Here is a 72,089-nt window from a genome sequence, read left to right on the forward strand (position 1 = left end):
AGTTCTTGTACAACTTTTGCTTACAAACTGCTAATAGGCACAACCAACAGGTGACGCGGCATCTACAGACAGCTGACACTTCTTGTCTGAGTGCAGTGAGAAATTAAATGACAGTTAATGGTGTTTAACCTGAAGGGAAACACCAACCATATCTTCCCTGGCAGGCAAGAAGAACACAATCACCTGAGGCCTTCATGCATCAGAGCTCTCACAGAGCACTTACTTGTGTATCTTGCTAACATTTTAGAATATGTGCTGAATGACAGTAGTATAGTTTTACCTATTCTTAGATGATGAATATGTAATTAGTCCCTGCTGCAACAAATTCAATTCTAATTGAAGGTAGATAGACAGATGAGCAGAAATGAGCAAAATTGCAGTGAACGGGATGAATACACAGTTGTTGGCGTACTTGAAGTAAATGAGTCAAATAATAGTTCTTTTTAGTTTCTGTAAAAAAACAAAACAAAATAAAAAACTGCTGCTGCCTTTCTCTGTTTTATAAAAATATAATCAAATATATTTTGGATTTTAGAGTCAGACGTACTAATCTCTTTAGGCTGTGGGAATTATTAATTGTTTTTTTTGGACTAATGCCCAATCAGGAAAATATCAGGTAATTATTTGATAATTTTAAAGAAATCATTAGTTGCAGTCCTAGAGCCAACAGCATGTTTTTACCAACCACTGCGTCACAGGTGAACACAGCATATGCACAAATGTAATTCTAATTTTAAGTGTCTATTTATGAGTTTCTTTCACTTGCCATCAAAACACAGAACAAAGGACTTAATATCTAACATTTTATCGGCAGATATAAATAGCTATTGTGTGATGCAATGAAACCCAATAGGTTGGGTGTTTTAGTGATCTCCTGACTTCTCATCCAGCACCACTACCAGGTTGACATTTTTGGTTTTAAGTGAAACATTTCAACAACTGTTACATAACTTATCGGGAAATTTGAAAGACATTCATGTTTCACACAGGATATAATTGTAATAATGATGGATATGCCCTAAAGTCTCAACTAGCACTGTCATCTAGTCACTATTTCAGTGAGTCTAATACTATGACTAAATACCTGCAAAAATAATGACATTCTCATCAGCCTCAGCTGTAGCCTATTTTTCATGTGCATTTGCATGTTGACTTTTACCATTTAGCTCCCAACACTGCGAAGCTCAAGTATAACGTCACCATGCCGCTGTACGCTGTTGTTAAATCTGATGGCCATCATAGACCAAAAAAAAAAAAAATTCCTATTGACCTCAGTGGTATTGGTGTTCTGCAAAAGCCTCAGTGTTAGATATTGTAAATCCTGAACAAAGGTTAAATACCACTAAGGGTAAGTGAGAAAATATGTTTTTATGGTTTAGATAAACTGACACTTTAATCTACTGATTGTAAATTTATTTATCAATCTGATATCCAATTATATCATGATAACACCTAGTGTACTGTCTGATTGTACTACGCCTCCTTGATTTGAGGTGATTCTTCATTAAAGATTTAATATTATGTAGAACTGGGAACAGATAAGCAGAGTTACCAATTTACTGTTAATTGTTTGTCTTAAATGCTCCAAGACTGCAAGTTACAGGAAAACAATCCTATTAAGCCTGCGCCAAATGAAAAACAATTTGTTTGGATTTTCACCTTTAAAATGCTGATAATGACTCTGAAATGATTAATGCTTGCAATTTAGCTGCTGTGCCGAACAGAACGGCTCGCTGCTCTACACAGAATGAGAACTGAGGGAGTGAAAGAAAAAAATAAATAAATGAAATGGCTCTAAATTGGAAATTTCCAATGAGACGAGAGAACTGTGCGTCCAAGAGCTGAAAGCAATTAACGGAATCAGAAGACAGTCTCTGTGGCTTCTTGAACTCTGATTAAATGTTCTGATTGCCAGAGAAATCACTCTCTAAGAGGGAGATCCATAGCTGCCTGTACTGTAAAGTGGCCAATTGGTAAATCCATTATCCTCGGAGACAGAGGTGTTTTTAGGCAAACGCTCTTATGGACATCTTTAAAGATCAAAGGGTAGTATTTCACAGACAGTACAAGCCAGGAAATGGCTACCAGGCTTTGCTCAGTGGATCTGTGGCCGCCCCAGGCTGATGTGTTGCAGGCTTTTTTTTTTTTTGCTTTTGCCGACAGTGTCCCTAGATAGACGTGATGTAAAGTTTACACCTCCAAGAGAGCAATGCATCCATCCGTCCGATTGTCTGTCTGTTTTTCAGGCAATCACAGCTCCAGTAGTGGGTCTCCCCCTGGGTCTTCCACCTGAAAGATTGCATGAGCTAACAATGGATACAGACCAATGAAATTTTCATGACTGAGCAAATGTAGGAAATGGACAGTGGTGTAGTGTGAGTGACCGGGGATAGACCTGATGGAGGGAGGGAGGGAGACTGGTAATACTTGCTTGAAGAAAAATACTCAAGCAGGAGGCAGAAAGGCCCAATTAAATATTATTTATGTTCTTTCAGAAAGTGAGAAAGCTTTGAACCTTCCCAAATGGTTTCATGGTATTTACTGTTTACTCTGCAGTCCAGTGTACTCACCACAAGGTTCTGATGCAACGCTTGCGTTCATCTGTTAAAAGAGCAACAGGAAAGTCCATTACCAGGTTTAAACCCATTTATCTAAATGCCCAGTGCATGCATTAGCTCCAGTGACTACAAAAAAATACATTCCAGTTTTCTTTTTGTCATTCATTGTCCTCACTGTTATCAGGAATGCTAGAGGTTAGCATGTATCCCAGAAGGCACTGGGCCTAAGGCAGGGAGACACGAAGTCTTCAACCCAAAGAAACAAACAGCACAATCTTATTTTAAAAGATATCCAGGATATACAGTTTTGTATTCTTTCAAAAAAAAAACTCCTTTAACTAGTCTTTCAGTAACAACAAAACAATTCAAGGATTCTACCATCTGAGGGATAAACTAGTTTCAAGTAAGTGCCAAAATGAAAAAGTGTTAATCAGCAGTGAAGAACCACTGAGAAGATGTAAGATTTTTTCTTTCTTTGATTTTCCTCAAGTAGAAACAAGACAAAAGCTGAAGTTGTTTCAAACAATTCATTCAGGCTCTGTGCGGGAAACACAAGAACAAAAGACGAAGAAACATTCATTGAGTTGGCGGCACATTAAGTGGCATACATACATGGACACACTGCAAATTGGAAAACACAAACAGAAACACTGCATATTATACACAACAGTAGTTGTAGTAAAAACTGATGAACATGCTGACATGCACACGGCTAATGCTATAGATGTGAATATAATACAAGACAATATGTTAACTTGTGATCCGTTTTGCAATTGCCGAGCAGAGCTTCTTTTCATTGGATGTATTCACATCCGTATGGGGAAACAAGAATGTGTCGATATTCTCACACTGGAAGCCAGCCTTTCAAAGACCACAGTACAATTCAATGGTCTTCCTGTGACCTATGGCTTGTGTTCCCTCCAGCGGAATGCGTAGCAAGTTGAGTGGCATTTCCAATTCCTTTTCCTCTCCAAAGAAAAGGTTTGGGGCCATGGATTACCTATTGAGCCTTTTGTTTGTCTGTGTGATTTTTTTTTTTTTTTTTTTTTTTACATATAATCAATCAAATAATTTGACTTCAGCTTAGTCCAGATCTAAAAAAAAAAAAATGCATTCACCACACCTCCAACGAACGTTCCTTCCTTCCTTCCCCCTCTCCAACAATGACATTTCCATTCGGTGGGCCGTGTGGACTGGAGGTTGACCTTTTTGGGCAGACTACCACTACTGATGGAATGGCTTTGACTGTCTTGGCTCCCATTAACCTGTAGTTCCTGGTTTCACAGGGCCATGGTTCTGTTATGTCAAGATAAAGTAAAAGATCATTCAAAGCCTTGCACAGGCCCTGCTCTACTCTCTACTCTCTAATCAAACAAGCATGCGAGGTTCAAACAGTGAGCACAGACATGCATGCAGGAGATTAGAGGGGGGAGAAAGAAGAATGAAGAGAGGTTACTGTAGAAGACATGAATGAGGGCGGTTAGGGAGAAGAGTGAAAGCATCCTGGCCGCTATGTTAATATGCTCAGTGGAGCGTTTATGAAACGAAGAGATGGAGGTATAAGTCAGTGACATTTTCATTAATTTGTTGTCAGGTAGATCCTCTCCCCACCGCTGAGCTTGACATATAAGGTTGTTTTCTCACACATTTCAGATGACTTGCTCAACATAGAACAGCGAGGCTTGACTAGATGAAGAAATAGACCTGGTGCGGGCATAGAACTGGCGGAGAATGGATATGGATTCCTTGCTAACACTTGCTAAAACCTCGCACTAGCATGTAATCTCATTATTGTAAAGAAACAGAAATGGCTGTTCACTTACAGTGTAATGTTAATGTGAACTAGAAATGATGAAAAGAAAATGGAGTGGGTATGATATTGAAAGCCACACTGTCTTTGACATAAAGTAAGGTTAAGTAAAGTAGGAATGGTGGGGCGTTGTGATGAACAGATTTAAGAACTGCTTGTACGTACAGTTACTTTAATCTGCCACTATGCTGTCCATACCAGCCACTTTCCAGGAGGAGCACAGTTGGCCACCAACATTGTTAGACATTGATATTTGATTGAATGGAGTTTGTGATGTCGGGTGACCGAAATCAGTGTCAGGATGTCAATTGCCAACGGCAATTAGATGTAGAATACTAACGACAGTTGACATCGATATTTTGTTGGTTTTACGCTGCGTTGTTAAGTAACCCAAATCCAACGTCTTCCAGACGTCTCATGCCAACGCCATCTTGACTTAAAAAATACTGACATTCTAGTTGTGAGCAAAATCTCCTAAACTTCTCCTAAACCTCTGCTAAACTTTACAATGTCAGTTAGTCAGTGTTTGGTTTTGACATCAGCCCATTTTCATTTTGAACCAAAAATTATCATCTGTCTGATGTTAGAGTTGTTAGAGGGTTGCTGAACCTTTTTTTTTCCTTTTATAAGGGGAAGTTAAGCTTAATCCTGTTTTGCTACACTGCCCTCAATGTATTTTTGGGAGCCAGGCCATTCCACATTAACGCAAGTGAGTAGGGACGAAGGCATTGTATATATTATTGTAGTCATGTGGACTTTTCTGTTTACAAATTGCTCAGCTTATTGCACCCAAACCATTTTTCCAGTCTTTTGATTACTCTAGTCCTAGGCAACTTCCACTGTAGGGAAGTACTGGCTGTTTATACCTAAGAGCTACTTTTACACATTGACCCCATCACTGACCATCAGGGGATTCTTGGCATGTCTAAGTTTTTGAAACAGCCCAAAGAGGATGCACGCCTGCATTGAAACACACTTTTCACAAACACAACTCCATTTCCAAGGATGAAACATTAATGCTGTAGCTGAAATTATTATGTGCCCTATTTACAAATACTATGTTGTTTTTTCTCTTACATATTACAGCATGGCATGATTTGAATACTAGTTGAAGTCAGTGGAAAAGTACTTGAGAAGTTCCCAGCCCACAGTCAACCATTCGGTAGTATGGTACCCCACCAACTCAGAAAAAAAAAAAAAAAAAAATACCAAGAAGAAGAAAAAGAAGAAAGCTATATCACTTCCTTTAATTGCAAATGGTTTGAGGGCTTTTCAGTGCTTGTCTATCCCTTTGCTCTCTAACTGGCAAGATTTACCTTAGCTCATTTGTATGCATGTACACCTTTGAACAAAAATAATTGAATCACATGAATGAATATTTTCTTTAATAATTAAATAAATATTTACTTTACAGGATTTTCAAATGGTTTAGTAATATCAAATCAAGAAAGATCATTGTGATATAGAGCCATTGTAAATCCACATACATGTGGAACTAGCATGACCAAGTGCTAGCAGTGTTCTGCCTTATACAATAATACTTGGTGATTAATCGGACAAAATACAGTTCTTTTTTCTTGGTTTATATTTAAAGAACTTCGAACAGCAAGATTGAAGATGTTTTTTATCTTCTTATTTTTTTTATTCAACATTTTGTAGAAAAGAAAGAATCCAGCAATGGGAATAATATCCTTGCAGCCTTGTTTTTGTGTGTTGTGTATTGTTGTGTATCAAGAGGTGTTATGTGGATAAAACTGACCCTGAGCTGATACAGTTTACACTTAGTCATTAAAAGTAGAAGATATTAAATTTCTTTCCATTCTTTCTGTCTTTTGTGGGTTTTTTTTCCCCCATCTCTTATCTCGCTACACAATTATGGCTCATTATTTCACCAAGGCTTTAAATCAAAAGGGAGGATCGTGTTGAACACATTTCTCCTCCTTCCTCCCTCCCTTGTCACTCGCTTGTTCTTTTATAGCTGTATCCCTTCCTGTGCCTCACCCCCCCCTTCCTCCATACATCTCCCAGAAAACCATTAATCTTTATCCTTCATCATTCCGTCTTCCACTCTTCTTCCTATCCCTTATCTCTGTCACTGCCATCAGCACCATTCTGTCTTCATTTGCCAACATCTCTCCTCCTGTTTGGTATGTGCACAAGTCAATTTTCACATGGGTGACTGTTCACCATGTGAACATTCAGATATTTCTTTAATGCTATGGTGACAAACTGTAGTCAACCATTTCCTGTGCAAATGGTCCGTTGCAACTTCTAAGCAATCATGTATGCGATAAGAGCAGATTTGCACATTCAGTCAGTGAAATTACATTTTTATTTTGTTGTGTTGACATCATGGTTCCTTACACTTAACCAGGTTGTGTGATGCTTTTGAGATGTTACAGAATAGCTTAGATGAAGATGTATTTATTTTTGAAAGTTGGTGGCAGAGGAGTGGAGTGTAATGCATCTGACTTCTTTTTTTTTTGCAGGCTAGCGGACTTTTTGTCTTGGTCTGTCTCCAGTAATGTTTTTTAGTTGCACTACTTTAACTATACCCTCACCTTTACCATTTGCTTTTGTTTCCTCAACTTAACCCTACCTTAACTAAGACCGGACTGCGCCAGTAATTCAGGTCATGAACCCCATTCACATTTACATAGTTTTTTATTTTTTTTATTTATAAAGTTTGAACTACTTTTAATAAATAACTAGATTTCCCCCTAGCTTTGCTGTAGTTCAAATTCTTCCAGTGGGAATTAATTGGTTGCTTGCAAAGCTTTCAAAATAGCTTCCCCAACACTGTATAGACTGTATGTGGACCTCTAAATGTACTGAGTATGTTTAGCTGTTTAGCCATTAGGAGTACTGGGTGTTGCGCACCTTTCAGACCACAACAGTCCTTGGCACACTAACATAATATATCTGTGTTTAGTGGAAGTAGAACAATATGCTTCATTATCCTCCCAAAATATTAAGCTGTTGGCTGCGTATATACTGTATGTAGCCACCTGTACATCATGAAGCTAAACTATGTTACACGATGATTTGGCAACAGTATTTAAGGTTGATGTCTGGTTTTTATAACATGAAGGTAGGTAGGTGAGGGAAGATGAAAGCTTTTGTCAGTGTCAGACTAAAATGCAAGCCTACAGCTATTTCCTGGAGGCAGTACGTACCAGTGTGAACTTGATTTGTATCGAATTCACAAAATTACCTGCAGAAAAGATTAGTTTGTCCATTTCTTTTTTGCCAACACTACTCCTCAATCCTTCACTATGTTTAAAACCCAACCACCCTGCCAAGGAAACTTCAGTTCAACCACGTGTAACTGTCATCTCATTTGTTTACTACCCATGACCATAGATGAGGATTGGAATGCGGACTGACTGGCAAATCAAGGCTCGGCTCCTTCACCAGTCTGTTAATATGCCTGCATTACTGTTGACACTATAGTAATTTGCATTTGTCGGTCTCCTGCTTCATCTTACCCCGACTCGTGTATGAGACCCCAAGGTACTTGAACTCCTTCACATAGGGCAGCTACACACTCCAAACCTGACAGGAGCAAACTACTGTTTTTCAGCAGAGTACCATGGTCAGAGATTTTACCCAATGTTTTCTTTAATTTTCACATGTGAATCAGTTCTATATTATTATTTATTTGACTGTTCTCTCACTCTCTTACTATGTTGTTTCTTTCTTTATCATTATCCATTACCCCATCTATAATCACACCTTGTCAGCAGCCATCCTCCCCTCCACCTCCCTTTAGCTTGTTTCCTTCAATTCTCCAGTGTCCATCCTTCATTGTTTTGATTCATTTTCTCTTGACTCCCACGGCCCTCATATTCCCCCCCCCCCATCTTTCTCTGGCTCTTCCTCTCGTCAATCCTTCTCATCTCCCTCTGTCAGCAGTGTTGAATTCCCTCCTCCACTTCCCATCCCATTCTTCCTCCACCTTTACTTCCCATTCCCTTATCCCTCCCTCCTTCCCTCTTTTCTTCCGCCAGGGAAGTGAAGCGTTGTCCTGTGGCAGAGAGGATGATTCATGATTGACTGGCAAGGGAGAAGGAGACGTATTAATCAAGAGCCGGCAGTAGAGCTCTGCCATAATGCAAATGGAGTGTTAATTGAGTGCTGGATGGCTTTGAATAATGGCTCAGGCTTTTCACTTCAATCAATGCACATCATAACAATGGGCTGACAGCATGCTTTCACAGTGTAGGATACATCCCATAATGCCATAATGCTTCTTCCAGTTCTTTGTTTTACAATAACAGGGAAGGTTGGCTGTCTATGCCCGCATATTAGAAAGTAGATGTTAATTGAGAGAAATCACAGGTTATTGAATAGATTTTGGGTTATTCTCTGCATCTGTTTTGATATGCAAGTGTGAAATGAGATTTGAAGATGAACGCAGTCAAATGGAATGGAATGATAATACTGTGTTTATTCAGCATGAGGCTAAATAAAGAGAAATGAGCTGCCACAAGTTTGGCATTATTTGCTGAAAAAACACTGGCTGACTTCTTTCATTTGGTTTCTTTTGGTCATGAAACTGAGCATTTTTTATGGTGTAGCTCAAATTTTAAAGCTCCACCAATAGAACTTTTATATTACAATGTGTAATGTAAAAGATGTGCATTGTGATGAACCTACATATAATTATCATCCAACTCTGCAGTTCTCCTCAGCCCAGCTATTTAGCCCCTATACGCTTGTTGTTTTGGTTTTGCCCAGCATGGAAGACAAAGTTAGAGTCGCTGATGAACATAGCGAGAAGCAGCTAAAGGTATTTTTCTCATGAGTTGGCGGAGACCAAAACAGATTTAGGAGAGTGAAGATTGGACTTATATTTATCACACTGACAAACACTCAAATTCAAATGAATTCTTATGTTGCCCTATGTCTACTTGATGATTACATTGGCAACTGTTTACCAACACATTAGCCATAAAATCTTTATGAGGTAATAACTGACATTTTCAGCCCGTTCCACTGCTCCCAAGTGGCCAGTGGAATCAGCTTCAACTGATATTCATTTACCGTGATACACATCATATGTGAAGGAAGGGACGCATCACAGAGAAGAAAAATCAGACAAAGAATCAGAACATTTCATGTGGAAGTCAAGTATCTATAGATGCTAGCTTAGTTCTTGTAGGGCACTGTGTTTCTTTCTATACCCTAGCACTGTCATTTAAATTAAAACAGCTGATAAATTGAAGATGTACTTGTGCATGTACTTATGCATCTGGTCAAACATACCCCCACCCCCCACCCCCCACCCACCCTCAACAAAACAAAAAACAAAAACAAAACGCAGAGACACACCCAGATGCATACATGTAAACACTTACTTCAGTCCATGTCAACAAACATCTGGCATATTATTACTCCCCATCCCCACTCCCCACTCCACCCCACCCCACACAGGAGACTAATAGACTCATTAGCAGTCTCTCCAATAGAAAACAGAATGCAGGAACTGACTGGGCACTGGTGATGCTATCCAGAGCTACTCTTAATTACAAAGCATCAGGCCGCTAAATGAGCTCTGCTGAGGTACCCTGTGGGGAAAACAGTTCAGCAAACATAGGATCTCACCCGCTGCAGAGAGGTGCTTCATTGCCATTATACCGGAATTCACAGGATTAAGTCAAGCTCAATGGTGAGAAGTGGCACAGCAAGCACTACTTCCAGCAACTGTGTTCGGAAAACCTTTTTCTGTAACAGAGGAAGTGACGACAATGTGGGGAAAGAGGATATTTTGGTATTGCTTATGAATAAGAGCACACATTTTAACTGTCTGCAAAGTTAAACAGCTTCTTTTTATGTAGTACATTTGACCAAAAAGATTACCACTGCCAAATTAGACAAATTAAAAATATCAAACAGTAGGTTAGTTGTTTACATCATGTTGGAACAAACAATAGCTGTTAGCTGCAAACCTTACATTGCCTATTCAGAGGTTTTAATATGGTGAGATTCATTTGAATTAGCACTAACCTAACAGAGCAGATGCAGTCCTGATATGGCTTTAGAATTTGCTGCTTATTTGCCCCAGAGGTTAGCTGTGGTACTGCAACATAAAAAAAATACCTTGAGGCAAAAATACCTTGAGGCCCAAAAAGCTTTTTTCCTACAGACCATGATCATAAAAGAGATGTGTATAATGTTGACAGGACACCTCAAACGGCAAGCAATCCAATCTAACTCTTTATATTATGAATTTTTTAAAAGCAAGCATACTGTATAAACTCTTTATTCTTTGGCTGAGTTATGGGAAAAACCAACATAAAGTGTTTTAGTAAGGTGTTGGGCCACGACGAACCAACCTTAATTTGAACCCTGCCCAGATGTGTTCCTGTGGTACTCCACTCATTTGTTTCAAATATTTTTTCCTTTAACCCATCCCATCCATCATACAAAAATGAGAATGATAGTCATCAGTAAATGGTCGAAGTGTCCTCCACCTGGCATCTGAAGCACAAACATGTTCACAATGACCAAAAGAAAAACTAAAAAACAGATGACACAAAGAAAACAGTGGCTTGGAATGCAGCAGGCAACAAAAGACGAATGCAGCGTGGTAGAATGATAAAATCGAGAGAGACATGTATACATTGCTGAAGTAGAGGATCCATTAATCTTGTCTACATTCTCTACAACCTTCTCTAATTACATTGAATCTGCTTTGAAAGATGTGAGCTTAAACCACCAATCATACTGACTGGACTATGGAAAGACATCAACCAAAACCACTCATCTATCGCCCTGCTGATTTCTGCTGCATGTTTCTCTACACCACTTTCACTTTATGGTTTTCAAATCAATAATCAAATCTGCCTTCCTCTGAACATGCTGTAAGATACTAATCAGACTAATGAAGAAAAAGGTCGTTGTGCTGAACAGTTGATCAGTGCATGGATACATTTAAGGGTAATGTTTCATTATTTTCTCTCGATATGAATACATATCATATAAACTGAAACCACATTAGAGCTGTCTGCATAGCACATGAGACTTGGATCTCTCTTGCAAATGAGGGTGCAGTGGAATGTCTCTGAGTGGAGATTGAAACAGGTGTCAAGCGCAGGGCTGTTGACACATCTGACTGTATCATAATTAGTTTATTATCAAGCTATCTGTTTCAGAGGCAGGTATTCGGATCTACTGATTGAAACACTGCTGGGCTGCATTTTCCACTTCACTACCCCTCTCTCTCCTTCTCTCTCTCTCTCTTTTTGTCTGTCTTACTATGGCACTCAAAAGAAAAAGAAATCCTATGTAACTGACAGGATTGAATTAGCACATTAATAACCCGATGTTCCTTAAACACTAATTCCATTAATGAACCCAAAATAAGATGTTTGATTTCCTCGTGCTATGACAATTGCAGTACCTTATATGCTAATGAGATAGAGGGTCAGGTTGGGGGGTAGAGATGAACTGCAGTTAAATGGTAGCAAAGCTAAATATCTATGCTAATAGTTAAATATTCATAGAAAGACTTTTTTACAAGTGGTTTGTTAAACAAGACACAGTGGTTTGACAATTACTTTTATAGATGAGTTAAGCATATTCTTGAAGTAGTTACTTTGTGACATAGATTGTTCTCTTCAATAAGCAAGGATGAAATTAAGGTGTCCAGTTTTATCAAATAATCTATCAGATGAAAGGCCTCTCAGAAACCAAAACACAAAGTTGTTTATAATGCTATGAGACACCATACCTGTGCATATTATAAATACATTTACTAGTTATGTATCCTTTCATGTATCAGCACAGTTGCATTACAAAAAAAGTCATACCAAGTTTAACTTTTCTGCCCTACCTGGCTTTTTAGCTTAGCTCATTAACTAGCTTATTAGCCAGGAAGTGAATTAGCCTTGGATTAGCCTTCGAACAAGATGCCTAGAGGCTCAGTTGTGCTAATGATGCTAATGGGACCATATGTTTGCCAAAGTTATTAAATCAGCTTGCTCTTAAATCTCGGCTCCACACACGCCACACCTCATTTACTATTTTTGGATTAGCCGAGAGTTAGGTGGAGTTAGGCAGTGCCAAGATGGGGTCAGCGAAGCAGCCCACTCTGAGCTTCTCTGAGTTGTTCTTCAGAAACCTATGGGTGATGTCGTGGAGGCTACATCCATCTTTATTTACTGTCTAAGATTTTTTTGCCACAGCCCTCTGATTCAACAGTGGTCTCATTGAAACAAATGAAGGAGCTGTGCTTTTTGAAGCAGTGGCATTGTCAGTCTGAACATAGCTTTAAAAGATAAAATTTGAAATCTTCTTAATTTGTCTTGTTGTATGTAAATCCTACGAAAAGACCATCACTGTCAATACTACCTGACCTTTGTAGTCCAAGCCCATTATTTCCTACTAAAGACATAATTCTTTAGAAGCAGGTCAAAGATATATAATTTCATTTTTTTCAAAGGCTCAGTAATTTCCTAAATCAAATGGAACCTAAACTTTGTCCCTGTTTGTGCTTATGGAGGGTGGCATTTGCAGATGTGCAAAAGCAGATTTTCCTCAGTAGCCCAGAATGTTTTTTGCATAATAAAAATAGTGTTTGGTGATGTTCTGCTGGTGTTAGTTATGTAGAATAGCATTGGCAGTGATTACACTGATGCTCAGTTGTAGAGTAAAAATGGAAACTGTACCGGCTATAGCTTTAGTGTCATAGCTATTTTAATAGACTCATCTAACAATATATTAACAATGTGCTTTGTACAGAAATGTTAACCTGAATAACAAACATACTGGATAATATCGCTTAAATTGTTCTTTTGATAACAATTTCTATACAATACAATAATATGCATTAAAACATCTCCTATTTTTGATAAATTCATCATTTTTTTTTAAATAAAAAATAAAAGAATGGCTTCATGTTCAACAGATCCATAAAAAGTCCAAAATAAATGTTTTGTTTTTTTAAACAAAAAATGATTTTTTTTTCCCATTTACTTCTGAAATACATACAGTAACACATTTATTAAAACACTGATAGGAAGGGTATTTTTTTGGTGTTTGAATTTATAAAAAAAATTATTAAATAATTAATAGTTACACTAAGATTAGCAAACCTATGTGGAGTTGTGGCATATCATTTTAGTGTGTACAGGTGTGTGTGTGTATGTGAGTGTGACTTATGTAACCTAAGGTAAGGAGAATTGATTTCTGAGATGCAGCAATAATTACATCTCATGAGAACAAATGGATTGGAGGAAGGGCAGGCACTGTGGGCTGGTCAGAATGTGCAGAAAAATAACTGCAAATCATTTTTTAACAGCTGTGACAATCAAGGTCACATCTTCAGCAGTGTGAAACCAAGCAGACTGACTAATCAAGACTCTCCGAGGGTTAAGATTTGCCACATTATTGGAGGAACATGGGAGGTTATGAAATCATCAGTTATCTAACCTCTACAGGGGACAGCTGTATGATGGAACTAGAGCTCCCCAGAGTTTCAGGGGTTAGCTGACCACAGATAATGTTCCCAGGGACACAACAATGGCTGCACTGCAAAAGGTTTCAACACATATTGAAGCATTTCGAAATATTGGTACAGCACAGACTCAAGTTTGGATTGAAAATACCTTGAATTTTCAAATGAAAGAAGATCCAAGACAATTTTTTGTGAAATCAGATGTCCTTCACTCATTCTAAACAATCTGAAAAATTCTATTTTAGCAAGATGTTTAAAGGCTTCAAAAAACATTCTGGTCAGCTGCAATTTTTCAGTTTGCTGGTGTCAGCAATAAAACTTTCTGGCTTGCATTTCTGATTCCTAAAACTGTGTTGTGTTTAGGCAACTACAAATGCTCTCGTAAAGCCTCAGGAGGGGTGCTTGAAACATGAAATATTGGCTTGGTAATACTTAAACATTGCAAAAAGTAATGTTTTCACCCTCGCAGCTCCTCACGGGTGCCCAACCTCCCAAGTAACCTCAAAATTGCTAGTTATAGGTAAGGGATAGGGTATCAGGATTCAAGGTAAATATATCCAGAAATCCACCAACAAAACTTCTACACATTTAACTCTCTACTTTGTTATTTCAATGTCAAACTGCTGCCTGTTGCCAGTTATGTCTCCTCGACATAATCCTTTCAATGTAGCAAATTGCAATTTCTTACTATTTCTCACTATGCATGAAGAACATTATTAGCGTTTTTAGAAATTATGCTCATGTCCCAAAATTTCGAGAGATGAGACTAGACAGGAAATAATCTAAGCCTGTTAAGACTGAAGAGAGAGTGGCTTCAGAGTTGCTGCATCGCTGGAGAGCTCTCCGGGGCTTTGTCTGCCTACGGTAACCTCGGTGAAACCTCAATGGTCTTCTGAGGGCCCGATGGTCCACGGGAATAGGAAGAAGGAGGCACTTGATCGTGCTCTCTAGTTAGCTGTAGAGGGCAAATAGTGGAGGAATGGTTAATTGAAGGCGGTTCATTAGATGCTGATCCAGATCCCCCCAGAGGGCCAGGGGAAGGCTGGAGGGAATACGATTCATGCTGGGCAGAGAATTAGATGCAGGATTTGCTGCAGGCTTTGGCTCCTCTGCATGAGTCCTTACTCATCATACACTTGAGATAGGCACTTGCTAACACCACTGTAATACTCACATTATTAGTTGAGGAATTACTTGGCAGCTGTGCTTAAATTTCTACATTGATAAGGAACTGGAAAGTCAAACTCTTTATCGCAAATTTAATTTTACTGTATTTGCATCTTTTATTTTATTTTATTTTATTTATTTATTTATTTTTTTTTTACAATAATTAAACTTGCTTTTGTTATTCAGTAGCCTACTTCTTTCATGCACGCATGCACACACCTTAATCTGCGAAGCTGCTGAAGAGTTTCCTTACTGGTCCCATGTATTTTATATACAATCTAGGACAATTTGATATTCTTTTTTTTGTTTTTGTTTTCTTGAGTGTTTTATGGTTTTTCATATAGTATACAAACCATACAGCTATACACTGACAATACAGCAACACTCACTCGGCTACATAGACCTTGGTGTAAGTACCATGCACTACATCTATTAAATGTTTAAATGCCCAACTACTGCTTGCTCATTTGAACTGATCGATTATAAATATCTGTGAGAAAACCGAATACAACACATATAATTCCATTTGTCTGGTTCTACACACCAATTTCTATCTTCTAACACTCTAATGTGTGTCTGGTAAGTGGAGAACCCCACAGAACACCATAAAAAAGAAAATGAAGACCCTGGGACTCATACTGATTACAAAATGATTCAAAGTACCCAAACCCCGTTTTCTAGAAATATCTTTTATGTCACAACTTCCAAGGTCAACAATCCATTCATCTGTCATCCATATTTTCTATTCAGAATTAAGATACACAGTGCATTCCTTGTTTATGAATATAAAATATGTACACATCCCAATAAAAAGGCATATTTAGCAAGTAAATTGTATCTATGTATTTAATAAGACTGAAAACAGGCCTTGCATTCCTTGTAGATTTCATGCATGGTAATTGTGTGTCCCACTGTGGTTCTCCGTCAAGAGATTTTTGTAGAATAATTCAATCTCATGAACACACTCCAGAGTCTTTATAGCATGCTATTGGCATCTGATGTCACGGTAGATTATTCATGCTCTTATTGTAAGAGGCAGGCATCTTTCAACAAAAACAAGCCTTTGTTTTGCTGGTGGTGTTGGTAGCAATGGACATAAAGCATTCACCATTAAGATAAACTTTGAAAATCAGCCAAGTTGATTTATCATTTTCCAGCCACAAGTGATCTTTATTAAATCTGAACAGCCATGTAAATAATTCCAAGCATAGCTCCACCCACTTTGAACCTGATCAGAGCTCCAGTCAGCCAATATAACTCAAAACACCTGTGTGGGAGTGCAGGAACGTCACAAAGAAAAAAAAAAAACAATAATAATAATAGTACATTGTACACAGAAAACATATATGCTGGTGGGAATGAAAAAAAAAAAAAACATATATAAATATATATATTCATGGTTTTCTTATTTTCTTGAATATTGCTGAAATGATGGCATATTAGTTCTTTCTGTATGAAAAAAAAAATCTAACTCTGAAAGCTTCATGTCCTGAAGACAAAGTCACCACAAGAGAAGAGAGGGGGCTAAAAAAAAAATAAATAAAAAATACAGCATTTCCAAGAAAAAGCATCTGGTCTGTCAATTTATTGACATTAACCAGGTATTACTAGACAGCGTGCTTCATTCTAGTATCATATAGATGAAAGGCAGGGTTCCTGGCTCCATATTCTGCAATAATCAATGCTGCAATTTTGTGTGGGAGATGTGACATTGTCTGCTTGAGGCGTTGAAACCCAGCCTGCGTCTCTTCTCCCGCTATGCTTCATGGTCTCATGCTGCGCTGCTTCTCAGTTGGGCTTTATAGCATCAAAATCCCATCATTTCTACCCCTAATCCTCATTCAGTCAGCAACTGCTGCTTCTTTGCAAAAGGCAAATGGAATCAGCTGTAGCCATCTCTTCTAGCCTCTAACCACGCCCCTGCTCCTTATGAATCCATTACAAAGGGTTATGCACTAATGGCATTTAGGAAAGTACTGAATTAAATGTTCACGCACCAGGGTAATACAAAGTGGTGCAAACAGGTGCAGAACATGAATTGGAGGAGAGCATTGTCATAGCAACAAAATATCACATCAAGCAAAGCCAGCATATAAAACATCCAGTTTTCCTTGTAATGTTTTTTCAAAAAGAAAGGGCACTTTTCTATGGAATTGAGTAGCAGCATCTGCAAGCATAAAGGCATGAAAACTCCACTCTCAAGCTGTTCGTATCACACTCTGCTGTTCCATTCCACTATCCTCAGATCAGAATCTGCTCTCCAGAATTTTGTATGCTTTTATGGTCCTGTTATAGGCTTTATCCTCCCCTGTCCTCTACTCTGATCTTCTCTTCTTTTCATCTCCCCCAATTCTATGCTCACCTTTCCTTCTTTGATTATAGACTCTTTTTTTCTCCTTTCCTCTCATTTCACCCCCCCCCCACCCCCCCTGCTTTCCAATAGCTTTCGTAAGACCTCTATGTTGTTTTTTTGTGTTTTTTTTTCCCCCTTTTCTCTGTGCTCCATGTATGTGGAGAGGTATATGCTTTCTATTACCTGGTTGGAACAAGGCAGAGTATACAGCCTAGCAGTTGCAAAGCAATTTATTTATCTCTGCCTGGCTTGACCCCTTTTTGTGTTAAGCAGATTTTCTCTAAAAGTGTATTTTGAGGGAAAATCCAAGGTCCTGTTTCATGCACAGGTAGATATTCCATTTCCTCACCATCAATGCCATATTGAGGTGTTAGGTTGTGAACTCGTGCAGGCTTTTCTTGCAAATACAGAAGGCTTTGAGAAATATGTTTTGGTCATGGGCTTAGTACTAACAAGAACAGCAGACAATGCATGATTCATATTGAACTTGTGAAAATCCAAAGTGGGTCCTTCATTTTCCCTGTGTATCCAGGAGATTAGAAATGTCAGGTTTGGGATGTTGTGAGAGCAAGTGATTCACTGTCCACAGTGCAGGATGATTGTAACAGAGAGAGGCTTTTTATTGAATATATCCTGTTCATTTTCTAGTTGAATTGTATGTGGTAAGGTGGAGGGGGTCATTGTTATGATGGTCAGTTAGGGTTTTTGGCACAGGTGACTGGAAGCCATCTTACTTGGAATCTGCCAAATAGTTACATGTTTAGAGTAGAGACCGAAAGGTCAATTGGTCTATATTACTACCTCATATTAGCTAATCAAGAGATAAGTTAATATTGACACCAATAGATAAGCTAATATTTGCTAATATTAATTATCAATAGGTCATTAGCTTATCAATAGATAAGACGGACCAATAATATGAGCATATACTGTGTGTCTGCTGATAAGTGTTTGTTAGGGAAATTCTTATCATCGGTGGTGAAGAAAGAGCACTGGAGAAGAGTCCAGGATGTCTAATGCTGAGGATGATTATTGAAGCTTGAGCCCAAGGAGAAAGCAGGATTCATCAATACAGTCTCCTGTGCATGATGTCACCTCAAATCTGAAGCAGCAACCCCTGAGGATAGTGTTTATACACTTAGAGAGATTACTATAAATAGCTTATACTCCATAAATATCTAAAAGAAGAGGGAGAAGAGGGATGTGTGAATACACTATTGGTTCTTTAACCATAAACAAGGAAACATGACTATATATGCCCAAGTACTGATGCTCAGAACACCCAGCCACTTGTTACTGACCATCCAAGGTCTGCTGTTAACAGCCCTTGGCACCAGTAGTATCAGCAGCGAACCAAAGCTGCGTCTGGAGGAGCCGCCTGAGCGTCTCAAGGCCTGTAAGATTTAATGCAGTAGCTGGGGCACCAAGACCAAGGGCCTCACAGTGACCTTTCACCCTGAGTCAGTCCTTCAATAGGTGGACAAGACAAAAATCCCTCACAATAAGTAAAATGAAAGTAGAGGACAGAAATGCTAATGATATTTTTGAGGTAATTTAGAAACAGTGTTACTATTACACTGTAGTTTGTCAACCAAAGAGCACTTACAGATACATTTTTTAAACGCAAAACATCCTGCTTATTACATACCGTGGTCCCAATTCTTAAAGGACCGAATATGAGCAAATCTTATTAAAGATATAAATGATGTGCATTTACACTCACCAAGCACTTCATTGGGAACGCCTGTACACCTGCTTATTCATGCAATTATGCAATCAGTCAATCACGTGGCAGCTGTGCAGTGCATAAAATCATTCAGATACAGGTCAGGAGCTTCAGTTAATGTTCACACCAGTGGCATGCCATCAGGGCAAGCAACTGACCTTGATACCAGCCTGAGAGACTTTTGGGTTGCTGGATTCTCTGTATTTCAATCCCGTACGGGTCACCATGAGTTGTTCATTTAGACTGTTGATGGGGGGGGGCTTAAGCGTGTTTTTCTGCCCATCTCCATGATGGGTGGTATCTTGGTGCTGCCCAGTGTGAAGTTGAATTTGTCAATGGCCTTTCCTTTCTTCAGTACCAGGGATCTGGACTTAGCTGGCTTGAAGCTCATATAGGCCCTGAAGGGCTCAGCATCTACCTGCTCCCTGTGACAGATGTTGTTGTCAAAGTGAGGTCATCCAGTAAGGCCCTGCAGGCATTTGTTAGGTCCAGCCGTAGCACCACCACGTCCCCCTTGTTCCTCCCAGGCTTCCCTGATCAGATGTGTGACCATGCCTGTGTGTTCCAGACACCTCGGTACCTTCAGGATCACTCCTTTCTGTACCGAGGTACCAATGTAGGAGTTCCTCAGGACGTAGTCTGTCAGGCACCTGACAGACTACGTCCTGAGGAACAGTGCTGAACAGTGCTGAAGAATATCTTTTCCCTCAACACTGAGCAGTGAGATGATTCTAAAGTAATCAATGTTCTTTGAATGCTCCTCCTTTAGAATCCACACCCCTTCCCCATACCTTCACTGAGGAGCTACCTTACCCCTCCTATAGATCACAGCTCTCTTCTTCTGGTAGTCGCTGACAATGATGGTAGTCATTTTCTGGTGGCCATTCCCTCCAAGATGGCTTCAGTGTGTTTGCCAAATCTCGGGCTTGTATCACCAGGAGGTTCCAAGCACTGTGAGGTGATTCCAGGCCTGGCTCCACCTGCGTCTCACCAGGGGTAGTTCCTGAGTGTGGTGACACTTGCACCATCTGCACACATTTCATTGTGGCTTCAAGGGTTCTTACACAACTTGCTGCAAATGCATTCCGTACAAGTTTTCATTTTTCTTTTGCCATGTGCCGTGATGTTTTCTTTTTTCATGACTTGAACGATAGTTTCGCTTCATCAAGATTGTAAACATTGACACCTGTTTTGACACATGGGGGAGGTGGGGTCCCTGTGTAATTTGCGAAGCCCTACGCAAGTTCCACAGTAAGCGTATAGGCCCGGCTGGCTCTGAAAAACATACAGACATTGATAAAAGGAATTGATAAGCTTGGCGGCATATGGTTCATACGGTTTGGGCAATTTGGAACCGGTTATCAACTGGATCCATTTCTCAATTCCCACCCCTAGCCATGTCTTGCTGTATTGGGATGCTCTTCCACCCCCCTCTCTTGGGTGTCTGGAGGCATTTTTCCATAGGCTGATCTGTAGCTAAATAAATTAATGAATAATTTTAATCAATTATTTATAAATGAATTGCATATTATTCCACATTTTTCTCAAACTTAATATGAGATCAAAGTTTGTGGGTTGTATTAGCAAGGTTTAAAATTTTTTGACATAAAGCACCTCAAAAAGATTGCCAAAAATCATCAGAAGGTCCTAGATACATCATGTTTTTGGAACATGACTAGCAATATGTATAGACAGTTTGCTTCACTGCAACCAATGGTCAATTACAAAGTTAGTCATCCTACTTTTTTCAAAATTTTCAAAATCTGTTCATTCTCAAAAGTTGAGAGTTGGGTCAGATACTACTAAACTTTTGTTACATATTTTTTTTAAGCCTGGAGATCACATGTTGTAATTCATATTGAAATGTTGGTGAATATTTAAACATCCACTGCATTAATTGTAACTGGACACAACTGACCAGTTACTTGATGCCACTTGAGGTCAAAAGGCTTTATACTCATGTGTCCATATGAACAAAGTGAAAGACTTAAATGTTCAAATGTCTTTGTATGAGCATGCCCTTAGATTCAGACTCACCACAGTCAACACATCTCAGGATACCTTCATACCTGATCAATAAAAAGGCTTCAGTTAAGTTTAATTGTGGACAACCAGTTCTTTCATTCACCCCGTGTGTTACATAAACAGTTAGTTCACATACCGTCGCCGTCTGACTGAGGTGACAGTTAAATTTCATCCTGTGTTTCCAGCACAGTACAGAGTGTGGGACACCAGATGGCAAACCTGAAGGTTGTAGCCCCTCCGTTGTACCTGCATGCATTATTCAAAGCCCATTTATCACAGGAAAAGTCCCAGTGTAGTCACATTAAACATCAGCTGGCTCGTTTGTTTATGCCTTATTTATGTCTTCAAAATATAGAGCAAGGTTTGATACTTGTACAGTTAATGACCTATATTTAACCCTGTATGAATCTCCCTGCATTATTTAACAGCCATCATTTTATTATGTCACTTTGTTATGCTACATTCTGTCTTATACATAAATATGGAATGCCTGTCATCGACCTCTGTACATAGTGTACACCATAATGTACAGTACAATATTCTTGCTGGGCTGATAGTGATTTATCTTAGTGTGGTAGAAAACAGTGTGGTGTATAGTCAACTGCAAATAAACCTCACTGTGGTTGAATGGGTTTCAATAGGCTGCATTTGTCAATATCTTTTCTCATTTAAAATAAGGATAAATTACAATATTATATTACATTTAGAGGACATTTAAGTGGTTTTATTGTGATATTGAGGTTCATACATTATCTAAATCCAGTGAGGAGGACATCTGTGCACAAGCAGATGTAATTACATTTACATCACATTGACTTTTTTCCTCCTTTGTCAATCTGCCTGCTCTCTGCTCAACACTCTGTTGAGCAAAGGAGTGCTGATTGTAACAGGGTTAAGCAAAGTCAAGAACCACTTTGATTTGCTTACATGTACACACACAGCTGCTTTAAGGCCTTGGTGGTGAAGTCAAGGTCAGGATCCGTGTGATCGATAGCTCAATAGCCAGCAGGATTTCCGGAGGGCCCAGATTTCACAGTGGATGAAGAGAAACAATACTGTAGTTGTACAAGTTTCAACCCTGCATTGCAATGAGTTGCTCTTTTCTCTTGGAAACTTTGTCATTGGGAACTCTGCCTGGCAGAATGAATGGCCCTATAACATAGAAAAAAAGTGTAAAAGAGAATGTCAGTTTAATATACATGATTATGCTGTCATCAATTTGATTTCCGTACAAAAAATTGTTTGAAATTGATATTTCACTATTTTTCAAAAATGGGAAATCTCCAAAGACTCTTTGGAGATTTGGCAGAAACTCTCTTTAAAAGCAAGGTACAGAAGTCCTTCATTTTCACACTTACTCATCATAAGAACACTATGACAAATTGAGAAAATTAGCCTAATCTAAGGAGGTTTTCCAGGGTTTCTCATGATAATAGTCAGTGGTGAAAGGTGCATTTACTCAAGTGTAGCATATAAGCACTTGCACTTCAATGTACATTTTATGCCATTACAATTATCCGCTACAACTATTGGGTAGCTACTTTGCAGAATACAGAATACTTTGCAGAATACAGTATTTGCATAGTGTAGAAGATACATGGTCAGTTCATAAAGTAAGTTGCATTGTTATAGATTGAATTACACAACTGTCTCTATTAGACTACTACTGTGGTAGTACGATAATCTGAAACTGAATTTATATTTAGGAGATTGTCAAATTAGCTCCGCCTAGACCCCTTACAACATTAAAATGCATGTTTACATGTTTCATCGTGCCTTCATAAGAATCTAGCATACAGATGTGTACAAGGCTTTGAAAGGTGCCATTCTGCATGATGAGTACTTAATGTTATATTAAACAATATTTTTGTTTTAACAGTGGATCAAATGACTTATGTGAAAGTGATCACTTGCAGTGACAAACCCACAGATAATTATCACCCAGTTCCGCAGCTCCCCTCAGCTCTGTGAAGCATTTTAATGTTGACTGTTTGCTGCCCTGCAAAGATACATTTGTTTTTAGTCTCACTGTTTTAATCAACCTCGTTTCCATCTGCAGCAGGCAACTGTTTTCAGAGAAAAAGCTGTAAAAACACTGTTTATACCACCTGCTGAGCACCAAAGCATCAAAAAGACACAGTTACACCCTAGCAGGTGAACGTAGTGGAGCATTTATCAGCTACAGGGAGAGATACTTTTCTCACGAGTTGGACACAGCTAAAGTGACAGTGAGTTTTACATTACATTCTTTAGGAGGTCAGACACACAACTCCGAAAATGAATGTTAATGTTGGTTCATGTCTGCTGGATGTTTCAATAGGAAACTCTTTGCTTCCAAGTTTGCTGTATAGTGTTGTGCTTACAGCTAGTTCACATATGCTCTTACAGGAAGTGTTTTGTTTTGCTCTCCATTTGCTAAAAAAAGACCTTTTCTTTCCTATTGCATTTTCATCACAATGGATTTTTTTTTTTAAGTATAGACCTGATTTAAAAACCTAAGTAGGTTCAGCAGTATTCTTTATAGCTTAAGAACATGCTCACTTTTGGCAACATCTTTTGGGTAGATGCATTTAACATGACATGGAGCTGGTTTTCCCTGTATAATATCACTGCCCTTTTAGTCGATACACAAACCAATTGTATGAGTCTAATTGTACTTCTGTAGTGTTCTGGGGAGAGGAGCTTTCAGCTCTGCCAACTATCGGCCCTCATTGGCATTAAACAGCATTTGTTGCAGTTAACACCACAATGAATTGTGGACCATCCAATCAGTGACTCTCAGAGGATTTCTGCTGCTATGATAAAAAGGCAGAGATTAAAGGGCTAAAGGTATTTCTCATACTAATCTGTCATATAGAAAACCTGAGGGAGGATGTGAGACTGGTAAACAGGAAGTGATGCCATAAGGTCACAGTGGTCTTAATTATCTTACACAGAGATGATGAGAGGCTAAACAAAGAACAAAGGATGTAAACATGAAATTATTTGACTTTCTGTATTAATCATTTTGTGTACTCTTGTTGTTGTTTTATAGATTGAGTTAACACTACATTAGCCATGCAACTCATACACACGATGTGATATCCGCATTATCACCGCACATAAAATGGATGATGCTGATGATCAGTGACGTGTGTGCATTCATTAATCTTAGTGGCATTTCCTCTGACCAGGTTTTTAAATAACCCATTAACTGAATATATATAATATAAGGATGATGTACAGGGATTACTATTTTCATTCCCATGTTAATTATAGTGGAAAAGTTAATTAACCAAACAACCGTGGTGCTACATGAAACAAAGTATTAGCACCCACTTCCCTCTAACATTTACTAATTTGTTGATCAATTCAAATGGATTTTTCATGTTGTGTCATATTTTGTTTCCTTGTTACTGCTTAATGGTTTATTATGGCCAGCCAATAAAGCGCGGAAGGAAAGAAGTGAACCTCTCCGCATTATGATTTAATTTACTGTATTTAATAAAGCCAGTGATTAATCACAGGGTCCAGGCCAAATTTATCACACTTGGAGTGATTATTTCATTATGAAATTTTCAATGTAAAAGTCCTTGGTCAAGTGTAATTCTGCCATGCTGTTTACCACCAACCCATCCCACAAACACATCACCCCCTCCACATCCCTGTCGCCTCTCATTTCTCTGTTCCACCATCACTCTCTCTCCCCTCCTCTTCCTCCTCCCTTCCAAGGATCCAGCGCATATAAATTACAGTATTGCTGCAGTTAATTAAGGCCATGCAAAATGAATGGCATCCTTGAGAAAATAGAATTTTTTTAATACAAATAATAATAATAATAATAATAATGATTTGTATTGAAATAATATGTGATTAAATCTCCGGTCAAGGGACACTCTCTGGTGATACACATTTTGGACAAACACGTGAAACACACACACACACACACACACACACACGCACGCACTCTCACACACACACACACACACACACACACACACACACACACACACACACACACACACACACACACACACACACTCGTTTCATTTCGGTTCAGTTCGGTTTCAGTCATGTACACATGTGACACCTAAACTGACTTTGCTCTCACAATAGCATGGTAATAAAACAGTTGGTGATTTATGCTCGGTTCAGAGACGTTGTGGAGCGAGGGCATCAACACCCCTGCCTTTCTGATGTGTCCTTGAGTCAGAAGACAATTAGTATCAAATGGACTCCATTCTGTGGTTATATTTTTGTTTGCAGAAGTCAGCCCCTGGATTCTCACTCTAATGACATTGCATAATTTGTGAAAGGCAGCAAGCTATGATTTCTCAGGTACCAACATGTAGTCTGTTATTTCTTTCTGCCAAGTCAGAGCAAGTATTTATGAATCTAAAATCACAGAATCTGACACAGTGACCAAACAAAAATATTGTGTAGTCTGAATCCAGCATTAGACAGATATGCCACTTGTTTAATCAGTCACATAGACAAATGTACAATCAGTCTGTGAGACTGACAGGGAGAAACACATAAAGTCAGTCAGTCAGTCAGTCAGTCAGTCAGATAGATCTAAAGCCAGTCACTCAGCTAGATGCATACAAAGTCAGTCAGTGGGTCAAATCACTGAGACAGATGGAGATAAAGAGATCAAAGTGGGAGAACTAGAAGGACCAGCAGTCCAGATGGCTGTGGAGACAGATCCCAGCCCAAGTTAACAGTGGTCCAGCCAACACATTACCAGACAGAGCCCTCTCACCAGCAGCCAACTGCCCCAGAGCTCAGCAAGCTGGATGTCGATGCCAGCTCCAGCCTGGGAAATGGGTCAGACCAACACAATCACGGCAGAGTTTAATACTGCTTGGATGTCTTGCACGTCATGTGAGTTTTTTAGTAGACTGATAGAAACTCACACTGTAAACTGCTACTGCTATCAAACCACACAATAACACTTATATCAGTTCAACATTGCACTATTGTTTATATACACACACATGCTGAACAAGCAGAAGCACTACTCATAATTAATTATAATTGCTTCCTTCAATGCACACAGCAGTTTTGCAGCTACACCCGTACTTGGTCTGATGTGACCGTAGCTTATGGCAGCTAATGTTAGCTAAGGTTAGCTAATGTTAGCTAATGTTAGCAAACTTTCGATGGATATTGCTATGTAATCAACATCATGGACTGATACAGTTTTTTTTATTATCCCACTTGTGTGGCGGTTACACTACATGTTAGCATGTAACAGATAAACATTTCAGTGGATTTATTGAAGGTAAAAGAAGTCCTAAACCCACATTACTTTAACTGGGGACATCTTTGTCGTTTCCCTCTTGGGATCCTGTTCCAATCTAGCCCAGTCACTCTATAAATGGTTTTTGACGCAACTGAATCAAAGAAATCTGTGAAACTGAAGGGAAAATCAGGGTGCCATTATATTGTTATCACTGCTTGTGGTAACAGTGGCCACTGTTCAGTAATTGAACCATGCTATTCAACTGACATCCCACAGTATAGAGTATTATTGGTCAAAATTCTGTTTTAGGAGATTTCATTAGTATTGGTTTCAGTGGGCAGCGCTAGTGCCACACAGGCTAAATATTGATTCATAAAATTTCATTTGTACTGGTTTCAGTGGACAATTTAGAGTTATGTGGTAGAGATGCTGAATCAGAGAATTTCATTAGTATTGGTTTCAGTGGACAGTTTTGTCTGCTGTGGTGCGCTTCAGAGGCCTCTCCACTCCATCAGGGAACAGGTCTGGGAGAAACGTTGATATACAGCCTGTATTCAAGTGAAAGTTTGCAGATGAATTCATGAGTCTGGCCTTTCTGATCCTGTAACAAGTGACTGTAGATGCACAGTCCTTGATCCTCTAAACTTGTTAAGCATTCCACATCTCTCTGAACCTCCAGCTCAAATCCTCTTCTCTCCCACTCATCCTCTGACTCTGTTCATTTGATCAACCTCATTTTTTTTTCCAAAACCATGATACTCACAGGGATCTCTTGATTTTTTTTCCCTGACTGTCTGAAAACAAAATGTACAAACCTATAATTATGCTGATGGTGTCTGAAAAAAAAAATCAAATAATGAATGGATGGGACACCTCTGGTTGGTTGTCACCTTTCATTGAAAAGTTAAACTGTGTGCAGTATCCTGACTGCTGATGGTTGAAGGTGAATGAAGAATTTGCACAGGCATTCTTCCATTGTCATTATGTTTGTTATAGGTAAAGTTCAGATTGAGTGAGAATTAAATCCTAAATTAGGATTTTGGAAACTATTGTTTTGAATCCATGACCTCAGATTACATTACATTACACTTCATTACACTAGAATATATGTATATTTTAGATTTTGTCTTTTATCAAACAAATGATTTAGATATAGCCACAATAGATTCTAAATATAACCTGTTACAGTATATAGTTCAATGTTTGACACCCTGGTACCTATCCATTGACATGGATCTGTTTATTTATTTATTTTCCCATACTGGTTCCAACTAGGAGAGGCAGCCCTGGTACATTTGGTCTACAATTTTACCAGAAGTCAGTGTACACATCAGTTCAGTTTGTCAGACACATATTTATGGATCTGTGAGTGTTTGTTTTGACTTGTGACAATATATCAAGTGGAGATGGACGTTAACCACCTAGTAAATCACCTATCCTAAACTTAAGGAACATTAAGAAGGCATTGTGTTTGTACAACATGTGCATATTTATGTGTGTGTATGCGATAAGAAAGAAAGAAGGAAATGGTTGAGGTGTCTTCTTGCTGATGTGTGATGTTATCTCCTCTTGGGACACATCACTCTCATAATGTTAAATTAATGGTTAAAAGATGTATGTGTTTAAACATGTCGCACACATTGATTTATTGGGTAGTGTGTGTGTGTGTGTGTGTGTGTGTGTGTGTGTGTGTGTGTGTGTGTGTGTGTGTGTGTGTGTGTGTGTGTGCATGAGTGTGTGTGTGTGTGTGTGTGTGTGTGTGTTTGTTCGCATGATTGCACATGCCCAGAATATTTTCATCTGGTAATCTTGTGCATAAGTGTGTAACGCTGAATGCGAACGATTGAGTCAGAGTGACTGTGTGTGGTTGAAAAGATGCAGGAAGGTTACTAAAAGCATAAATAAGAGTTCCGCACTGACGTCTACAGAGAACTATAACAAGATAGAGAAAGCATAACAGGCAACTTTAGAATGAAATAAGAGAAGAGGCAGAGTAAAATTGGAAATGGGAGGCATGACAGTTAGAAGATCAATGTAGTTGTAGAGAGCATGGAAAAATAAATCCTTCCTCACATCACTCTGGCCTCAGATTTCATGTTATGAAACAGCTCTCCTTTGCTGGTATCTTCCCACCCAGCCCCACGGCAATATTCACAAGCATTTTCAGAATACTCTCAGAGAGCTCTTAACTTAGCCTAAAAATTCCTTACAGGGACTTCCAGCATAGAAAAGATTTAGGAGAGACTTTGAGCATGACCACTCATGTTCCAGTCCTTACTCCATTGGACTCTATTCTCAGGTCTTGAAATCTTAGCAATGAAACTGGTGACTAAAATATTATCATAATGAATAGGAATAGTGGTTAAAACTAACAACACTAGGGGTATACAGCCACGCTAAATGCTAACATCAGCATGCTCATGTTAAGCAGGTATATTACAACCACTGTCACCATCATAAGAAGTTAGCATTAAATTAGCATTAAGCAGTAGGTACTTACCTTCAAACAGTAATGCTTTACTTGTACTTGTTGAAGTCCTCCGATTTAGCAGTTATAAACATTGAATGAACAATTTATAACACTCTATAATGTAATTTTAAGTTGTGTGTTCAGTGTCTATGCATGTTAATTAATGCATTTATCAACAACTTTAGCTCTTTCCATGAGTGCACACAAGTGGAGGTTGGTGTATAAACAGATAATGAATACTGTACATTAATAAACACCACATATCTGCTTACAAGTACATTATAATGTGTTATAACCCATTTACTAAACATTTATATACTGCTTCTTTCTTTACTTTAGCCCCCATTCAGCTGTATGTTGAGGGAAATATGTGGCTTGTGAACTGCTAAATGCTCTTCACTACCTGTGTCTGAGTCTTCCATTCTGTGTCTGAGTCTTCCATTTGGCGCTACATGTTGGACAAACGCGTCCGCCAGTAGAATGTAACGGTGTATTTTAATATGGAGATGTGTGTCAACCTATAGGGAGATATGTATCAATGTAGTGTGTAAACTTACATGAGAGACTATAGGTGCGGGTGTTTTTCGATGTGCATCATTGGCTGCCGATGTGTGCTGCCACATTATGGCCTGTGATCTGAAGCGCTAAACAAACAGTGCGTTCAGAGGTGATTGCACACTGTGGGATGAACAAATCACCACCAAAGAGGGTTACTCACTTCCTTTGAGTGTATGAAAGCTAGTGCGTTCATCAAATGATTCAAATGATTACTGAAACCCTTTCAAGCACATTAGCAAAAGGAAAATCACAGTCTGAACTGCAGCCCCCTTTGGCATGATCCATGTTGAAGCTTTAAAAGCCTTTTTCAAAGCGTTCATCCCCTTCACTTGACACATAAGTGCTGCATATTTTCAGTATTTTATTTTGTTCATGGAAAGCACAAATGGTACTAAATACCTACTGCCCCTGAATTTGTATATCATCACTAATTAAGTCCATGAGTTTGACTAAAAAGGTATTATCTTCTCCTTCTTAGTTACAGTACTTATTTCTGAGGTTGTCTCTGTCAGTATGTATCATCCCAGCCTCTTTATTGAGCCATTGGCCATGATATGACCACTCAGCCCAGGCACTGCACACTCTGCCAATGGCGACTAATAGGCCCTGCAGGAAGGGCACTCTGCCTGCTGTGTGTGTGCCTCATTTTGCTCCAAATACTTGAGGGAAAGCGTTCATATCTAAATTACCCATTGCCTCAGGGTTGACTGAGATTTTGACGTTCAGCCATCTCTCTCTCTCTCTCTCTCTCTCTCTCTCTCTCTCTCTCTCTCTCTCTCTCTCTCTCTGTCTGTCCAACAGCTTTACTATAACTTCCCCCCCCCCTCTGTCAGAATCTCTCTGTCCTTGTTTCTCTTCTCTTGCTGTGAGCAACAATGTTTTCCATCCAGCTGTCAAGCAAATTTTTCACAAGTGTTTGAAATTTCACCACAACATCCCAGTTTCCATCAACTGGGTGGGTAAGTGAATAAATCCGTTTTCTGAATGTCAAATTAAAACCACACACCTAAACGTGACATGAAAAAGGTTTTTCAGCTGTTACAATTAGTGTATATTAGTTTAGAGCATGATTCTGCTTTACTAAAACATGGATCTCATGTGGGTTTGACTAGTGATAATATGACGCAACATCGACACACGAAAACATCAGTCAGGTTAGCCAAACTTATGTTGAAGAGAACACGGAGGTGAAACACCAAACATAGCTTCATAGCTTACTGACTGACCTCCTGGTTCAACTTTGACCTTTTTACTGTACTTTAATTGTACTGTACTGTAATTTTTTCACTCCCCGTGTGCAATGAGGTGTAATTACTGTCATTTTGAGTGCACTCACTTTTAGTCTTACCTCCACATAAAGAGGTTTTAGGCTTTAACTTTGAAGCATAAATAAAACACTACACATGATTGAAAACAGACATGACCCCTATGAAATAATTGTTTGCAAAAGAAAGAAATTAGTGTTTTGGTCTGAAACAAAGCAAACTTTCTCTGATCTGAGTCAGGATGCAGAAGAACTCAAACAAGTTGACTAGAATGATACACACAACACACACAATACACACAATACACTACCTGCTGATAAGGCAGACAGAATATGACCGGATAGAGTGGTTTAGGTAATCTGGATTAACAGCCTCTCAGGACTTTCTTTTTTGTGATATTGCTGTGTTTCTGGATCTCATTCCTATAGTTATAACAATAGAAGCCCAAACTATGATGAATGACCCAAGCTGAAAAAACAGAACTTATATTTTAATATCAGTTATTCTATTCGAGATGGAAACAAAGACATGACCTTGGTGACGATGACATTCACCCAGTTGTGCTAAGCCTACCACAACAAATCTTCCTTATTGCTGTTGATTGAACAGTTTTAGTGAGCTTAACAATGTTGCAATCTTGTCTTGAGGACTTTTACCCTTCCTCCCACTTTTCTAAATCAATACATCATATATTTGGATTGAGAGTCAGCTGTATCTCTCGCTCTCTCTGTGGCGGTGATACTTTGTATCTCTGCCCTCACAAAGGCATAATCAATTTAAGAGTTTGTCTTGGGTCATTATTACCTGCTGGAGGACCATCTGTTCTCCGAGGCTAGCCGAGAACTCTGCCAGGTAGTGGCACACACACACACACACACACACACACACACACACACACACTGAAACACACTTTCATACACAGGCATGCACACGTAGCCTGAAGGGTTGCCAGGTAGATTTGGATCGCAGTAAGATGTGGGATGTAAAATAACTGTGTCCCAGGAAGAGCTAAGAAAAAAAAAAACCTTGGCTGTATGAGTGTGCGCATCTGCATGTGTTTGTGTATGGCTCTACTAATGTGATACATGGGTGATGAGGTGGCCCGTGGGCGTGCGGTTTGTGCATGTGTGTGTTTGTCAGGTACAGATGGTGAAGGCTATCAGCCATCTCACCCAGCCAAGTGGTTCAGTTACTGGTTAAGAGTAGCACAGCTAAATATAATTACACCCATAACCTCAACAACAAAATGAATGCCTGGCTGCTAATGCTACTGTGAAAACAAAAACAAACAAAACAAAACAAAAAGACAGGAAAACTGGAGGTGGCACAGGCACCAGTCGGAAGGAGACAGCATAAGATTGATGGATGTTTGCTGTTAGAATGCAACTGAAGAAACTCATTTTAGTTTTATTTTTCTCCTTGAGTATAAAAACAGGCTGAAAGGGAGACGTAGAAAACAAAAATTGCACCAACAAAAATGCTAAACTTACATGTTGCTTTCCTCAGGTGTGTGTCTGTTGTGGTGCTGATTAATAGCAGGAGAATGACCTTGTGTCCTGTTTGTGTGCCAGCGCCACAGAAATGGCATCCGGAGTTTTGTCACAAAAAAAAAAGGCAGCAAGTATGGATGGAATAGATGCAACTTTACAAGTGGTTGTTGTAAGACGACTCACAGAAATAACAGCTGCTAAATCAGCTGCCATGTCTTGGGTTAATGTGGTTAAATTAACAGCTCCTAGCAATGTTTACCGTAGCTCTCTGCAGATGACCAACTGGCAAACTCATCTCTTATTAAAATGTTTTGTTTTTCATCCTTTTCCTTCCTTTTTCAGTACTGATGAAGATATATATTATATGTTTGTTTTGTTACAGCAACAAGTAATAATTCATTTTCTTTTAGGGTTTTATCCATTTAATCTGCAGTTTTCTCTGTATATACTCTTATGTTCAATACGATATATGCTCCTTTACAATTACAAAGATTAAACTAGTCTGTGTAACAGTATTCAGGTCTGTCCAAGTAATATAAACACAAAGTCAGACTGAAAAGACGGAATCACCATAAGTAAGTGGTTAGCTACAAACTGTATTTGCTAAACAGAATTTATAAACGTAACAGTGTTACTTTTGATAGCATTGACATGCTTTATGTTCATGTGAATGATCTGCATCTGTTCCAAGTATATGGGCAGTTCCTGTATATACACACCGACATACTCACCTTGATAGTCTCATTTTTTAAGGGAGAGGGAAGATGACAGTATTTGTGTGGGTGTGTGTGTGGGGGGCGTTTGCCCACAGTGTGCGTTTGTGTATTTGCTGGACAGTGGCAGGCAATAGTGAGTGATGTGCATTAGCCGTTCAGCAGCATGGCTATATTTAGAGCTAATTGTGTTTTTGTGTACAGAGAGCTTGAGAGAAGGTGTGACTTTCAACAAAGGAGAAGTTCATCATATGTGATTCACGTGGCGCCTGAGCAAAACAACCTCATTTGTCTCTCTGATTTCCTCATGACACTTTTTGAGGAAACGCGGGTGTTACTCACAGGGTACCTAAGCACATTATATAATACATTACCGTTGTAATGTGAAACACACTGTGAAGAAAAACACACAGAAACTCTGGATGGAATATTTCCATAGGTATATGTCTAGCTGATTCACTGTCACTGAGGCATAATGTCAGAGTATCTCTTCTACGGGAAAGGTGTGTTTAAGTATCGTAATCATCAGTGTCAGTGTCAGACTAAGAGTGTATGACTATATCTACCAGTGTAAACCTGATTTGTATCAAATTTGCAAAAACAACAGCAGAAACTATTCGGTCGAAAGGTGTGCAAAAGGCAATATTGGAATACATGAAACACTCCAATTACTTGGTACATTCAGAGGTAGAACACTAGAACATCTTGGCGCTGTGCAGCTGATGTTTTGTAATACATGCATGTTCTATATGTTTACGTTCACTGACCGAGTGCCAGGGGGTGTGAGGGGTATGTTGACAACACAACCAAAAAGTTTCAATATGGGGGCTATGGTAAAGATAAGCAATACATTGGCTTATGTAAAAAAAAAACAAAAAGAAAGAAAAAAAAAAACATCTTCCTTAATTAATCGCTCATTTAATACACCAGCTGGCAAATGCATTGTGACCCAAATCAAACATACCTGCAATGTGGCGTGAACAACAGGTGCACGCTGGGCTTGGCTAGATGCTTGAATGCTCGAGGTGGGCCCTCCAGCTGTGACTTCTATGTTCATTCCTGCCTTTAGTGAGGTCCGCACCACGTTTCTGATGTGTTTGATAATCCCTGTCATGACAGCGGAGCTCATTCAGCTCAGCGTGTGAAAACATGGAGGGAGCGCAGTGACACCGGAGGCGCCGAGTGGACTGGTTATATTTATATGAGACTCATCGAACGGCGTTCAGACAGATGAGTACCACAACATACCAGTGATTGTTGTAACTCGTAACAACAGATTAACAATAGATGATACCAAACACCATCTCACCCGGAGACAAGATGTGGTCACCTGATGATGACAGTAACTCTGACATCACTTCTACTCCACTTCAAGTTTGACGTCTTTACAAATTGATGTCAAAGGAGCTCCAAAGGATCTTTGATTGGATGCTATTGGCTTGCTTACTATTATTTTGAAGTCAATTAATACAATTTTTTGATCAGTTGGTAGGTTTTTTTCTTTGAATTCTTGTCTCATCATCTCTAAGGCAGACGTCTTGGGTTCATATCTAATAACAAATATCTTAACTATTCTGAAGCTATTCTGAAGAACAAAGTCTTATTAAATAGTGATTATCACTGATTCTTAGTGTATTATGTTTTGGTGTTTGACATGAAAACATTTTGGATCGCATTTCACAGATGATTTTGTTCTTTTCAAACGAAGACAGTATTTTTCCGACACTCCCAGTGATAAAAGCTCATCTTTTTTTTTTTCTTCTTTTTTTTTTCTTTACTACTTGCTGAGGTCCGGAGTGGATGGGAACCCTCAGCCCCAGCTAACTGATCGGCTTGATGTGTAATTAATGGTCTGACACTGGCTAATGAAGCTAATGACGCTAACTGTGCTAGCATATGGGTGCCCCATGGGGATCAACACTCTGCGCTCTAATTTAGATAAATGACGCCCCAGGTTATGCCGGGCTATTTGCATTTCATTTGGTGGAGGCCAAGGGAGAAACAGGGATTAAACAGGGGGATGGATGGGAGAGATCAAACAGGAGAGGTGTTTGGGGTTGGAGGGATGGGGAGATGGAGGTGTTTACTCCTGTGAATGTGTGTGTTGGTGTAGATCTCCCCATGGCCATGCATGATGCTGTTGTCAGATAAAAAGATTGGTAGCAGAGGAGGCTGATGGCAGCTGTCAGAAAAAGGCAGTAAAAAGGAAAAAAAAACAAACAAACAAACAAATGACATGACGTGTGTCTGTGTGTGTGTGTGTGTGTGTGTGTTTGTATTTGTGGATGCAATGCACGTAGGTTTGTAATTACTGTATATTGGCCCTTAGGAAGCATGTCATTGTCAGATAGAAAGTCTCAAGAGTAAAGTTGTGCTATATTTGGACTACATCATCCTAATACAGGAAAGGCTCCACCTCTCGAAAAAGTCTGTCAGGTCTATGTTGAAACCTACTCGTGTAACACTCAAAGTAACCTCAAATACAGTTAGGACATAGTGTAGATAGTTTATTGGTATTAAGTGAGGCCTTATAGATAAACTTTTTTCCGTGCTTCATGCCAAAAAAAAAGTCTTAATTCACATTTACATAATTCTCAATCACCTCACAGTCACCAACCCCTTGAGGGTTTTCATTAGGATGTGGCATCACTGGCAAAAAGGCCATCTTCTCTAAATTATCCCCAGTATGTGGCATGTTACAGCTAGTAATTCACAAAGACACTTCTGATAGCTAGGGTATTTTAAAGACACATTAACAAAATCTTAATAATCTTAATTATGCAGGCAGACTTTTGTTAATAGTTCATCAAATATCTTGCAGTTAATTAATCTAATTTGACTTTAATATGACTTTGACATAAAATAAGCGAAAGCCATCAGTCTGTCAGTTCCATATATACTAAAAAAATGCTGCTCATGCTTCCTGTTAAGTTTCCAAAATACACTGGCAACGCATCCAATCAAGAATGTCTGTTAAGACAGGTATTTTATATGACATGGTATAGTTGGCTTTTGAGACAAAAAGCACGAGTTGAGTGAACATTTCCAACTATTCAGAGAAAGTTTGACAATATAACTCTAACTCAAACTCTTATGCGGCGGTTTTAAGTACATCATCACTGTTGTAATCTCATGATCCAATATGGAATTTTAGTAGTGATAACATTCACCACTCCAGTCTGTGGAATCGGGCCCGACACTGACTTCCTGATTCTGATACTGTAAGCAGCGCAGGTGTTACCATATTGTGTGTGATCCAATACTTTAAATATTCTCTGCTCGGCCCCATTTGTTTGACACAGTGAGCTAATGTTGATGCTAAGCTATTGTTGTTACTCATCACTTCCTGTGTGTGCTCAGTCTGAAGCCACATCCACACTGACTTTAGCCCTTTGTAAAAAAAAAAAAAGAAAAAAAATGCAACCTTCTCACCCATTTTAACAAGGAAAGATCATTTGATAAAAATTTAGGCCCGGCTCAACTTTCACTAGATTGTAATACTAGTCATTCAGCAAAATGCTGTGCTGCCCAGTCAAATCCTGATAGACAACTTCATAACGTGAACAGCATATTTCTAATGTTTACCCTGTGATCGTTGTGGCAACAGATAAAATAATTGTCACTTATAATCCCGAGTTGCAAAATCCTGTCTCCGAGTATTAACAACATCTGTGCAGTCTCATTAGGCTTCAAATTCACTTCAAATTGTATCCAAACTGCACCCCTGAATTGCATTTCATGTTTCTTTATTTACGGAGAAGTGCAGGGAATGTCGGCTTTGTATACAGCGATTGCCAAAATCTGGCCATGGGGATTCTTACTCACTTTATTCGTGATGATGTCGCTGTGTGAGCACTGAGCAACGCCCGCCCTTGGCTTTTGCACATGCATTACACAAAGGTCAAGTATGTTGTGGTGGCTGCCTGACGAATGCATTGCCTGGACATGCCTTAACAGTGGTCGTGGATGGTCAGCTCGGGGATTCAATTATAGTAGACAAGCAATTGTAAAATGAAGATAAAAAAAAAACAAAAAAAACATTCCTTTGCTTTGATAGTTTCAGTAGACAAAAAGAGTAAAACACTAATTTAATTACTTGAATCACAAGCTACTGCAAAATGTAGTTAAAGTACTAGTGTCATTAAATGTAGTTAAGTTCTCCCTCACACTGTTAATCACTACAATATCACAAATAATAATCTCAAATAATTCAAGGTCCAGCCAGGGTTTTTTAATCATCACAAACACGTTTTATTTTTTTAGTAACAAACCTGAAAGAAGTACAAAACCTTTAAATCTTGTAACAGGTATATAAGATCATAATCCAACCTTGATTATAACGAAACTGACTAAATGACAATTTCTATACAGACAAGAGATTTAAGTAAGTACTAAAAGTTTTCTTAATGTGATACTCAAAAACTTAATTTGAGGATAAATTAAAGCAGTTGAACTGGAATGATGTTCTGCCGTGTGATGACATAGAAAAGGCATTTAATATCACGATGACCAGAGTCAGTGAGACTGAAAATGAATTTTGAAATTAGGTCCCACACTCATGTAAAAAAAAAAAAAAAATGGTTAAATGAGCATCTTTGTAGTGGTTAATGAAGCAAAGAGATTTAGCATTGAGGACAGCACTTACATTTGGAATACCAAATGATAAAGAGAAAATTTCAGGCATTGTGAAACAAAGCAGTGAAAGAACTGAGACAGGCTACAAATGAATCAATGAGTCACAAAGGAGTCACAAAATCAGTTCAAAATATAAAGGTAATAAAGGAACAATCAAAAATTATAAAAGATAAAGAAAAAAAAGTTGCAATCTTTAATTCTTTCTTTGTGAATTCAGTACAGTGGGTTGCCAAGATTTTTCGTGTAAGATCAAGAGTTCTTGAACCTGCAAATAATGAATTCCCTGTTTCCACAATTGAAAATGTTTCTGAAACTACAGTAATGAAAACACCAGATTTCCTAAAGGGGTCTAAGAATGTCTTTGATATTGATGCAAGATATTTAAAAAATAATATAAATCAATACTATGTAAGCATTTGACTCATATGTTACATCTATCAATAATAAGCTCCTATTTTCCTTCTTCCTGGAAGGTTAAAGTAGTTAGTCTTGTTTTTGAATGAGGCGAAAGAACTATCCCATCAAAATATAGACCCACTAGAATCCTTCCAATGGCCTCTAAAATTGCAGAAAAGGTAAGTTTGTGATCAGCTACTTTCTCATTTAAATGAAAGTGAATTTATTTTACACCCAATGCAATTCGGTTTCTGAAAACATCATTCAAAGGAAACAGCAAATTGCTTTTTTTGTTGAACAAAGCAAATGTCATTTTGACAAAGGTGGTGGTGGTGTGTGTGTGTGTGTGTGTGTGTGTGTGTGTGTGTGTGTGTGTATATAAATTGATGAGATATATATTGATATATATTGATGATGATGATATGTGATCTGTGATTTTGCAATATCTAAAGAACATGCAGCGGCTAAATCAATGTATTAATGATCGGTAATGAAAGCTAACTCATGCCTGACCCTTAATTTAAGCAAAACAGTTGTAGTTAATGGTAATGGTAAAGTCATTGGATATGTGACGTATGTTAAATATCTAAACATCATAACTGACTCAACTGACTTTACAACAAGTTAGTAGCATCATCAGTGATGTTAAATTTAATCTGAATAATTTTAAGAACATCGGGCACCAGTTGTCTCCATCTGCTGCAAAGCTTTTTGTACATACTATGATTTTTTTCACAATCTATTTTACAGCTTAACAACCTCGTCACAACAACGCCCAAGCCTGTTTAGTCACTCTTTCAATTTTGATAACTTCTTATTTTTCTGTGATGCATGTCTGATATTTAAAATTATTCTAAAGGCCACTGCCTGGCCTATCGTGACAGTGGCAGTGCCAGTGGGACTAGAGCATCTACCGGAGGTGACTGGGTAATACAGTACAGAAAGACAGTCTAAGGTCAGTCTGCTTTCTAGTTTAAAGTCATGGGTAAGTGGAATTCCATACCGACAAACATCAGCAACTCAGTAAGGTTTGCAGCTAAAGTGAGCACAAATGTATCACCATCAATAATCGCCTTGTATTTATTGAACTTGGGATTTTTGAGTTTTTGAGTTTGTTTAATGGTTGTTTAGTTTCACTGATACAATGGTCTGTGCATTCCTCACTGCATTGGACTGCATACACTCGATTGCTTTTCTAGGTGTGTGGTTTTTTTTTTTTAGTTATACCAGTGTTTTTCTTAGTATATGGCTAGGTTTGAAAAATACAGTCTCTCAGATACTCCAGACACGTATAATACAACAATGTTGTTGGATTTGTTCTTCTTTTGAAAGACTTTCAAACGACTGTAGTTATGGCTTTCAGTTGGATGTGATTTTAAGCACAAAGTACAGTGGCTAACTCTTTCACGACTGATTCATCAACTTGGTATTTGTATACTTGTGCAAAGTGGATTATAGTATTTTGTGTGACTGGCACAGAGACAGTACCAATTACATACTGCAGCTTTTCATTTACAGCTGCACTTGGCACTACAAAAGCATCTTCTAACTTAAAAGTAAGACTGAGGCTAACTTCAGCTCAATAACGTTTGTCAAATCTGTTGATTCTTCATCAGGAAGTTCTTCAGATGGTAAATCATCATCTGATGGCTCAGTAGTCCCTCTTTCAAATGATTCTGCAGCAGCAGGACTATCAATAGGTCCATCAATTCCAGGCTTTAAATCATTACTAGCCAGAAACCAACATTGGCCACATTACCATCCTTGTGAATTTAATCTATATAATTTGGTTGTTTTTCACTGGTTAAATTAATACATCAATGCCCTGACTATTCTCACAGAAAAAACACACTGAGAAGGATATTATTGAAATTGTAAAGTCACTATGTGTTTTGATGCTTCCTGAAGCAGAACTTGTCCATTACGCCACCCATCCATATCTGCCTGTTCTGCTTCCCAAAATCCACCCGCCACACAACAAAACCTGACCTTCAGACATAATGGAGTATATAACCTGTTGACTTGTGGGTAATGCGGTTTTTAATGGACTACCTCGAACTTTCAGAGCCAGCAATGTAGTGAGAATGAGAGCGAGGGCAGGAAGCAAGGGAGAAACAAGTAAGAAAACGGGTATTGAGAGGAAGAAATACAAAAACACAGCTAGATAAGAATGTTTGGCTGTTATTGTTTTCCGTGTCTAACATCCTGAGACATGGCCTATGGTATTCAGGAGATTTATTGCGGAGGAGAGAGAGAGAGATCCATAAAGCCTCTACTCTCCCTCAACACCCCAGGGGAAGCCATCTTTAATTCATGAACACTATAAAAATAAAGGTTTCTCTGTGATGGCCCTGCAGCCTGTAACAAACTCTCACAGCTACATGGCACCAGGCAGATGTTGATGCTGTGGTTTTGGATAGATACCAGCATGCGAGACCCAGGTTATATTTTATGCAGAAATGAACAGAGTCTACCTTTGGCTGTGCTGTTAAATGGATTCCAATAAGCTGCATGGTGATTCTGTCTCTCCACGGACATGCGGAGAGACACATGACAGCCAAATTTTAAATGAACTCACTGCTAGTTAGGTACCACCGGTGACTGAAATACAAGAAGTAGGGCATTACTGCATTCTGTTATAGCTCATGAGCCTATTAGAATGGTCTGCCTGGTGGTTACATGTTCCTTGTGTGGCTTTAAAATATTAATACACATCATTTTTGATAATTTAGGTAATTAAATTAATTAGTAATACGTGTGATTTTGTATTAGTTCAGATTCAGATTAGATTATTGCCAAGAAGTCTGAGTGTTCTGGGAGAAAATAAGACTTTCAAATTAAAAAATTACAGTGTTTTCCCAAATAGAACACACGCAAAACCACTCCTTTGTTTACTAAAATATGCTGCTGGGCAAATGATGCTTTTGTTATTTTTTTTTTGTTTTGTCAGCATGATAAAAGTAAAGTCTGGTAACTAAATGTGCTTGGTAAGGGTTAGGGAAGTATCTTAAAGAAGAAACTGTATTCCTGAAGAAGACATTGTTTTAAAATGACATTATTAATTTGCCACAGAAGAGACTTTTGAGAGAAATTTAATACAAAGGCAGCGTTCGTAATGAAAATCAATTACAAAATGTTCCTACTGAATAAATCTGCAAAACCTTTAATTAAAGCGGCTTTAATCAATATTTTTATGACAGTGTGAAATGGGTTACTTGTTGTAGTGAGGAACCTAGACAGAATTATCACCTGAATCTGCAGCTCACCTCTGCTTTACAGAGCTTTACACTGAGTTTCATCTCACTGTTTAGCTGCCCAGCCCACAACTTTATTGCTTTGGTTGACTCTCACTAATCTCATAACATCATTTTGGCCACGAGCAGCTACGCAAATATGTTGATGCTGCACATATCAGTAAAATGTTCAGACACAATATTTGTTTTCCACTAAAATATCCAATCTTGCATAGACATGCATAGTCATTTTCTGCAAATCCAAGTTTCAAGTCTTTGGTCACAAGTCCAAGTCAAGTCTCAAGTATCTGATGTTTGTAATGCTATCCAGTCTGATTAGAACACTGTATTACCATATATAAGGAATTCAAAGCATGTACAGCATTATCATTTATCATTTATCCATGAAGTTATGCATTATAGAAAGGGAGGGAATGACATTTAGCTCGTCAGACATTTCCTGTAATGTTAATGCAGCAAAAACATTTAAAAAATTATAAAATGTGCTCAGTAGAGCGCAGAGCTCCTCCAAGGCCAATTTCAAACAACATACACCAGAGAAGGAGTGGAAATAAAATTATTCTGTAAAACTGGACTCACTGCCCACCAGGAATCTCTGTGCCTCCCGATTAACCACTCTGTGATCCAGATCCGCCCCTAAATGTAACAGGTTTTTCACTGGCCCATGCCCCATCCCAAACCAAGTTTGATGCAGATGTACTTTTTGCCTAGTAGTGCTGACAAATTAACAAACAGACATGACTTGAGAACAATCTTTACTCCATAACCTTCAAATGAAGATTGTTCACAAGTCCCAAATATCGAGTATGAGTCGAGTCTCAAGTCTTTTAAAGACGAGTCTCAAGTCATTGTGTGTTGCAGGATCATCCTTATTTTACTACTTACAAATCAACATAATCACAGATTACTTGAGTTTGATAATACTTGATCACTTTGCAACAAAGTGGACTATTATGTCAACAGTATGGTCTGGGGTTTGTAACTTTTAAGATGCAATCAGCATCAGTTATACCATTTCAACCCTGTGAAGTTCATATGGGTTCATACCAAACCGAAACTAGAAGTTCAGATAGAATCTTTAAATGGGAAGTAAGAGTTCAAATAAGATTTAAACTTAAATATAGTACATTTGCATGTGGTAAAAAAAAGTTCAGCTGGTTCACATAAATTAGCAGAAAACATTAGAGGACAAATACAGGAAGATAACATTTATCTTACAAACAAGAAGGCAGTGCACAACTGATTGATGGGTAAAAGACGGAGTCACCTTGTCTACCTCAATAAGACTTGAAAAAAGGCTGACAACTACATCCTTCACTCCTGTTCACACAACAACAAGACACAGATAACCACTACTGAATGTCCATCAAACAAAGCCAGCATCATTTTTTTTTTTTTCTTGTATCACGCACTCCCAGTCACTTGTTCTTTTGCAAATAAATTTGCAATTTCACATGAAGCTGCATAAAGCTTTGGCTTTTCTTCAAATATATGATTGCACCGTATTTGCTGTATTGTGAAACAGGAGACACTCAATCATTTCATTACATCCCCATTTTCTTTTCTTGTTTCTTATTTGTTACCATTTCCTCCATTATCTAAGAATACCATCTTGGGACCCATTAAGGGGTGGGGGTTACTGCAAAATCTGCATGTGTTTTATTCATGGATGGGAAAATATACAAAGGATGGTAACTTTAAGGTTGTTATAATGTATAATTTAGGTGAGATTATGAATAATTTGTGGTCTTTGTGAGCGTTTCCCTCTGCCCTCCTGGCTCTTCTTGGTGGCAGGGAGGGAGGAAAAGCCATGATTGACAGCTCACTTCATGCTCTGTAACTACAGCAGCTGACAAGGTCATGTCAAATGAAATGATTGGTGAGGAAGGAGTGTTTGGGGAAATATTCTGCCTCTCTTGCTCTTTGTCTCTCTTCCCTGATCACACTAAACGTGCTCAACCGCCTCACCGGCACGCCAGAGCCGCAGTAATTTATGAATGAGAGGTGAATCTAATGTAGACTAGTGAAAGCAGATAGAGCAGATGACCTGCCAATTCGTTTGGAGCCAAAGATAAGATGAAAGACAACTCTGTTCCAGACCTGCATTTACTTCCTATATAAGTAGTAGGCTTAAATAGATGTGTGTGTGTGTGTGTGTGTGTGTGTGTGTGTGTGTGTGTGTGTGTGTGTGTGTGAGAGAGAGAGAGAGAGAGAGAGAGAGAGAGGGGGGGTCCTGGTATGCAAGTATTTGATATCAGAGAAAGGATTTGAAGGGTGACTTTGTCCCAGCATACCAATGCTGTTGTTCCTCTCCTCTTCAAAGCCACAGAGCTGTTTATGATTACAGGGAACTGTGAAGGTCAAACAGAGCAGCTGTTGCATCAGGCTTTGTATTTGCTATGCAGAAGTTGTTCTTAGGTTTGGCTCTGTAAAAGACTACTTTGATCTGCGATTGCATGTAATGGAGGCAGTTATGGCTCATTGAATGAACTACATAATTGATCAGGCTATTTTTTTTTCTCACTGTTGCAGCTTTGCATTTCCATTACTATTGGCACATTGCCACAAAAACTTTGATACAACATTGATGCAGAAGACATTGAAAATGTCTTTAATAACACAACAAGGGGGGAAAAATCAAATTAAAGTATAAAATATGAAAGACAAATTATTAAAATGTTGGTTAGATGTTGGGGAATTATAGATCTTCACAAGACCATATATAACAAAAAATGTACAGTTAATATAATTGACACATTTCTATGGAGTGTGTGTGTGTGTGTGTGTGTGTGTGTGTGTGTGTGTGTGTGATCTTTGACAGCTATTTTATCTCAACACCATTAAGCTGCAGTCAAACCAAAAAGTGGCAGCAAAGTTCACCTGTATGTCCTCTTTAAGTACAGTATGTGGCTCTAGAAGTTTGTTGACATTGCGAGTACAACAGCTAACATGCTAGGCAACTATGCTAGTGCTAGCCAGTCGCGACAGTTTTCTGAGTAAGCTAGCTGGGACAATAAGTTGACACTTTTCATTCAATTCATGTATTTGTACCAAGTTCTGTTTTATAACTATGTATCTGTGTTCTGTTGTAATCTTATGTAATTGCTTGCATATCAACTTGATTTCAAATATATATATATATATATATATAAATTGGATGTTTATGCATTAAAGGCCCGGCAGAGAGGGGCAGATGGATGTGTTTAAAATTAGCTTGCATTGCTACAACCACAGCATTTACTTTGGCCTCGCAACTTTGATATTATTGACAAGTGTGTTAAATATTAAAAGCAGAAATTGGACATTTATTCTGTAACACTTATGTGCCAAAACAACATTTCAATTTCCACAGCTAAATTCCTAGTGAAAACTAATCAAAAATCTTCCCCTTCCACTAAATTTAATGAGAGAAATTAGAAATGATTTTTTGTCTTCTATATAACAACTCTTTTTAAAATGACAAAGGGAATTGCTTGTCAGTGCCTTTCACGTTATTACAAAAATTATTGATATGCATTTTTTTTAATAGCCACTTCTATTACTTCCCTAACCTTAAATTTATTAAGTTATCTTGGTTGTGGATGCAAACCAATGAAAATCTAAATTAGGCCTAATTCTATTGACATTAGTGTAAACAGCTCAACAGCCAATGAACCTGCAGCAGTTCTCGTATTTCAAACATAACTTTTTAACACATGAATGCTTTTGAGTTGTAGCAGAAATGCAGCTGCTCTACCCCAGTCCTCTGAGAGATGGGGCTGTCACCTTGATTAAAATCAGGTCAGAAAAGGTGTACAGATAGCAGTACAACCGTCAGTGTCAAATGTTGTTACACTTTGAAATGGAGCTGTGAGCTCAAAGAGCGACATTCTATTTTTGTTCCCAAACCACGAGGAGGGGTACAACCTTAAAAATTCAGTGACCCATCCAGCCGAGACGACAGGCACAAGTCGCCCCCTCATCACATGATTTATTGAAAAAGAACTTTAAAGTATGGTGATGTTTCGGTCACAGGCATCAACCATCAACCACATGTAACTGGAAATGACAAGGAGGCAGTGGAACAGCAGCCAGAGGAAGACTAACAAATATCTTAGTGTAGAACTAACCCAGGGACTTAATGTGAGAAAATGGTGATGACTGCTGCTCGGGAGTCAGATCATGTTAAGAAAAAGCTACTTTCAAATGTAATTCAATACACTAAGATGATTGCTTACTTAAACTGCACCAGAATGCTCCAAACAATTATTATATAATCCCATTTTGTTCCATAAATTTTGGTTGACTTTGACAATCAGACAAAGAAGTCGTATCAAAAATACAATTAAATTCAACTCATGTTAAATCTCTCTAAAATTGAATGGACATCTATCAAATAATCCCTCTGTTTTATAGATTTCAGTTGCTCAGGATTCAAATTTGAGCAATATTTGCAAATGTAATTCCATTACCTATTCGGTTAAAAAAAAAAAGGCGGGCTTTTTGTTTTTTTTCTTTTACTTTTTGTTAAATGCTAATGCTGGCTGAGGCCTTTTTTTGTTTGCATGTTCTTCCTGTCAGTTTCCCCCAGGTACTCTGGCTTCCTCCCATGGTGATGTGGATGTGAATGTGTGTATGTCAATTGTCTCTATGTGTCAGCCCCGTGACAGACTGACGACCTGTCCAAACTCTACCTTGCCTCTCGCCTGATGTCAGCTTCAAAATTACAAAATGCACTTTTAAACTTAGCAATACTTACAGCAAGTGAGAGACTAGTCCAGTTTTGCACCGTTTTTTTTATTTTTTTTCCATCTATGAATGTGCCATGATCGAACAGAAACAAAGTGGAAAAGACAAATTAGCAAAGGCAGACACTCCCCTACGGTCTTAAGGCGACCGTTTCATCTTTAATGTTATGTTTATCTGATATTCAAGTACCACATGGACGATCAAATTACATGTGCATACAAGAAAGAAAAGAAAGAGAATGTTGTCCCAAGACTTTCACTCTCCAGCGGTGATAAGTGTCAGGATAAAAGCCCACTGCAGTGGCTGTAACAGGAGGTCAGCAGTTAAATGAACTTTTGTTCCATTTTACTGAGAGGATCCTTCATCTGCATTGAGCTAGAAGTAATGAAAGTGTGGTGGAGCATTGAAGATTGATGCCAGGGAACTCCCAGACCTCTTCCCTCTGCTTTTTACCCTCTCCCCTTCATCTATAAACACTCTGCCACTTCTTTCCTGCCTTCCTGTTTTTTTTTTCAACTGTGTTGCTTTGTGTCTGTGCCGCAGTCTCTGTCTTTTTTTCTTACCTCACAGTGCCTATCTTCCCTCCTCTCAGGACTCTTCCTCTAATTGTCTTCGTCTGTGTGTCTCTCTACCTCCGTTCTCCTTTCGATCCCAATCTCTTGTTGAATCTGCTCTCTAACACAAAATTGGTGACTCTGTCTGAACAAGGACAATTCAGCAATCACTCAGATATCTGTGACCAATTCACAGCAGAATTGATGTGCAATTGTAAAATGTCTGATTAACAATCATCACTGTCACCAATAATTATTATACTCTTGTGTAGTTCTCTGGGCCTGTGCTCAGTGAGTGCCTCTGAGGCTGGACAGATCTGATCTGTAAAAAGTGTAACATCTGACAAACAACTGTAGAAGAAAATTATAAAATATCCTTGCGTATATGTCTGAAATGTAAAAGAGGTTAATGTGATCATTTTGAGTTGTTGCCATATTATTACTTAATTAATTCTGTAATCATCAATAGTCACATCCCTGATAATGTTACACATACTGAACAACTATATGTTACAGGTCCCAGAATGTGGTACCACAGTGACAAAGTATAAATCTATGAAATACAGATAAAATGCAGCAGCAATGGAGACAAGAGTTTTCATTTTCTCATCCAAGTTGTGTCTGTATTCAAATTCACAACAAAATATTTGAAACATTACATTTTTCTGAGTGTCAGTCTCTGTCCCAGTCCATTATTAACTGTTTAAGGTAAGTGCAATAAACATCCATGAATCTTCTTTGTTCTATAACATCTCACATAGTACATTCACAGCAGTATAGCTCAAATTTCTGGTGTACTGCTTACTTTCATACTTAAAGCAACATTCTAGTATACTCTCTCACTTTTATATAAATGCAGAAGGGCTACTATGATGATATAGTGCAAATAACAGTAATATTCAGCTGTACTATAAACAAGCAATCTCTATCTGTTCTGAATCTGAACACAAACACTTATCTTAAACATTCACTCAGAGAAATATATAACATTTTCAACTAACTAATAATCACAATACTTCACCTTTAACTACATAATTAATGTAAGCATTTCATTAAAACAAGTGTACCTCTGTAACATTTAACTACCTTCTAATATAAAGCACTTAACAAAACATACATTTTCTATAAACTACTACATGTGTGGAATAATGTGTGTTGATGTGTGGGATCCTACAAACCAAATAAATAAAGTAAATAAACACTAGCTACCTGTCTGCAAGACAATGCTCAGGGCGAAGTTAACCCGCGATGCGGGTGCGTAGCTGCCGGATGTGGTCCAAATCGTGTACTGAGTACTCCTGTAATGACCACTGAGTACTCATAAGTCAGAATGTAAACAAGATGATGGATGTTGAGGCTGATGCGATCCAATCATTACAAAAGAAATGCCTGCATAAAAACATAGAATACATTTTTGTAAAATATATGGAACATACAGTAGCTTTCTGGATGTTAAGCTTTAGCCAAAAATCAAGAAAAGTGTGTGTGGTAAATCAAAGATGCTGATGTGCATGATCCGTGGGACCAACAACGTGACGCTTGAGAAACGATACCTGCGCATGTGCCTCGTGAGTGACATTCATTGGAATGAATGGTATGCCATCTTGGAACAAGATGTCCAGTCCTATTAATAATAAGTCAGTGGTCATCATTGTGACTCTCTTGAAATTTTGCTCATCATTGCATAAAGACTTCGGATTTCCTCGGCACAATTTATGTATTACTGCACAATCAGCCAGTCAAAAATAATTGGTGAAACCTGACACAGAGGTAAAAACAAAAAAGATGGGAAGATACAAAAGAAATGACACTCTTTCATAAAGAGTCTCTATTTTTGCACAATAAAGCAAGGCAAAAGTGAAATGAAATCCTTCTCTGGATAAATATTTTCTTTGAAGAGTTGTTATGGTATTATCTACGAGTTACATCATAAGCTTTGAGCTTCACATCATTTTTTGCTCATTCATCCTTTTTTCTTGTATTTGCTTTAACTGCAAGTGGTTTGAACCTGTAGTCATTTGAATAAACCATCCAGTAAAGTGACAAATTTTCAATGAATAACAGCCTGTGAGTTTGACTGCAGTTTTGAGGCATTCGATTTAATTTAATCCTTGTATTGTGTTCACTTTTTGGACCTATCGGTACTGTTAGGGTGAAACTGACAATGTTATTGGGGTTTTAAAAGCAGTACAGAAATAAACATTTGCATATACAAAACCTTAACATATACTGTCTTTATGTCAATTCCAAACTGTTTGCAATTAACCTCTTCTAAATCACATTCAACAATGGAAGTGTCATTAGTTTTTTTGTGAAAAAGATATAATTTAGATAAAGGTTAGGTAAAAAATCGACTTGTTGGCATACAATCATGCTTATGTTGGAAATTGATTTTCACATTTATTTTATAATAATAAAGGCTGTAAAGCAAATTCAGGTGATGGAAAACAAAGAGAAAGAGAAGCTAGCTCAGATTGTTTTAGTCACTGGCCATGAAATACATCTTTCACAAATTTCTCAAAAATAATTTGCAAATGCAGATGATTTACAACAAATAGAGACACAATACACAAACAAAATGCATCTCTATCCCTGACCCTAACCCATCTATGTGTCTCTCTCTATCTTCCAATATTAGCTCCAGGGGCCTCTCCCTATGCTCATATTGCTGGTGGAGGATTGTAGTTGAAGTGACCTGTACACTTTGATGTAGTTATTTATCTTTTTTTTCCGTCCCTTGATGTGCAGTGTGAGAAAAGGTTAAATGTTAGAATGTTCTGGAATAACATTGTTCAAGTTTGTGTGTGCGTCCTGTAACTGATTGTAGGCATGTGTGACTCTCGATGGTCAGACTTCAGAAAATCAGGCAGTCAGTAAATCATGCTGCATTGATCTATGAAAGAATGTCGGGTGGCTCTAACAGTATCTGCTGTCCACCGCTGCTTTATACTGTACGAAAAGTTTCGCCTTCAGTTCATTAAATCCCTGCAGCATGTGAATGAGCGCAGACTGCAGCACCATTACAGACGGCTGTTCACTGTGTTTACTTTCATTAACCCACCTGAAAACTAGACCAGGCTGCGGTATAACCACAAGGCCTCTCCACACATAAGATAAGTCGGTTATAATTAGATATTCTGCTTTTTCATGATTTAGAATTCTATCTCACAGAACAGGATAGTATCTGCAAATCCCATGTTTTGGGAGGTAATATTACTTTTTGTCAATGGTAGCGCAGGATGGTCACAAAGGCATATGCAGACATGCACACCTCTGTGTTACAACAAGGGGCAACCTCCGGGGCTGAAAAATGGAGCTAGTACAAAGTGCCAAAAACAGCTGCAGCTCCTCAAATGGCCACTTGAGGCTGGCTCCAAAAGCGAGTCAATTCCCATAGACTCCCGTGTTAATATGTCCAACTTTACAGCAGAAATGAACATGTTTACAGCTGGTACAAAAGAACAGTTTTGGTCTCTGTAGCTAATTTCCCCCATCATGCCGACCCTCTCAATTTGATTAAGGTTCAAAGTTCTGCATAACTGAGAGCATGCCGCTTTGAATGACTGGTGGAGGAGCGTGTGCTTGCCACAAACCAGCATGAGTCTCGGCTCCACACATAACCCACCTCTTTGCCCATTTTTGGAATAGCTGGGGAGTTAGGCACAGTCAGAGTCTGAGCTTCAAATCCGCACTTCAGAAACCTACATGAGTGACATCACGAAGGCTACAACCATCTTTATTTACAGTCTATGGTTAGACTGTGAATAAGTCCCAGGTCTGCATATAATCAGACAAGCGTATGTACGTGCGTCTTGTCATTTTCTCACCCTCCATATTCTGTGTGTCTCACTGTGTATGTGGGTCAAGGAGAAGGACAGAAATGTGTGGTAGCCTTGTAGTGTGTGTAGTCAATGATTTTTTTTTTCTTTTACATGTTCTTCACAGAAAATAATCCAAAGCCATGGAGTTTCGGGTTGAAAAGAAATACAATTTTTCTCTTGGTAAAAATCTGAAATGTGTGAATTTGACCTGACGGCTACATAAGGGCTAACTGTGTTTTGTTTCTAACCCGAGTGGTTATTGATTGGGTAATTGGTCATTTTCACATTCATGGTGGACTTGGATGATAGAGCATGTAAAAGGGACTGTTGAACTTCATGGCATACAGACATTAGCTGAGAAACCTCCCAGCTGACACACACACAGAAATTCACACAGGTTTAATGATGCTGATTAGGAACTGTATTGAACCCAGCGCTGGTTTTACTGGGCAAAAAACAACCACACACACACATTCACCACCTACCAGTTCATGCCACACCCCATATAGCTATGAATTCCCCACACACACACACACTCACACACACACACACACACCCTGTGCAGCACCCTGCGGTGCTTTTTGTCTTCATAATTGTGTGCTGAGAGGCTGTGGTCAGTCACTTAGCCCAAGTAGCTTTTAACTACATTTATCACATTTTCCACTATATGCAGCACTAATATAACATCCATTACCATGAATGAGCAGTCTTAAACTGACCCAAATAGCTGATACCAGGCTTTCAACACACACTGCCTGGTTTAACTACAAACAGTTCTCAGCATGGATTGTGCCCGTTAACATGTATTGTGCTAATTAAAAATGTTTGGATCAAATTCTAAGTGTATAGGAATGTACTTCCTATAAAGATCTGTAAAATTTTAGTATGTTATGTATTAATACTTTTCCATAGCAAGTTAACAGTTGTTCCATCCTATTTACCTTTCACGTTGTTGTGCTTGTGATCTAATGATGACCAATTCTCTAAAACAAGAGCATATTCATCTCCAGTGAGGACAGTTTGACAACATTGAATGGAGCCCATGTTTAGGTGACTCTCAATAAAATGCACCCCCTTCAGTTATATTAATAAGGCTGTAGGAATGAACTTAATGTTATCATTTGTTGACATTTGTACCAACACAGTGGATGTCAATTGGCAACACACTGCGTTGCCCAATCAAATACATGCAGTCACTTTGAACAGGGCAGTTTTGCTGTTTACCTGGTGACACTGCTAAATTTCTAGTGTTGTAAAATTCTGTGTTATTCTGACATTTATTCAAACTCATGAATCTGTTACTCAACCTGGACCTCTTTCATCCAATTTCATCATTTTCATGGTCACTGTAGAATTAACATGTTTAAAACTGTATTATTTTTGGACTAAGTCCTGGGTTACTGTTTGGGTTTAGGCTTATAGGACTAGAAACAAGGAAAGATATACTTTAGGACCAGGGTTGAGGTTTGTGTCATACCCTACATTTGCTGTTTTAAAAACTATCTGACGTTTGCAATGAACCAGTTATTTAACTGCACTAACAAATGATTTCTCCTCCTCCTTGTACGACAGAGGATAAGTGACAGCGTTTGAAACTTAGGTTTTGACTTTATGGTCAGTGGGTGTGGGATTTAGTGTTTCTTTTCATGACCCCAGGAAAGTTTTAGAAAACTCTGGAAAAGGAGCTAGTGTTAAATATTGAACAGAAAAATGGAAACTGTGTGAATGAAAATTGGATGCATGTGTATTCCAGGTGACATCATGGCATACAGGAAGGTGTGTGATGCCCAGGGTGGCCCACTGGTCGGGGAGGCTCTGCACTGCTCTGGAAGTCTGGATCTTGACTGGGACCTGGACAAGGAGGAGCTACAGGAGCCAGGACCCAGCATGGACCGCATGCAGATGCAACATGTAGACTGCCAGAGATCCGGTAGGATTTGCTTGACTGATATAACCCCCATGTCAGTTAAGATATCTGCTGATACATTAAAATAAAGCCATATGCCCAAAATGGCCATGGTTTACAGTGATTTTAGAACAGCTGAGGGGCAATAATTATTACAGTGCAGAGCATAAAACCCCCATAGCTGCTTACTACATATACCTGGCAAGGTTTCCTGAAATGAAAAAAAATGCAATGATTTATTGATAGCAAATAATCATTCCTTTGCCAGGCAGTGCAGTTCTTCGGTGACATTTAGCAGAATGGTTTCCAAGCAACATACAGATGGAGTCGAAAGCGTGCTTGAAGATTGTGTGATTATTAATATTTATCTGAATATCACCATTGATTGTTAAGTTGTTGAAGTGGTATTCAATTATGGTAGCACACCTCTTTGTTGTACAGGGGTGTTTGACTCTTCAATTGCTCAGTGCCAGAAGTAAGGATATTCCTCCAGAATCTTCTCTTGCAGCAGTTTGGATGCCAGTAAGATTTACATGTGTGCCCCATCACTGCCTCTAGGCCAGCATCAGAGAGACTTTGGACAGTGGTGCTTTGCAAACAATCTGACATTTTGACACAATTAGTTTGGCACAGCAATACTGATATAATGTAATCACTGGTATGTTTGTTAAGTATTTTACAATGGCTTCAAATTAATCAATAGCTATTTTTTAGGACCATTTTTGTAATTAAATTGATTAAATGCCCCCATCAGTGCAGTAGATTCCAAATTTCACTTGCTCAGTTGCATTAGCAGCCAAACACATTTAATCCACAGTTGAAAATTGCTATTTTTTCCAAAGTCCTTTGTGTAAAAGGTAATTGTAATACACCAGCCATTTTTACAAAGATGCATATTGCCGTGTATCTCATTTCAAGCAATATGATGTGATTATGAAGAGGTGATTCATTTGCTCTACTAACAGGACAATTAAACTCATTAAATGTAAATTAATATTGTCTGATTGATGTCATGACAGTTAACAGGATGAGTATGTGAATTATTCATAAACAATTTTTCCATATTAACGAGAATCCCACAGCTCAACACAACAAAATATATTGCTCAAATCAGCTGTTGAATGTTATATGTAATTTATATGTACACTTTGTATTGTGGCATTTTCTAATGTGATGTATCTCAATGCAATAAGTATCGGTTTGTTTACTTGCATGTACAAGCTTGATGACGCAATGTTGTGCATGTTTATGATGCACATATGATTGAGTGTGTAACTGAAGTTTTGTAGATTTCTTTCCAGAATAGTAGCATCGTGCCAAAACAAGCTTCTCTCAGGCTTCTGATGATCTAAAAATATGTTTTGCAGAGAAAATCTTCAGAAAGTCTTACACATAATTTGAAAACAACATGTCACTGGGAAAAAATACTGTATTTAAAGTGAGAGGTTTGCCACTGCCAACAGCTGCAAAAGAGACAAACTTCAAAAGTACCCTAGAGCTAGACTTCAGTCTCTCAGCTTTGAATTGTGCCTGGAGTTCTGTATCAGTGGTGGTGTTCTATCCGTACAAATGTCTCCTTAAGCAAGTGGACTGACTGTTTGAAAACTAAACATTAGGTGTTGACTCTATTTCACATTTACAGAATTCCCATTCCAGTCCGAGTAAATTATAACCAACTCTAACTGCCTCTCTGGTAGAAAAGACCATAGAGGCTGAGCTTGCATTGATTTTTGTATTTTATTTTCTCTTGATCAAATATGATGATCATAATATTGAAATTTGTATTGACCTTGGTGAGGAAATTTTGTTTTTACATCACCGTGATCTCAACATAACCCAGAGAGTCTCCTGAGAGTCATCACATTACCAAGACTAGGTCAAAACCAAGTATATGGATGGACCGTGTCATAGTCTATTTGCATTCTGCCTTGTGTCAGCTAAAGATGTTCTCATTTACATGTTTCTGTTGTCAGACAACAGAACAAGTACAAAATACTGGCTGAAATGTGTCCTATTAAGACAGCATGCTGCTAAGCCATTTCCAAACTGCTCTGCATTGGTAAAATCCAGATTTTACAACCATGATGTCATTTGACAAAATAAATAAACAACAACAATTATCTTTTATTGAAAGCTGTTCTATTTAGTGTCATTGCTTTCAAAAACCTAAATATACATTTTCTGCCCTCCACCGCATCCCCACACTCAAATACATTATTTAATCCTGGTCTTCACTCATCCTAGTGTCTGTTGCCCTGTCGTCATTGTCCTTCCATCCCCTTCATATTTCCTGCATGAAATTAGGACAGCAACACTGCTTGTTCATGCTACATCAGTCAGTCCAGCCAAAAAGACAAAGAGTCTACAGCCATGCTAGCAGGTCTGTGAGGCAGTACTTATGCGCATTGGTGCTTTGAGCTAATTTTTTTTCATAGATTTGCCCCTAATTGACCAAATTTTACTAATTTTTCACTGTTGTCACTTACAGGATGCTCAGACCCTGGCCCTGATCCTGACCCTGAGTTGATGGAACCCATCCAGCCGTCAGTTTCAGTTTCACCACATGGACGGTTTGAGCGACTCCAAGAAGATCCCAACTACATCTCACACTTCACCAGGGCTCCTGCCCTTAAAGGTCAACGACGACTCCACTGCTTCCTGCTCAGGTAATTCAAGGACTGCTGAAGTAGCCTTTGTAGAACTCAAGTCTAGTGCAGGTACTGGAGGTCATATTTACAATATGTCTGCTTCTGTGGATTTAGTTATGGAAGTAACTAAATCCACCAACATGGACAATTTTTGTCCAAAAGTGCACAGTAAGGACAAGCAGTAGCAAGAAACAAACAAAAGAATTTAGAGGACTATGAGGCTGTTCAGAAGTAACCATTCATCATATTTACAGTCCACACCAGCAGGTTGATGTGACCTCATCTAAAGTCTGGATTTCAAGAATATCCCTGAGGATGGAGGACATGTTTCCTTGTCAACAATCAAGAGAAGACTTCATGATCATAATCTCAGATGATTCACAATGAAAAACTACTGGTAAACCTTCATAGAAACATACAAAAGGTACCCACAACATAGTTCTATTGACTGATGAAACAGAAATCAACCTCTATCGTAATGATGGTAAGAGGGAAGTGGGAGAAAAAAAAGGAACAGCTCATGACCCAATGCCACTACCTCATCTGTCAAACATGTTGGTGGTTGTGTCATGGCTCAGGCATGTAAAACTGCAGATGGAACTGGCACACTTGTATTTATGATGATTTCACTGCTGACAGAAGGATGAATACAGATGCATAAATAAGCATCCTTTGTGCTCAGATTCAATGAAATGCATCTAAACTCACTTGACAACATTTTATCATTCAGTTGGAAAATCCAAAATATACGGCCAAAGCAACCAAGGTGTTTTCAGGGAGAAGAGATTGAATATACTTGACTGGCCAAGTATATTACCTGATCTGAATGACCGCATTCCACTTGCAGATAATCAGACTTAAGGCAGAGAGACCCCACACCAAGCAGGGGCTGAAGGTGGCTGCAGTGAAGACCTGGCAGAGCATCACTAGGGAAGATACAAAGTGTGTGGTGATGTCTCTGGTTGGAATACTTCAGGCTTTCATTAACGACAACAGATTTTCCACCAAATATTTGACATGGGGATTTTGTTTGCCTTTATGTGTATCTGTCCAATTACTTTTGAACCCCTAAACTTTGAACTAGATGTTCAAAGGGCTATATCACCCACACAGTTCTTTCTACATTGATGTAAACTTACTTAATTTAAGGCTCAGACTTGGCACTTTCATGTAGAATCTGTTATTTTATTTCAAACTGAATTTGCTTAAACACAAAGCCTGAAGAACAAAAAATGTGTAGCTGACCAAATACTTATGGTCTGGACTGAAACTTGCAGTATAATCTTGTATAAACTATAGTATAATCTTGGGTCATAATTTAGATAACGGTATTAAAATAAAGTACAAATATAAAGTGTACAAAATAAGGGTATTGCTCTGGAGTATTTTGTAACTGTATATTGAGGTCAGGTCAAGTATAGTACACCATAGTATTGGGATGGCATCATAACTGTGTGGCCAAACCAACCAGCTGCCGGACAGAGCTATACTCCTACACAGACATTCTTAGGCTTGTATCCACATTCCTAATTTATTTTGTCTACAGGGTCAGAACATGGATCAATATGAAAATAGAGACGGTCATCATGATTAATGGCTTGTTCCTTGGTTTTATTTATGCAAAACTATTCTCATATCCTGTGAAACATGATAAAGATGTGGTACATTGATTGTGTTTGATAAGCTGTACGATGGAATCTTCTCTTTTGAAGAAGGTCCTGACCCTACCATTAACCAATTTATACATATCAGCATGACTTTACGAATAAATACTTGCCTTTTCCCTGATATAAATTGAATTGGAAATGAAAGTGACTCCTCACTGCTGCAACCACATATCATCTGAACTTGACACCAGTGCTGGACCAAGCCTCTTCTCATGTCATCGTATAGCTAATATATATATCTGTTACCCGATTCATTGCCATTAAAGGACTGTGCCACATAGAGTAAGAGTGAGGCCTGAGTACCTCTAGCACATTCCCAGACGCCCAGGCAATTGACACAGCACTTGCGAGGATGGAAAGGTTGCGCATTATCTAGCTGAGCACCACTGCAGGGTGCTTGAAGTCAAGGTCTGGATGATGCCCTTAGGTGTTGAGCCACTAGCATCAAAAACTGACTCAACTGCTATGAAAAGGTAATAGCAGCCTATTAAATGTTAAACTGCAAATCAAGCACAAGCACTGTCTCACCTTTGAGGTGTTAAAATTACATGAAGGACTCTGGTCCCTTCTTGATCTTGGGAATACTAGACTGAACAATCCTTACTCAAGGTCCATCATCTAATTTTTTTTCAGAGCATCCTACCAGCTTTTTCCAGAGGATAAACAAACTTAATCTGCTGAGGAATACTGTGAGATGCTGTTGAAAGCTTTTGATTCATTTGTAACCTTCCCCTATTTCTTCACAGGTACTTCCTGGCAGCAGTGGGGCTTTTCGTCCTGGGTCTCCTGATTGGCTGGTTCACTCACACGCCAAACGTCAAACCACCTGTTCCCCCGTCCGATAGCTCTGACCTGCTGGAGGAACTGCTGAGAAGAATTACAGCTGACAAGATAGATGCTCTTCAGAGGTAAGCTGCTAAAAACTTTAAAAAAAAAAGTCACAATTTGCTGAAAGAATTACACTTTTGTTGGGGACAAAAAGTGGGAACAAAGGCAGACCCTCACTCAAATTCTATTTTCAATCATGCTGGCCTCTTAGTAAGGGAGTGGTGCTGAGCGGTTGCAAAGACTTGAATAGAAATCACAATGATGGACTGTGCAAACTGATTTAATAGTTTTTATATTGCTCCTGTGGTAATGTATCCAGTGGAAAAGAGAGTTGATAGAGAGAGCTAGTGCTGTGGTATCCTCCCACCAACGGTAAATGCTGTTTTCTTTTAAGTCTGCCCACAATCTTTCTCTATCTTCAAGTAGTTGTAGTTGTCTAAACCCAACCAAACATCGCCCATGATGTCAAAGCTTCTGAATTTGACACCAGAGATCACTGTCCACTCCCTAAATGGGTTTAAATGGGTTTCTTGGAATTGTAAACACCTTTTCCTAACCTAAACCCCAGTCCTTTCAGTTAGCCTAGATCTTACCAAACATTAGTACAAAGACAAAGTGTTCAGCTTCGACCGCTGTTTCCATCCTACCAACAGTTACTGTTGATTTCAATAATCATGACCACGTTCTCTCCCGAACCTTAACAAATTTCCTCCTCTTTTAACAATGACCATGATCTTTCCATAAACCTTAACAAAGTGGTTTTAGTTGTCTCAACCATTAAAGAAAGACAAAATGTGAAAAGAAGAAAGGGATTTTAGGAAGAAGTTGTTGGAAAAACCAAACCATGCTGTTTTGATGGAGATGAGTTCAATGAATGTTCAAAGGAGGTATCAGAGAGGTATGAAAACAAACAACCCCCCCAAGTCTAAGATTACCATTATCAACAGCCTGACCTGTTTCCTTCCGGCCAGACGCTGATCTATTTTTATCCAAAGACGAAGGGAAAGACTCAGATAGTAGAGAGAAAGAATGGAAAAAAGAGATAAAGACTCTCAACCAGGTAGCAAATCTTTTTTTTTTTTTTTTTTTTTTTTAAACTGATACAAACCTCCATCAACCTGAACGCTGCCTTCTCCAAGCCAAGGGATCATGGGATGCCTGGGTGTATGTGTCTCTGTGAGATAACTGGCTTTGCCACTGAACTGAGACAATCATGTCACCATGGTTTCTCTCTGAGTTCTCCATGCTTTTCATTATTTATTTTCTCACATTTACATTTCAGTGTGCCAGAAACATCCCCACCCACTCATCCATAACCACCAAAGACCCACACACACTACATCTCTACCATCTGTAACGATGATGGAGTGTTTGTTTCTGTTGATGGATGACAGCGAGAGAGTTACTAATGAAATTAAATGGTTATTTTCTCCACCTACTAGTCCTCAGTTAATTAATATATCATTTGTTGTGAGTAATTTATCTTTGACCTCGGTCTACCCTGCATGATAGACCAGCGTGAATAACAACTTGCAGCCCCATATTATTTTATACTCTTGAACTGTTGTGGCAGGTCGTTGACCTAACTGTACAATAAGCCACATTTTCGTATGTGGAGGACTTAATTGAAACATCCAGTCAAGTGGTATGATGTGTTCATGTTACGGTTTTTGTCATGTGACCTTAACGAACCTCCTTCCATTCTTGTTATGAAGCAGTAAAACACTGAAACATTTTCAGTAAGAAAACTGATGTCACATGATTATAAAGAAGCAATCGCGTCTCTGACAAATTTGAAATCACATGCAACTAATTTGCAATAGTGAGTTACAAGCAGTGGCATCATTTATTGGCAGTCTGAAGGAAATGTGTGTGTGTGGGGGCGGGGGGGTGTATACAAAATATGCATACAAAATACTTGACTTTTTCATACCTGTAGTTGAGTTCACTTGGTCTTCACCAAAGAAAGAATGTATAAACAGTTTCCTTATAGTATTTTGCTATTTAGAGAGACAGAGAGATCTAAACTTATATATATTCTATTCTATATCATATTATATCCAATTCTCATATAAAAGAAAGATATAAAAGACAATATTCTCATATTCTAATAATATTTTGAAGTGTGGCCAGCATGAATAAATAAAAGCTGGCCACTAATGACAGCTGGGTAAAAAATGGGGGTGGAATAACCATCACCCCCCCACGACAGTGTACACCTTAAAATTATTATTTTGGCGACATAACCAGGTTTTAAAAAGCTTAGCTGCAGGAATTGAAGACTTACGGAGGCAGGCAAATTTAGGAGGGTCTAAAATAAAGAGAGTTGCAATCAAGTTTGTTCAAGAGGGAGAGAAAGTTGGTAAGACAGCAAGGAGGCAAGGCAGCTTAGAGGATGCTTGTGACTGGGAAATGCAGGTAGATTTAGGAGGAAAGCTTGTTGTTCCCCAGGAAATAGCCAGTACAAAGCTAAGGCCTGACATAGTCTTGTGGTCTAGGAGTAGAATGAGAGTATATTTCATAGAGCTGACTGTTCCGTGGGAGGCTTCAGTTGAAGAAGCATATGAAAGGAAAAAGCTCAGGTATGTAGAGTTAGGGGCAGAAGCAGAGCAGCGAGGATGGAAAGTTAGGATTTGTCCAGTGGAAGTAGGATGTAGAGGATTTGTAGCAAGGTCTGTTGTCTCTTTGGTAAGGGAGTTAGGAGGAAGTGAACAGAGTGTGAGGAAAATAGTAAAGGACATGTCAGATGAGGCAGTAAGATCCAGTCAGTGGATTTGGATGAGAAGAAGTAATGGTAGCTGGGGGCCCAGCAGGGGGAGCACTTAGGATAGACAGACTCTTAGGAGAAGCAAGGAAGAAAATCCAGGAAGAGGAAGTGTTTTTTAAGTGGGGGGTGTGGCCTGTGTGAGCCTCTTTGAGACCATGCGGTTAGTTCAGGTGAGTTGGCCTGTATTGTTTGTTTGTATTGCTTTGAATCAGTCTGTAGTGTGTCTTTGACTGTTTTAGGTGAGTTGTTGGAGAGTGGGGGAGTAGGGGGAGGTAGAGCACAGCCTAATCCGGCGGGGGAGAGTTTAGCTTAAAAAGGCATCTCTCCTTGACTCTACTTCCCTCATTTAAAATGGCCGCCACTTTCTCCAACTGGTTAGGGGAGTTTGTTTGCTGAATCTGCTGGTGTGTTTTGTCCTAGTTGATGATAGTGTTGTTTGTGGTAGCATAGGCAAGATAAAGGAGAAAATAGTTGTGGTGTGAGGAGCAGTGATGGCTGGCATTAGGGGAGTGACTCTGGGACGCCAGTGATCACTGTCTAGCCTCCTGGAGGTGTCATGGGACCAACTAGACGAAACATTGGTGAAAGGAGGTTCCCACCTGATGACCCCAAAGACATGTTAGTTATCACTGCTCATTAGTCTGTATAGCTGAATTAATAGTTATCATAGGATTTAGGATGTTAAGCTTAGGGAGCTATTCACTGAGTCTGGTCCATTTTCTGTAGCACAAGTTTCTTGTGTTTACCTTAAAAAATAGGATGACGTACATGTCCACATCACTAATTACATCAGTACGACAACAGTCACCACTCTGTTGTCGAATTTCTTTCTTTTTTTTAACAAATGTTTTCATACTTTAATAAAGTCCATCGGATTCTTAGTTGCTGGACTCCTGACTGATGTTAAGCTAAGATATTGTGGTGAAAGTAAAACTTTGCAGAAAAAACTAAAGCAGGAGGCAAAATGAGTCGGGATGACGTGTTCTCTATTCTTCTGTGAGAATTTGAGGTCAGTTTTAATATCAGTCAACAGTTGTATGCTAGCTCATGTAAGCCTCAAAGACCAAAATGTTTACATCGTTAGCTGCTTCGGGACACGCGTAATTATAATCGTAATCATCCTGATTTTAACTCATAAACAAGAAACATATTTGATATTATCAGGTGGCCCCAGTGAGTCTGTGAGGAGTTCTGGAGGTTTAAGACAGGATCTGTGAACCCCTCACTAAATGGGGGAAATGGTTACCAAAGGCAGATCTTGAAAGAGATTAATTGCTTGACATCTGCCATAAATAGTAGATAAATGGGTAAGTGAGTTTGTTTAGTTTGGTTCAAGGCCTGATTTCATATTTGAGTCACAAGAAGTATTTACTATATTTTTTGCTATAGTTTACTACTAGAAACTGTTCTGCTATCTGTTCGGATAACAAATGAGCCAGAAAGTTCACCACCAGACAGTCCACTTGAAAACACATCCTTCGTTTCCAGGTAGTCTTGATTCGACCAATCAGCTTCTTTCCATTCCAGGTTCCAAGAAATAATTGTAATATACTGTCAGTCACTAATCATGAACTCCAGTAATAGTATATTTATTTAAGTAGGATTTTGAGAACACATAATGTTATGTAGGGACTTTTTCCGTGATGGATGTACCTGCACTAATGCTTCCGATGGGTTGACTCTTTCATTCAGCAAACAATGCTCCTGTATATTTAAAACTTTAAGTGCACCTCAGTTTTTAGCCTGGCAATTTTTTTTACTTTATCAGGCACAGAAATTTGAAAAATAAAGCTGCCACAGTTACTTTGTTTTGAGTCTCAGAGAAGAGAAGCAATAGCAAGAGCGAGACAGCGGCAGACAAAGTGAAAGACACATGAAAGGACCTATCAAGACAGAGAAAGACCAAAGAGAAGTAGTGGGAAACCAAGGAGACAAAGGAAGAGGGGGAGCATATTTTACCAGCTTTTCGTGACTGGACAGGGGAAATATCTTGGTGTGAATTAATTGCTGTTTGGCTTGTGGCATTCTCCCACATTAAGTGATTGTTATATCTACCTGAGTAGCTCCATAGTCAACGAATAACAATCAACACGTGTACTGTTTGGAATTGAAAGACTGTACTTAGCATAGTGTATATTTCCATTCTTCCTTGTTTCTCGGACAATTCACATCCAATGTTTTTTTCCCTCAATAAAGTGTCAAGGCAAAACAACAAACTTATTTTTTCAGACTCGCCACTGTAGAAACTTTATGCAACCAATTCTTTTTTTTTTTGAATTTACACTTCAAAGAAGTTTGTAAGCACACGGAGCTACTCTGAGAGAAACTGGATTAAGTTCAAAACCCTAGAAGATGGTTTCCCACTGCGAGTATCTTAGCCTTTCTAACACTTACCTCTCCTGCTAATTGTACTATTGTAATAAATTCAGTGTCACAGCAGTAGAGAAGGGCCTTTTATATTGTGTTTTTTTGGTTTCTCTGCATTATAGTCCCACACATGGGCTATCGCCAGTATGAACAAATGCATTTAGTTTGAGAGCTTTTACTGAGTTTTTTCCCATTTTTTGTGGGGTGGTAATCCTGGAGATGTTGTTTTTAACCCCTGGGCTGTAATTGCTACTGATTCTGGCTGGATGATGTCCTGGGGTGGCAATCCAGCTGATATGGCTTTATCTGGCTGATGTGGATCTTTCTGTGCTGGCATCAGGACAACAAATGTCATGGATCACTATCTTGTTATGGCTGTAGTCTTGCTGCTGTTTATCCGTGTGGGTGGGTAGGTGGGTGTGTGTGTGTATACTTGTATGGCTATGCATTTTTAAGGACCAATTTGAGTTTTAGAGCTTTGGATTGAAGACATTTTGGAAAGGTGAGGACATTTTGCTCGTCCTCACTTGCTGACATGCCTTCAAATGGCTGTTTGAGGGTTAAGACTTGGTTTTTACAGTTATGGTTAGAATTAGGTTTTGTGTTAAGTTGCATTGTGGGTTGCAATGTAGGTAGCAGTTTTGACAAGGAAGAAGAATGTGTGGAATAAAAACACTATCTCTAGTTCTGCTACAATGTCTTTCCTTTTTTGTTAAAAATGTTTGACACTGACCCTGAATGCAGGGCTAAATCTGTGGACTACTCTTTACGCCTGAATCATATTTTACTAACTTTATGGATTTTGGATACAGTTTTATTCTTGTACTGACATGACTATTCTATTGATTTGTCTATCAACAAAAGAATGAATCAACATTTTTTAATGATCATTTCATCTTGTAAGTTATTTATCAAGCAAACAATACAAAAATAGACAAAACAGGCAATTTTAAGAGGTCACCTTGTGCTCTTAATCTCCATTGAAATGTATAGACTCGAAAATGATGTGTTTAATAAGAAAAATAACTGACAGATTAAGTGGCTGCTCCAGTGATTTCATTTTGCTATTACAGTATTGGAGGACTCGCTGGAGACGGATTAAAATAACTAAAATTAAAGCAGCAGATGGAAGATTTTGTGACTTACTGTCTTTTGTCTGCATCAAGTTCTAAAACAATTTTTTATGCCTTTCTATACTATGACTTTTTATGGCTTACTATACTAAGCTACAGTTTAACTGACTGGCTGTTACTCCCACACCTGTTAAAGGGAGAGTATACTAGGCAATTAAACATACAAATGACACTTGACATCATTAGAAAATTACAATATGAGTAGTAACGCTAATTAACTTAACAGCTAGCATTCTTTTATTTGCTTACAGTTACATTAAATGACTGTTTAACTCTTTTCTTTCTCCTCTAACATTATGTCAACCTTGGTTACATAAAGCACTGTTTGTGTAAAATGCATGCAGACTTGCATACTGCTGTAACTCTGTGCCTGGGTTTTGTATGTGTATGATACTAGTGCTGTTGTCAAAATAACACTGTTTGGTGTTCCCAATAACATCAAGACTGTGAATAGCAATATGATGCTGAATAGATGAATACAAATCCACGGCATAATAAGTAAGACAGCATCTGAACTGAGACATTATGCAATTTGCAGCAGTTATATTTAAATTATTCTAACATTCAATGTCCCAGTGTTTGGTGTTAAAATATAGACGAGGCATATTTTATTCTCATGAAGATGATTTCTTGCTGATATAAAGGGACTGTGGGTGGGTGTGTGGGGAGAGGTGAATACATGGAAAAGGGAATGAGAGAAACAAATGAAGATGGAAAGGGTGAGCAGGCATCAGGAAGTGAATACAAAGAGAGAGAGAGAGAGAGAGCATCTTAGGCCATGGTACACAAGCACAGTGTTGATGTAGTGCAGACTGCCAGTGTTTGCAGCAGCAGGGATAGGAACTGGCTATGAATTGTGTGGTAGATTAAAATTTTTGTGATGCAAAGGTTTAAGCTCAGTGTCAACTAAAAGCAACATTTTACCAAATGGCTAGTCAAGTACAACAATTTTCAACAACGTTTTCCATTGATGGATGTCATGATCCTGCAATAGAGATCAGCAATGCAGTTTGAGAGCCATCTGTTGATGAAAGTGGACAGTGATTTGGGATTGACCCACTGACCTTGGAAACAACTCTTTCCAATGACAAGAATGAATGCTGTTGATTCATATCTGTAAACTGTTTTAAACAGATATCAAACAAGTGTTTAAGATCACATTGGCTCAGTAGGTTGTTTAAAATGTGTTCTATCCACGTTGATGTATCTGTCTTCCTAAGCCTCATACTTACACAATGTTTAGTCCTAGTGTTACTGGCAGTGTAACTACGTTACTAAGCAGCCTTGAGTAAGTGACCACTTTTAGGGTTGTGGCCCTGAGATAATGGAAGCTTAAAATACACTTTAGTACATAGAAATAAGTCCCTTTTCTCCCTGGGCTCTAGCAATTTCAATATGTGCAGTTGACTTATAGTTAAGGGGTGTGCGTAACGACCAGTGAACGAACTGACGCGGGACTCAAGTGCATGACAGACTGGTTTAAAAAACGCTTGATACAAGGGACAAAGACGATCCGGCACAGAGGGAGGGGGAGACAAAGACCAATGTTGTGTCTCAAATTGGAACACTTCAGGCAGTACACTCACATGTAGTACACAGTATACTCACTGGCGTAGTGTGTGAATTTCAGCAGGGTAGTGTTCAAATCAAACACTGCACTCACCAGAAGTGATGATCGCAGAAGGTGACGGTGATTGTCACCCACCTGCCGGCTACTTTGCTTCTTCAAAATGAACATTTTACTTTCCTGTGCATGCCCCACTGAGTCATGCAACATGGAAATTAGGCCACCGTCGGCGCCAACGACGTATCCTCCTCCTTCGATCGCCATTTTCACAAGTATGAAAATACAAATAGGTTGGTGGTCCCTCCCCTTTGGCTACGTAGCCAACATGGCAACTGTTGAGAGTCACAAGTGTTCATTGTTTTACACTTTACACTAGTTTTTGGAGTACACCATCCAGGTATTTATAGTGCACTGCATGTTGCCATATTTGTCAGTGTGAATGCACTTAGGCACTCAAAATAGCAGGAGTGAGTATAGAACTACGCAAATTGAGACAGAATAAATATACACAAGGGGAGGAGGTAATGAGACACAGGTGCAACACATTAGGGTGAAGCAGGTAATCACAGAGGCAGGAGACACACTGGGGCAGGAAATGAAGCGTATGCAACGAGGAACCACACGAGTACATCAAAATAAAACAGGAAATAACGGAAACTGAGAAGAAAACTAAGCTGAAACTGAAAACATGATATTTAAGATGCAGAATGAGCCTTCACAGGGGAAGAAGGTCAATCAAGCTGATTGGCTGATCAAACTTATATCAGGAGTTGGGTTTGAAACGGAGAAGAAAAAAAAAGAAAAAAAACACCTAACACTCAGGTTCTACGTGTAAAGGTTTAAAAGAAACAGGAACATGAACATGTCCAAATGAAAAAATTTGAAGGATGTAATAAACCGCATCTAGATTTTATCAAATTATGAGAAACATATGACAAGTGTAAATGGGGTCATAATAATACATACATGCATACACATGTCACATCTTAGTTACTTATTTACACAATTTCAAAATTTCAGTTGTATCTATTAAGGTAGTAGTAACTGAAGAACTGAAACTTGCCTTCTTGGGAACAAAAAAACCTTCCTCTCCAGCTCTTCTCCATCAGTGGTGCGAAGACGAAACAGTGGGCTATAATAAATAATTCATCTGAGGGCAACAAGTCTTGGTCAAAATTCATAGAAAGACTAGCCATCTGCATAGCGTAAAATATGTCTTGTGTATCCCAGCATGAAAAGAGTAGAAAGAGCAAGCAGCAGCAGGAATAAATAAGAGACGGAGGGAGAGCGTTGATGGTGTTTTTTGCTGAGCGTGCATGTGTACTCCTCAGTCAAAGCTGGGTTTCATCCTGCTAATAAATGGGAAAATCTCTCTCTCTTGGTTTGTATTTCGATTTTTCTCGACAAGTGCTCATCTGATCGACTTCAAACTTCACGAGTGTGTGGCTGAGGACTCGGGGAAGTGCACTGTTGACTGTAAAGATGAGCCGTTCTTGTCGAATCTAAAGTGCACACATGAAATAATCTATGTAAACCTTACACAGCCGTCTAACTGACATAGCTACCATGCTATCCATTCCATGGTGATGATGATGGTCATGTTGCTGATGATGAACATGTCACCGATTGCATCGAAGGTCAACAAAGGTTACTGCACTAGTTGAATATGCATTCTGAGGTTTGTGGTGACAGCGTATTGGTTAACAGTGATATGCCTATTATGCATATGTGTGGGTGCTTATGTATGTACTCATTTGATTTATTTCTGTGATGGTTCCAGTTGATTTGAATAAGAGAGTCTCAAGTCAAATCAAGTCGATATATATAGCGGAGAAGTTTTCTCGCATCACTTTTCAAGTAGAGCATTTCTAGACCATACTCTTTATAAAATTTGATTACAGAGACCCAACAATTCCCACCATGAGCAAGCACTTGGCAACAGTGGCAAGGAAAAACCTCCTTTTAATAGGCAGAAGCCTCGAGCAGAACTGGACTCAGGGTGGGCGGCCATCTGCCTTGTCTCATAGTAACCGTTTTACTTACAGAAGAATCCTCTTTTCCTGATTTCACTTCCCTCTGTCTTTGTTTCTTGCACACATAAGAAAACATACTCTGCATCTGCATCGGTGAATCAGTGCAAGAGCAGACTACAATCCCGAGTTATCTTGACTTAATTATATACAAAAGTCAAAGCCACAGGGCCTTGACAGATTAAACATCTATGACCCTGCCCACCCATCATATTAAAATTCATTCTAAATGTATTGCTGCTTCACACATCCTGCATTTTGATGGGAATGTGATGGGATGGAAACATCTTCATTCTGATCTGGAACCTCATTGGCATGCTTAGAAACATCATTGCCACTGGTGGAAACTTCATGGCTGCAATCAAAGTTGTAATCACCACTTGCTGGTGGAAATGTCATTACAGCGCACTAGTAAAGATGGTGGTTAGTGAAAATTCAGTCAGGAGGACTACTTCTCATATGTCTGCTGTCCCTCATTGATGCATGTTATCGACCTTGAACTCAAAGTCAACTGTCTGTGGGTGTCTGCCATCTTTCCAGCATGTTAAAATTCCACTGAAAATATTATGAGAAGCAAATATTTAAGTCATGTATATTTTCAATGTGGATATTAAAATGTTCCAGTGTGATTTGTAGAGGACGGCAGCTGACATTAGCTTCGATTTACAGCAGTTACAATGGACTCCAATGGCAGCACACAGTTAGATCAATCATGCATCATTGTTTGAATACATTTATCAGATTACTGCTTTTCTTTGCTGTTGATTTGTATAATCAGTGTATCCCAAATATTTGTTGCTTCGCAAATAAATCACTAAGACTGGAACATAGGAATTTGCCGCAGATGAGTTGGTATTTCTTCAGAAAAGGGGAGTTTCAATCTGCCCCACCAAGAGGCTGAGAGCTCCACTCTAGCAATCCATTGGGTTACCACTTCAGAATGGGTGTCTCCATTCACTTTTCTCCCAATTAGTCTGTCTTAATTGACCATTTCATCGCAGCATGTGGTAATTGATGGCATCAGTTTCCCTCATTAGCCCCCAAAGGTAGCATTGTCATCACCCCATGCAAGTAGAAACATAATCACTTCTTAGAAAACTACTTGCAGTATTAAGAAATGTCATCTCCGCAGGCAGTAGCGTCATTGCAGCCCAGAGCTGACATGTTCTCACCGTCACCACCACAGATCATGGCGTCACTGCTGGTGGTAGAAACACCATCACAGTTGACGGAAGTGTCGTCACAGTCGTCACTGAAGTTAAGAATCTTACCACACAGACGAATCAACTTTATTGGCATGGCACTTAAAAAAAATATATATATTACAAAGTGATTTACAATGCAAAACAGATACACAATGATACACAAAAGTATCGTTAAAGATTAGTAAAGGAGTGCAATGAAGTTAACAGCAGAAGATAATATCATAAAAGAATAAAACATATAAGCACAAGAAAACACTATAAAAATGTCTGGATCTAAAGATTTAAAAGCTAATACTGATTTTGCCAACTCAGCTGTTAACCATACACGTAGTTACTGTCAGATCAGAGATATGGCATGCGTCAGTGCCTAGTGGCTTTTTCTGCTGTTAGTGGTTAAAGTGTATGTCAATGAGCTGTCCTGCCAAAAAGCCCTGAAAGGATCATTCATTCTAAAATGCAAGTATCAAAGAAGAGCTCTGCTCATGTCCAAATGTACCAACACTCTCATTCCAACACTTAGAACCTGAACTGTAGTTGCTTTTTTTTTTTTTTTTTTTTAATTGGGGGCTCTGAGTCTAATCCAGGACTCAAATTTGTTATAAAGCTAAAAGCCATTATGACAGTAGGGATTTGCTCATTGTTGTCATTCCTCTGTTTGCCACTTTACCTCTCGCTGTCTTGCACACAGACTTAGAAACACATAAAAGACGTGCATGCAGAACACACCCATTTGTTGGAGTCTAATTGCTTTTTTACAAACCAGCACCTGGAGTTCCACAGTCTCACAAGTTGGAGTGCAGTTAATTGTATTTTTGTCTCTGAGTGTTACAGTGCGCATACCTCAGTGTGTATTTGAGTCAGGAGGATAAGGACAGAGCCGTAGCTTTGTGAGTGTGTGATACCTGCCTTATTTACATGGCTCAGTCTTTGCTTGAATTCTGAAAAAAGAAAAAGAAAAAGAAAGGAAGTAAAGCCAGGCACTGTGTGCCAACCAACTGCTCCCTGCTCTGGTGCAGACAGCCAGCTCTTGGCTCTATTCTGAGGGAATCTTCACTCATGTTTTAAATTGATGTAACATCATATCGGTGCATATGACACTCCAGGTTGCTTGCTGATAGCCATTGATTTATTTTAAATAAGTATTTTGATTATCAAAAAAAATAACTTGAGACTTAAAACAAAAACAAGTCACCATTGACTTTCAGTTCATATGTGAGGGATTGTGGTGACAGGTAAGGGTGTGAGCACCTGTTTAGATGAGCTGTAGTGACAGATCTTATAACGTTACAATATGCCATCATTCAAATTATATGAGTGATGTCACACTTACCATGTGACCATCAGTCTAAGATTATATTAAAATTAAAGCCTTAAATGCATACACAAGAAAAAATGTATTTTCATAATCCTGTAATCTTTGAGCAAACAAATGGTTCGGACACCAGAGAGCAGGATTCATATTGGTTAAATTTTAATAAAATAAACATGTTGTGTTTCATCCATCAAGTCAGTGTTGATTTTTTTTTTTCCAAATTTAACTAACCTAACCTTTAACCTTTCTCTGATCTTGACCAAGTGATGTGAGGGCCTAAACACAAACCAATACAAAACAAAGTTGAATCATGCTTTAGTTGCTACCAGCGGATTTTATATTGCAAGAACAGAAGCTATAGGAAAACTAATGAAGTACGTTGTTGGTCAGCATGCTGCAACTTGACAGATACATCATCAACATTTCCTCTGTTGCCAATTAATTGGATATAAAGGGAGGGGGGAAGGAGGAAGGCTGTTAAGTTAATTTACTTTTATTTATTAATCGAGTTAAGGTTCAGTCAAAGGGCCTTGTCATTTATAGACTCAGTAACAGTTAGTTCTACTCGTCTATGAACCATGATTCAGAGAAGATGCTTCAGAGACTTCTTCGACAGCCCTACTCAAGGATTAATATGATGGAACATGTCATTTCACTGCTCATAAAATTGGCTTTCAAAAGACAGATCTACATTGTTTGAAATCTTCAGTGTATTGATCCTATACTTGCTCCCCTGAGTGTATTCAATCTCTGTACCCTTTCCTTTTCTTCATATGGCAGTATAGCATGCTTTCATCACTGAGAGGCAATTAGAAGAACAAGGGTCACAATCCACAATTCTTCAAGTTCCATGCACAATTTAATGTTACCAGTGTTCCCTGAACGCCTCACATACAGGCCATCGGTAGACGCTGGCTAGGCAGCTGTTCTCAGAGAAGCCGCTTGTCTCTACTGAGTTACTGCAGCACAAGCAACTCACAGAGGTGTTTGGTCAAAAGTTAGTTAGATTGAAAATAGTGAAATAATGCATTCCAATGGTAAGATTTATTGGCTCTGCAGTGAGCAGCGTCTCCACAGCATGCATCCTCAGTTCACACACATCATGCACTGGTCAAGGCGACTGTCTGCAACCAACCTGCCACCAGAGCAGACAGGAGAGACAAAAACAAGAATAAAGAAAAGAGAAAAAACAGAATAGAACGATCGGCATTTTGGTCAAAATTGGGAGAAGAAAAAATGTTTATTCAAATTAATACTGCATATTATGTGATGAAAACTGACCTATTGTTATTATGATTCCCATACTGCCCACTGCTGTTGACGTTTTTTCCTGTCCCGGCCATGTGATGAATATTGAATATGAGAAATTGACTCCCATCCTGCAGGAATCCTGAAAAAATGCGGTCTAGTAGCATGATGACAGTGCACTTATACATGAATATACACATCTCTGCTCCACACAGATGCAATGCAACATGATGATAGCTCGACCTCCAGCTTAGCAAATTGAAGATATCTATTTCTGCATCCCTCCGTGTCTCTCAGCTGTTTTGAAGAAACAGAACAGCTGCAGCCAAAGTCAAAGAACAGGAGAAGTGACAGAAACAGGACTTTTTTAGATTTCTCTGTTCCTGAGTACATGTTGAAAATACATATACAGTGTTTTCTTACTTAACTTCCACTGATAAACAGCCATGCAGATAGTTGATTGTATCTGCCCCCAGATTTGAGATAGCTGTCTCAAAGATTAACTGCTGTCATCCGAAGGTGAATGGAATGTAATTAGTGGTGCTCAGATCGAAAAGTTGCACAAAATTTGAAACATTCAGTGGTTGCTTCTCTTTTTTCAAAACAGTGTCCCTGTTAATGTGGATAATAAAAACATACAATCCATGGTTTGATATGGTCCTTGATAGAAAGCAGTTCCACCAAAAAACTGTCCAAAGTCAGGTCTCAAAATGCAACCATGTTGTAGCGTTTGTATTTAAATATCTGCACCCACAAGCAGACACTGAAACTCAGAGGCAGTATTAAAAGGAATTTTAATAATGAAAGGGTTGTGAGATGAATGTAGAGTAGGGGGCTGAGGCAGAAGCAGAGGAAGGTGGGGGTGAGGTATCGCTGAAGATCAGGGAACTGGAGAGCGAAGGTGAGCTTGGAGCGGAAGGAAGGAGATGGTGGAGGCTGGAGCTGGCTGGAGGGTGAATAGCGTGGTGGAGACGTTTAGCAGGCAGCGGCTTGAGTGAAATAGAGTTAAGGTGTGGCACTGGAGTCCTGGGGCACAGGAGAAACAACGTTAACAAGTCACACGATGAAATACACAGGGAATAACTCAAGTAAATAACAATGAGCGGCCGAGAGCGTTTCCACCACGGTGACTGAACAATCCAGCGATGAGTAAGAGGAAGACCAGAGTACTTGAACTGTAGGTGATGAGTAGATTGCAGGCAGG

Source organism: Seriola dumerili, unplaced genomic scaffold, assembly GCF_002260705.1.
Source record: "Seriola dumerili isolate Sdu_G_001 unplaced genomic scaffold, Sdu_1.0 BDQW01000321.1, whole genome shotgun sequence".
Classification (NCBI taxonomy): Eukaryota; Metazoa; Chordata; class Actinopteri; order Carangiformes; family Carangidae; genus Seriola; species Seriola dumerili.